General features: G+C 30.1%; 5 protein-coding genes across 6 annotated transcripts; 4 read left to right on the forward strand and 1 right to left on the reverse strand.

Moving 5' to 3' along the window:
* The first annotated feature begins 6,365 nt into the window (after positions 1-6,365).
* On the forward strand, positions 6,366-14,402 carry LOC114416414 (DNA (cytosine-5)-methyltransferase 1-like). The gene is made up of 12 exons (XM_028381276.1): positions 6,366-6,897; positions 7,450-8,953; positions 9,243-10,746; positions 11,031-11,198; positions 11,876-12,074; positions 12,165-12,276; positions 12,369-12,516; positions 12,599-12,796; positions 12,907-13,185; positions 13,277-13,438; positions 13,515-13,733; positions 13,938-14,402. Exons 1-12 carry the CDS (start codon positions 6,861-6,863, stop codon positions 14,073-14,075), a joined length of 4,668 nt encoding a protein of 1,555 aa, XP_028237077.1. The 5' UTR covers positions 6,366-6,860; the 3' UTR covers positions 14,076-14,402.
* Positions 14,403-17,904: 3,502 nt separating this feature from the next.
* LOC114416415 (60S ribosomal protein L27a-3-like) lies at positions 17,905-18,681 on the forward strand. Its single transcript, XM_028381277.1, has one exon. It carries the CDS (start codon positions 17,969-17,971, stop codon positions 18,410-18,412), a length of 444 nt encoding a protein of 147 aa, XP_028237078.1. The 5' UTR covers positions 17,905-17,968; the 3' UTR covers positions 18,413-18,681.
* An 11,027-nt stretch (positions 18,682-29,708) lies between these two features.
* Positions 29,709-35,996, forward strand: LOC114416416 (copper methylamine oxidase-like). Of its 2 annotated transcripts, none has more exons than XM_028381278.1 (12): positions 29,709-30,107; positions 30,956-31,068; positions 31,200-31,505; positions 31,964-32,076; positions 32,188-32,518; positions 32,618-32,833; positions 32,934-33,170; positions 33,439-33,624; positions 34,182-34,322; positions 34,699-34,967; positions 35,284-35,365; positions 35,678-35,996. In XM_028381278.1, exons 1-12 carry the CDS (start codon positions 29,912-29,914, stop codon positions 35,810-35,812), a joined length of 2,325 nt encoding a protein of 774 aa, XP_028237079.1. In that variant the 5' UTR covers positions 29,709-29,911; the 3' UTR covers positions 35,813-35,996. The 2 variants fall into 2 exon arrangements, with proteins under 2 accessions (XP_028237079.1, XP_028237080.1); XM_028381279.1 differs by lacking the exon at positions 29,709-30,107 and adding an exon at positions 30,758-30,818.
* Positions 35,997-39,347: 3,351 nt separating this feature from the next.
* Positions 39,348-43,184, forward strand: LOC114415853 (cation/H(+) antiporter 15-like). Its single transcript, XM_028380712.1, has 4 exons — positions 39,348-39,374; positions 39,603-40,595; positions 41,475-41,994; positions 42,305-43,184. Exons 1-4 carry the CDS (start codon positions 39,348-39,350, stop codon positions 43,015-43,017), a joined length of 2,253 nt encoding a protein of 750 aa, XP_028236513.1. The 3' UTR covers positions 43,018-43,184.
* A 10,850-nt stretch (positions 43,185-54,034) lies between these two features.
* LOC114416418 (transcription factor MYB86-like) lies at positions 54,035-56,016 on the reverse strand. The gene is made up of 3 exons (XM_028381280.1): positions 55,563-56,016; positions 55,266-55,395; positions 54,035-55,148 (listed from the first exon to the last, which is right to left on the reverse strand). Exons 1-3 carry the CDS (start codon positions 55,693-55,695, stop codon positions 54,317-54,319), a joined length of 1,095 nt encoding a protein of 364 aa, XP_028237081.1. The 5' UTR covers positions 55,696-56,016; the 3' UTR covers positions 54,035-54,316.
* Between the last annotated feature and the right edge of the window lie 16,073 nt (positions 56,017-72,089).

The raw sequence follows: 72,089 nt of genomic DNA on the forward strand, positions 1-72,089 counted from the left end.
ATCATATTTAATTCTTAAAAAAAATATTTTTAACACATTTATTTTAAAATTACTTATTTTAAGTTTAAGCAAATTCATCCATAACACCTACAATATAATGATAAATCATAAATATTTGTTCACGATTATTGCTTTCTGGATTTTGTTTTGCACCCGTAAATAGGTGATAACGATTCAGTATAAGCCCTTACATCTAATTTTCTTTACACATTAAACGTAAATCAGACCAACAATACTTATTTGTAATAATTTAATTATTTTTTATTATGTTTTGCTACACATTTATATGTCTTATATGTGTATTTGCAATATTCAATGTGCTTACTATTTCTCAAGTTGTTCAAGTTCATATTTACATCTTACTTCTAACGGAATTTAAACTCCAAAATTGATTCTAAGCTACAGCGTGACTTGAGTTGATTGTTTTAAGTTATAAATATGAATTTTATATTAAAATTTACCATAAACTTACTTAAATTTATAAATATAATTTGCTTTATTTTTATTTACTATTAACTAAAATTAATTTTACAAATAATATCATTTAAAATAAGTTGGCACACATTAAGCGTATATTTGGATTAAAGTTTGTAAAAAATATCTCAAGTCTTATTTCTTCTAAACTGAATTTTAAGACAAAATTTTCCTCAGAAATATTTTTGAGGGATAATCAAACATGATCTCAAATTGATTTTACTCACAAATGTACTTTTGAAACCCTCCCATAAGAAATTTAAAGAGACCCTAAATGTATGTTTAGATTATTAATTACAAACTTAAATTTGGATAAACTTAAGTAAAAGTATCTCAAGTCTTATTTCTTTAAAATTAAGTTTGGAGATAAAAAATTTCTCTCAAACATATATTTGAGATAACCAAACATAATCTCAGTCTCAAACATGTTTTTGTAGACTCCCACTTGAAACTCCAACATATCCTAAGTCGTTGCCAAATTTCTTGTTGTCTAAATTTATGTTCAAATATTTTATAAGAAAAAGACATCCTTATTACCTTGCCTGTCATTTGTTTATACTGAGATAAGATAAGATTAGCGCTATTTAGAGGAAAGTAATGATACAAATCAAATTCTAATTCAAGACGCAAATCAAACTCGACTCTTCTAATCTGCATTATTTTGGTTCTGAATTTAGATATCTAATCTTATCCTCTTGTGTGCTTTAGTCAAAGCTCAAGATTTCACCTGTCAATGCTTTTGAGTGAGCATTTATTTGCTTTTATTATTATTATTATTATTTATTTGTCACAGCGGACATGGAGAAACGTTGATTTTTTTTTTTGTGGTCTCCGAGAAAATTGAAAAAGATTATTCTCATACATATACTCTCTTCAAGTGGTGCAAAGAGAAGGTATTATCAGGAAGTAGCAGTACAAACTCATTCGTTCGGTGGGTTATAAAATGTTGGGACATGCTAGGTGCACCCAGTAATTAGGTGAATGGATAAAATTGTCCTTGTGCCAAAGTTTGAAAATAAAACTAATTTTTTTAAAAAAAATTCCTTCTTCCGGATGAATAATTTGTTCTACCGGAAGAACCTTCTTCCAAAGAAGCTACAAGAAGAAGGTTCTTCCGGAAGAACAAAGCTACCAAAAGAATTTCTTCCGAAAAAAGGAATTATTTTTTTAAAAATTAGTTTTATTTTTAAACTTTGGCACAAGGATATTTTTGCCCATTCACTTAATTGCTGGGTGCACCAGCAATGTTGTTGAGTGCACCTAGCATTTCCCTAAAATGTCATATGGAGGCCCAATAATTTTCAATCAGTGAATCTATTGTCAAGGCCCAAATAACAGAACTATCATTTAAGAGGAAAAAGTCATCTGGACCGAGAGAGAGGTAGAAATAAAACAAAAATGTTAAAAGCGGGACAAAATAAAACATAAACACTAAAATTAAATAGACTTAAAGTGTAAAGATATTTATTTAATATGACACCTAATAACCATTAGGGTCGCCTAGAGGTGGGAGATTTGAGATAGTATACATGAGGTCCTAAGTTCAAATGTCAATGCGATTATTATAAAAAAAATAAAAATTGACATCTAATAACAAACCATTGGAATATACGAGGAACCTATTAGGACCAATAGCATGTTTCCCTGAGAACTCTTTAGCCAATGAATGAGACCTCTTTTATGTTGGAATACGTTGCCAAAGACATCCTTGTTTCAAGCTTTGGGATTCTATTTCAAATAAATGAGATTTTGATTCCACTCGAGAGCATTGGACCAAGATGCTAAAAGAAAATTGGAGAAAAAATCATGGGTTAGTCAATTCGTAAGGAACTTGAAAGGCCTCCTCCCTTTGTTTGGGGCAATGTCTAGTAAGATTTAATAACAAAGTACAATGATTAGAGTTATAGAGAGACAAATGAGTGATTGTAGCCTATGGAACAAACTACCTCCAATCTATATCAATCAACGTCCTGTTAAGCCTTTGAAATAATCTTCCTCTTTGTCACTAATATGAAGTGACAATAAAAAAAGGTTGTTTAGAGCAACATTAACGTTGGTTATTGACACAAGATATTAGACTCAAGATCTCAAAATGTGAAGATCCAACACTAGAGCAATAACCAAGATCTCCACCTTATAAATCAGTTATTCTGGAAGAATCCTGAAGATCTGCACGCTTAAAAAAAGAATTTAATCTTTCTCTCCCTAACGGTATTTCAAGGGAATCAACAAACAAATCAACAATGAGGGAGAAGAACAAAGAGGGGGAAGAAGGAAATAGAACAACAGAAGAACCAACCAAGAACAACAACAAATAGGCATGGCGGAGGAGGGTTTGCGTGGTGATGGCGAGGTAGGCACAATGGCTCTTGCTGGTGATGGCTCCATCGACAAGATTTGGTCTCCTAGAGCAGATCAGAAACATCATGGGAGGGCGAAGAAGGAAGGTGGGGCGAAGAGGAAAGGGAAAGGAAGTGTAGGAGATGGAGAGGTTGCGAAGGATGTGGGGCCGACAAAGGAGGATGGCAATGACAACAACAAAGGATAAATAAGCAAATGATGGGGCAAAAGAGAAGTAAAGTGATATGGGTTGGAAGAAGGAGAGTGTGATTTGGGGAAAAAATGAAATAAAGTTAAAGGGAAGTGGAAGCAACGTGTGGTGCATGGGTGTCGAGTAAAGAAGAAGAAAAGTGGGAAAAATTAGGGGTTGGGTGGGTGAGATGGGACGAGAGAAAGGAATTAAATATTTAAAAGTAGGGTCAATGTGAGATCTATTAAAAATTACCTAAGATACTAAAATGAGATTTAACATTAAAGGAAAAAATAAGAGAGATCCTGAGAGATCTCCAATCCTACGTGGCATTGTGGATCCACCAAAAAATTGTATAAAGTCAAAGGATAATTAGACCGTTCTTGCGAATGATAATTTCTATTTGTTATATTGCTTAGGCTTACTAATGATCTCTTGTTACTTCCATTTGTGATGTTGGTCTTATTAGTCTCCAAACTTGTGGTTGATAACCTCAACAAGAGTGTTTATGAACAATACTTAAGATCAAAGGACCTTCTTATTTGGAGGCTCACGAGGAATTTAATGACCCATGATGTTGTTTCTGGTCCATCAATAAGCTTTTCTAGCATTAAAAAGGTTGGGAATATATTGTATTCTTTGAGTGCTACAATGCATGATGGGTTCCCTGTCATTGATGAATCACCTTTCATAGATGCACCAAAATTATGTTGGCTTGAATCGAGGTCTCATTTACTAGTGTTACTAAAGGAAAATAATTTTTTCAAGAAACATGGATTTCATAGATCAAAGTATTTCCCAAAGAATTTAAGTTAAATTACTGTTCAGGTCCTCTAATTTATTTTCAATGATCAATTAGCTCCTTTAATTATTAAGTGGTTCAATTGGATCCTCTAATTATTTAAAATGATTCAACTGGGTCCTTTTTGTCAATTAAGTACAAACGTTGTCAACAGATCATCTACGTGTGGTAGTTGTTGGTGGTGAATTGTATTAACATTAACAATGTGAATTATGTATCTCACATCAAATTGCACTATTAACGTTAACATTTAATTAACGAAAAGAACCCAATTGAACCATTTTTAAATAATTAGAGGACCTAATTGAATCACTTAATAATTAGAGGACCTAATTGAACATTGAAAATAAATTAAATGACCTGAACAGTAATTTAACCAAGAATTTATACTCTAGATTTTGGAATTGGAAATGTAGGATCAGGAAAGGGATCACACTAGATGATATTGGTATTGAAGAGGAAGAGATAGATATGTATGTCGTTCTACTCGGATTAGGTAATCCCCATATTCGATGGTCGGCCGAGTAGGCTACTCAAATTCCAAATATCTAGGAGATTTAAATAAGGTAAGAGATAAGCTTTATCTCTTATCCATACGAGATATATATATATATATATATATATATATATATATATATATATATATATATAATACTAATATCAGAAAGTATCTTTTATTAGAGGAAGTATAAGATAATTACCTTGTATTTTCCTATTTACATTATGTGAAAGGAGAAGATTGAGATTAGATAATTCAATCTCTCCCTATATAAGAGATCATCGAGACTCAGATAAAATATTTTGATTCCAACTCACATATTATTGCATGCATACCTTTGCATCTCTAACTTGAGAGTTATAGTGTCTTTGCAAGTATCCCTATCCTATCCCAGTTCGTGGAGAGACTCGCAAAAGAACACCACCATGAGTAAGTCTTGCCAAATATGATAAGAACATGTGTTGACTTTATCTTATAACCAATCCATCCCCTTATGCAGTCGAGACAATATGTCACTAGCCAAACTTGTTACTATTTTCTGGTAACATGGACTTAGGTATACGTGTGTTGTTCCAAAGAGTCGAGGAGCATGATTTTTTTTTTCCTTCCCAAATATGTTGTTATATACCCTTCATTGTAATTTATCATTTGCATTCTTTGACATTTAAACATTTCAATTTTTCATCTTTTTTTCTTAAGGATGGGTAAACAGACTCAAGTTCATGGATCGACTTGTGGGTCTCGTGGTCTGTGCAAGCCATGGACCATTTTTTTAAATCCATGACTATGTTGGATTTTAGGCTTGCCTCGCATAACCCGTGGGCTTTGCAGGTTTGGATTGTGGGTTGGTCCGCAAACTTGGAACCGCTAATGTAATTTTTTCTATAAAAAAACTAGACTCGTGGACCAGTCTGTTTGGCTCACGGGATTCGCAAGACAGGAGGAGACCAATGTATTAAATTCATGTAATAGTGCGAGATGGGCTGACTCGGTCCACTACCAACTTATCCACCTCTACATAGTGTCGGGCAAACCTTTACGTGGGACGGACCGACTCGCTTACCCACCCGTACTTTCTCTACCATTTATTTGAAGATTCCAAAATGAATAAACCATCAATTTTGTCATAGAGGTATGACCCTTTCTCATAAGTTGTCTCCAAAGTAATAAAAGTTCTAAATATTCATCACTTCAGTTCTTAAGTTGATGTATTTGAGTAGAGTTAAGGAACCAATTTGAAGGATTTTTAATGTTTGGAGTATTACTTAGCATGAATTTTAATATTTAGGAACTACTTGAGAGATTTATTTATTTATTTTTACACTAGGGATCATTCAATAGAAAGGGTAATAGTTTGAGGACAAAATTAATGATTTACTCATTCCAAAATAGGTCCAAGGGGCATTTAGAAAAACTTATTTGAATTTATAATAGTGATCTTTTGTAAGCACTTTTTATCTTATTTCAATAAGTATCATGAGGAAACTTATTATAATAAGCTCTTTTCAATAAACTTCACTATCAAGCTTATGAATAAATTCTCATTTAATAAGAGTTTATTGGGCCGTGTCCCTAATATTATTACATTAGAACTTGTTTTTGATTCACCGGATGCAAAATATGTTGATAATCTCTACATGTAGAGACATGCCTTTGTTTCGATTCTAACACATCATGATTTTATCCCAAAGCATGTTTTGGAACTTTACTCTGCATAAGATGTGGCTACTGCATAGTTTTGATGCGTGATTTAGCAATTGCGTCCATATACAGATTGTTAATTTTTTTCGTAAAGTTAACTTGATATTTCAGATAGACCCCTTTGAAACAAAGTTCCAGTAATTACATATTTAAAAGTACTTTGATAAGTATTATCCAGCATAAAGTTTCATTTTATCAAACATACTTTTGAGCAAAGAAATATTCACGTAAATCACACTATATAAATTCATTTTTTTAACAAACTTAAGTTTTGAACATACTTTTAATTCAAATTTAACATCATGAACTTTAATATGCACTAAGTAATCCAAAATCCTATGAAGGTGGAAGGGAAATTCCAAAATGCAATGACCATTTTGATTTCCATGTAAGTTTTGTAACCAAAGCTTTTGCAATTTTCCTTTTCTAATTTTCAAATTTGCTAAAATTTCAGTTTGAGGGTTCATGAGCGGCAAACAAACAAAAAACCCTCCCTCCCTCCCTCCCAAAATTTGGGTCCCTCCCGCCAAAGAAAATGGTCCAATCTTAAATAGGTGTGTAGAGGTAACCCTAAATTCAAAATATGCCCGTGCAACCCATTTCCTCTGAAACCCTAAACTGAGGTTCTTTGCTCAGTGCTAGCCCTAATTTGTTCAGGCAGATGGAGCAGTAGCAAGAGGGTGGTGACAGAGGTTTTTCCCGGAGACGCAGACTGAGTAGTAGCCGCAAAGCCCGGAACACGCCGTGAAGGTAGCGCGACAACTGCGACTGCCTCTATTTTCATTTCTGTTTCTTTCGACTCGCAGGGGATCGCCGATCTCACTATCGAGCGAGCGCGGAAGATCGTGGAAGACATGGGTTCCGCTTCTCTTCTGAATCCTTCTCAACCAGGTTATAATGACATCCATTCCCCCCTCCCCCTTCTCTTCTGGATTATTTTAGGATGTTAGTATTGCATTGTTGTTTTTTTGGATCCACAAATGTTGTTTGTGGGGGGATTCAAACTCGTGACCTCTCCCCTCTTCCTTTCTCCCATTCACCACTAGACCAACCTTATATCTCCTGTTAGTAATGCATTGTGATGAAGGGCAAATAGATTTTAAATCTCCATGTGATTTTGTTTTTAACACGAGAAGAAAAGGTAGACCCAAATGATGGAAAATATTTTGGAAATCTATTTGATGCTAGGTAAGTATAATCATTATGTATCTGCTCTTGTGTGATCATGTATGAAAGTTCTATGTCCTTTTTGTCCTTCTATATTTTACAGGCATAGTGAATGATTATGACGCTTATAAGTTACTTAATAGTTATTTCTGTCTCAAGGCTGTTCCAATTGTCATTTGTTGTGTCCTCTATACTGCTTATCTTATTTTTCTCAACAATTTTTGTATTTATGTCTCTGTCTCTCCCTCTCTCTCTTTTATTTTTGTTGCTAAATAGGCGTTAAGAAGAACAGCAAGAGCAAACAGAAATCTGTTGTTTCCAAAACCGAAGAGAAAGTTATGGTTAAAGATAAACAAAAGAAGCGGAGTTTGTTGGAGAGCAGTGAGCAGCCTGCTGCTACACGCAAAATGCCAAAACGTGCTGCAGCGTGTAAAAATTTGAAGGAGAAATCCTTTTTGATATCTGAGAAGTCCTGCCTCATTGAAATGGAGAAAGATCAGATTGTAGAAGAAGAAAGTCTAGCTGTCCGCATGACAGCTGGACAGGATGATGGTCGTCCAAATAGGCGCATCACGGAGTTCATTCTTCATGATGCAACTGGTAAAGCCCAGCCACTTGAGGTGCTGGAGGTTAATGAATTATTTATCACTGGACTTATATTGCCGCTTGAAGTCAGCACAGGCAAGAAAAAAGAGAAAGGTGTTAAGTGTGAAGGCTTTGGTCGAGTGGAATCATGGGATATATCTGGCTATGAAGATGGCTCTCCAGTGATATGGCTTTCTACTGATATTGCTGATTATGATTGCCAGAAACCTGCTGCTAGTTACAAAAAAGTTTATGATCTTTTCCTTGAAAAGGCCCGTGCATGTATCGAAGTATACCTGAAACTTGCGAAGTCCTCTGGGGGTGACCCTGATATCAGTCTTGATGAGTTACTTGCTGGCATGGTGCGGTCTATGAGTGGTAGCAAATGCTTTTCTGGAACTGCATCTATAAAGGATTTTGTTATTTCTCATGGTGAGTTCATTTATAAGCAACTAATTGGTTTGGACATGACATCCAAGGCCAATGACAGGACGTTTGCAGATATCCCTGCTCTTATTGCTCTTAGAGATGAGAGTAAGAAACAAGCAAACTATGTACATGCACAAGTAATGCCCTCAAATGGGAGTTTAAGGATTGATTCAGGAGTTGGAGATGAAGAAAACAAGAATCAGATGGATTCAGTAGCTTCTGTAAACGAGGAAGATGAGGATGCAAAGCTGGCACGACTGTTGCAGGAAGAAGAGTATTGGCAATCTATGAAGCAGAAGAAAAACTCTAGACCAACCTCTGTATCGAACAAATACTATATAAAAATTAATGAAGATGAGATTGCCAATGATTATCCTCTACCTGCTTATTATAAAACCTCCCTTCAAGAAACAGATGAGTTTATAGTCTTTGATAATGACTATGACATATATGACACTCAAGATCTCCCTCGAAGCATGCTGCATAATTGGTCTTTATACAACTCAGATGCAAGATTGGTTTCCTTGGAACTTCTGCCTATGAAACCTTGTTCAGATATTGATGTTGCAATCTTTGGATCAGGTATAATGACTTCAGATGATGGGAGTGGGTTTCATCTTGATACTGAGGCTGGCCAATCTTCTTCTGTTGGTTCTGGAGCCCAGGTTGCTGATGGAATGCCAATTTATCTGAGTGCCATAAAGGAATGGATGATTGAATTTGGATCAGCTATGATTTTCATATCCATCCGAACTGATTTGGCCTGGTATGATGCCTCTTGTCTAAAATAAATGCTATATTTTTTTTATATATATTTCAAATAAAATAGAATTAGAAAATCCATTTGATTACCTGGGCATCAAACTGTCAAATGTCAATAAAAGCTAGTTGTAACCAAATTGTTGCAAGAAAATTGGGTTAACTGTTATGGATGAACTTGTCATATCATGTGAATCAAACATCTGTAGATAATGTTTGTAAATTCATCTTAGAATAATTTGGTTCTAAATGTCACAAAATGAAAACCAGGATCATTCATACTTCATTCCTTTCAGGTATAGACTTGGCAAACCAGCAAAGCAGTATGCTCCTTGGTATGACACAGTATTGAAAACTGCAAGGCTTGCTATAAGCATTATCACCTTGCTGAAGGAGCAGAGCCGAGTATCACGCCTTTCCTTTGGAGATGTCATCAGGAAAGTATCTGAGTTTAATCAGAAAGATGGTTCTTACATTTCTTCTGATCCATTGACTGTTGAGAGATATGTTGTTGTCCATGGACAGATAATTCTGCAACTGTTTGCAGAATTTCCTGATGATAATATCAGAAAGTCTTCATTTGTGACTGGTCTTACAAATAAAATGGAAGAGCGCCACCATACCAAATGGTTAGTGAAGAAGAAGAAAGTTGTGCCAAGGAGTGAACCAAATTTAAATCCTAGAGCAGCAGTGGGTCCTGTTGTATCCAAGAGGAAAGCTATGCAAGCTACAACGACAAGGCTGATCAATAGAATATGGGGAGAGTATTACTCAAACCACTTGCCAGAAGATTCAAAAGAGGGAATTGCTAGTGAGTTAAAGGATGAGGATGAAGTGGAGGAACAAGAAGAAAATGAAGATGATGATAATGAGGAGGAAACAATACTTTTGGAGGGAACTCCAAAGGCACATTCAGCTTCAAAGCAAACCAAAAAAATTTCTGCTGACACAGAAATAAGATGGGAAGGGGAACCTGAAGGGAAGACTAGTTCTGGATATCCTGTTTATAAACAGGCAATTATTCGTGGTGAAGTTATTTCTGTAGGAAGATCTGTGTTGGTGGAAGTTGACGAAACAGATGAATTTCCAGATATATATTATGTTGAATATATGTTTGAATCAAAGATTGGAAGAAAAATGTTCCATGGTAGGATGATGCAATGTGGTTGTCAGACTGTTCTTGGCAATGCTGCTAATGAGAGAGAGGTGTTTTTGACTAATGAGTGCAGGGATTTGGGACTGCATGATGTCAAACAGACAGTTGTTGTAAATATCCAAAATAGGCCTTGGGGGCATCAGCATCGAAAGGATAATATCATTGCAGATAGAGTTGACAGGACTCAAGCAGAAGAAAGGAAGAAGAAAGGACTACCTACTGACTATTACTGTAAAAGCTTGTACTGGCCTGAAAGAGGTGCTTTCTTCACCCTTCCACATGATACATTGGGTCTAGGGTCTGGTGTCTGCCCATCTTGCAAAATACAGGATGCTGAAAAGGAGAAGGATGTTTTCAAAGTAAATTCCTCCAAGTCTGGTTTCCTATTTAATGGAACTGAGTATTCTCTTGATGATTATGTTTATGTAAGTCCTTTTGAATTTGAGGAAAAGATAGAGCAAGGAACTCATAAAAGTGGGAGGAATGTGGGGTTGAAAGCTTATGTTGTGTGCCAAGTGCTTGAGATTGTTGTCAAAAAGGAAATAAAACAAGCTGAAATAAAATCTACACAAGTCAAAATCAGGAGGTTCTTCCGACCAGAAGATTTATCAAATGAGAAGGCATATTGCTCTGATATACGAGAGGTATAAGCTACTTAAAGTTAATACTTGAACTTGAATCAACCCATGCACACATGGACATAGGAGAGGCATGACAAATGATTTTACTGAAAGAGCAAGTAAAACTTAAATAGCATGATTGTGTGGATTTTATAATATTATTTTTCCTAAGTCATTGGTGCTTGATCTGACTGATAAGTGAGCTGCTATTTGTGCATATTGCTCTTATAATTTGAGTATTGGTTCTACTTTGTTTATCTTCTGCGCAAGTTTTTATACTGATTAGTATTTGATAATTCATATTTTAGGTGTATTACAGTGATGAAACATATATAATCTCTGTAGAATCCATAGAAGGGAAATGTCAAGTCAGAAAAAAGAATGATATTCCCGAATGCAGTGCTCTTGGTGGAATCTTCCAAAATGTTTTTTTCTGCGAGCTCTTGTATGATCCTGCCACTGGGTCACTGAAGAAGGTACTGTGTACTTGTCCCTGTTAGACAAGCGTGTAATGTGCTTGTTAATCCAGCAGAAAAATCTGCAAAATTATTGGAATTTTATGGTTTATTGAATTTTCTGCTTTACATTATGGCCTATTTGGACTCTTGTTATTGAACTCATTGTATGGTTAAGTTCAATTACTGTATGCTGTGTTCTGTTCTGATTTCATTAATTACAACCTTTCTGTAGTGCTGATTAACAATGATTGCTTTGTGGTGTGTTGCTGTGTGTTATAATCTTTCTAAAGCTTGATCTTGTTGCCTGGTTTCACATTATACATACTTTCAGTAGAAAAATAGTTCAGGAGCTTAAATTTATGTTATTGGAAAGTGTTACATTGTAGCAACTGAGGTTTTTCACTGGTACTAAACATCAACTCAAACAGTTGCCATAATGACATTGTTTACTGGTATTATGAAAAACTCTCTTGTTAGTAGATCAATACTCAATTTAAAATCATTGTAAATGTTCTATATTAATAGCCTATCTGCCATTATTTTTGTAATAATTAAACTTAAATTAAGTATTTTAGTTTAGCTTAAGATAACAGCATCATCATTATTATTCTTCATGACATCAATTCAACAACAGGTGGAAGTACAAGGTATGGTTTTTCAATAATTAACTATTTTCCTTTTCAATTGCTTGACAGTTGCCGGCTCATATAAAAGTAAAATATTCAAGTGGACAAACATCTGATGCTGCAGCTAGAAAGAGGAAAGGAAAATGTATAGAGGGAGATGGTGTTTCAGAGTCCACAAAGGAAGGAAAAACATTAAATGATAAACGTTTAGCAACCTTGGACATTTTTGCAGGCTGTGGTGGCTTATCAGAGGGGTTGCAGCAGTCAGGTAATTTTAACTATATAATTATAGAAAGAAACCCAACTGTATATGCTACTGATGCATAATATAACGTGTTTTATTGCTAAAATACTTCAGGAGTTTCATCAACTAAATGGGCTATTGAGTATGAAGAACCAGCCGGGGATGCATTTAAAGCTAATCATCCTGAGGCATTGGTGTTCATTAACAATTGCAATGTTATTCTTAGGTAAATAATCCCATTTAGATAACATATTCCAGGCCCTAAGGTTGACAAGAGTGGAACTTATTTAAGTGACTGTTAAATTATTCGTTATGTAGGGCTGTAATGGAGAAGTGTGGGGACACAGATGATTGTATCTCAACATCTGAGGCTGCAGAATTGGCTGCAAAGCTTGATGAGAAGGAAATAAGTAGTTTACCAATGCCTGGACAAGTTGATTTCATTAATGGTGGTCCTCCATGCCAGGTCTCTAGCTGTTGGCTTTTTGTTTATTGTGCTGTTGAATATATTGTAGGGTAATTGTTTAACACCGTTGTTTTGCTTTCAGGGTTTCTCTGGGATGAATAGGTTTAACCAGAGCAGTTGGAGTAAAGTCCAGTGTGAGATGATATTGGCATTCTTATCCTTTGCTGATTATTTCCGGCCAAGGTATTTCTTGTTGGAGAATGTGAGGAACTTTGTGTCTTTCAATAAAGGACAGACATTCCGTTTAACTTTGGCTTCACTTCTTGAGATGGGTTATCAGGTAAGATTATGTTACTGCATCTTTCTTCCTGAGTAATTGTACTCAGAATCGATGAATGGAATTGAACCTCAAGGAAGGAACTAATGAATGCATTCCTTCTTGTCTAAAAGGTGAGGTTTGGTATCCTTGAGGCTGGAGCATTTGGGGTTTCTCAGTCAAGAAAAAGGGCATTCATATGGGCTGCTTCTCCTGAGGATGTGCTTCCTGAATGGCCAGAACCAGTGCACGTCTTTTCGGCCCCTGAGTTGAAGATCACATTATCAGAAAATGTCCAGTATGCTGCTGTCCGCAGTACTGCAAATGGTGCTCCTTTACGTGCAATAACTGTTCGAGATACTATTGGTGATCTCCCAGCTGTTGGCAATGGAGCCTCAAAAGGAAACATGGAGGTGTGTAAAATAGGAAAGATACATGTCTTATATTCTTCATAATGCGAGTTTTTTCTACACTCACTACTTAACTGGGTTTTATGTTGCATAGTATCAAAATGATCCAGTCTCATGGTTTCAAAAGAAGATTCGAGGTGATATGGTTGTCTTGACTGATCATATATCAAAGGAGATGAACGAATTGAACTTGATTCGATGCCAGAAAATTCCCAAGAGACCAGGTGCTGATTGGCGTGACCTTCCAGAAGAAAAGGTGATGTTCAATATTTGTGAATTTTAGCACGACATTTTGTGATCTAATCTAATATGTGAAATCTAATGAAATGCAGATAAAACTGTCTAGTGGACAAGTTGTTGATTTGATACCATGGTGCTTGCCAAACACGGCTAAGCGGCACAATCAATGGAAGGGACTGTTTGGCAGGTTGGATTGGCAAGGAAATTTCCCAACTTCCGTTACAGACCCTCAGCCAATGGGGAAGGTTGGAATGTGCTTCCACCCTGACCAAGATAGGATTCTTACTGTTCGTGAATGTGCTCGGTCTCAAGTAAGTCCATTACTCTAGTTGTCTCCCTAAATGCTTTGATACGAAATGAAATCCTAACAAGGTGGAATTACTAATATTTTTGAACTATTATTAATAATTAGAAAACTATTGTCCTTATGATCTCTGCCTAAAAAATAGGAATATATCATATAGTTTGGTATAATTTTTTATACCCACGCATATTTTCATCTATTGTGAATGCAGGGCTTCCCAGATAGCTATGAATTTGCTGGCAATATCATACACAAGCACCGGCAGATTGGTAATGCTGTGCCTCCTCCTCTAGCATCAGCATTGGGGAGAAAGCTCAAGGAAGCAGTGGACAGTAAGAGCTCCACTTAGAAGATGGGCCTTCTACATTAGGTCATGCTTATTGTATTCATAACAGTCACCAAGATATTGCAAATCATCATTCCGGGTTCCAAAAACTAGAAACCCTTGTATATAGTGATATCCATTGGTCATTTGTTGAGGCTAATTCCTTGTTTAACTTTCCTCAACCAAGGAATTGAATGGATGATGCTCATTTTCTATCAACTAGGATTTTCTTGATTAGATGGTATTTTGGCTGTTTATGAAAGAAATGGTTGGGAATTGATTACCTCCCAATGTGTAGTTGAAAATTGAGACCAATTTTTTTTAACCTGTTATGAATATTTGTTGTTGCAACTATTTGGCTAAGAACTACCAAAAAAAACTATTTACCTAGGAAACTTGCATAATATTTAATCGAGGACGATATTTAATGAAATAATTTATCTAACTTTTTATAAGTTATAGCTTTCTTTTAGAGTTTAGCTGAAATAGTATCTAAACTTATTATTTTCTTTTCCATTTTAAAATATTAATTTCATCAAGTATTTCTTATACTATAAAATAAGTGTTTCCAATTCATTTCTAACTTGTCAAATTATTTTACTAAACAAATCCTAAATTTCTTAATCAAATTCATGATATAAGCTTTTCTTATAAAGTGAAAATAACTTGTATGATTTTTTTCAATGATATGATTAAAGTCATTCTCCTGAAAGGCATATTAATCCTTAAATATTTGGTGAGTGCTTTATGCCAAGTGTCAATCACTAACACCTTTGGAGCAAATGATTTTGATTTGTCAAAGTTTACTTTTAGGCTAGACACTGCCCAAAATTGGTCCAAGGTGGATGTTGCTATCTACACCTGCTTCTCCATAGCTTGTAAAGGGAATTGTTTGGAGCACCCAGCAATTTTGTTGGTATACCCAACAGTTTTCTAAAATATTGAAAATGTCCTTATAGGTGTTTTCGGTTATAAATAGCATATTAAAATTTTCATTTTTGCAGCATCTTTTTTTCTTGTAAAATTGCACTTCCTTAGTGTAACTTACTTCCATTAGCGTCCTTTTGTGAGTGTTTGTTGTCGTCGATGGTGTACGTGTGTTGTTTACGGATATGCGATGAAGTTTAGTGATTTTTTGTCGCCAGAGAAGAAGATGTGCATATTAAAAAAATTCAAAAACATACGGATTGTCAATTTGTATGTTTCGGATTTTTTTAAAAATTATAATTTTTTATACATTTAATTTTTTGCAAAATTTGATAATTAAACTAATTTGATATTTAACTGATTGTTGTATTTAGATGTTTATTACATTAATTAATAGTTAAACAAATTTGATATTTAATTGAATGATGTATTTGGATATTTATTATAGTGATTGAAAATTAAATAGATATGATATTTAATTGAATGATGTATTAAATGTTTATTACAACAATTGGTCATTAAATAAATTTGGTATTTTTTACATATGTAAATTTTTATTATACCTATGATTTTTATTTACAATTTATATATGTAAACAAATTAATTATTAGATCAAAATTAATTATCACAAAATTTATTATGTAAATTTACATATGCATTAAAATTTTTAGCATTATATATAATGACATTAATTATTTTATTACATAATTGGTTTATTAGTTCGGTTCAGTTGATTAGTTAGAGCGTTATGCTAATAACGCGAAAGTCAGATATTCAATTCCTACTTGGACCATTAATAATCCGTAAGTCTCATACTAATTGCCAATTTGTTTTGGGCTCATAAAAGGGTAAAACTGGAATTTCGCATGTTATGCTGGATGTAACCCAAAAGAATTGGGTGCCCCTAGCAGTTCCCAAAAGTAAATGTCATCCGCAAAGGTGAGAAAGAGCAAGGCCCACCATCACACAGGCATATAGGTCTACTTACTGCATGCATCACTCCCCGCTCTTGCTTTATTAATTAAAGGCTAAAATATTCACAAATATAAAAATGTTTACAATTTGTTTTCATAAATTTTTTTATTTATATTTCATTCTCGTAAGATCATAATGTGGTTTTTTGAATCGAAAGATGATTCATGTAGGCAAACATGTTTTGTGTTTGTTGTTTGATTTTGATGGTGGTGTTTGGGGGTGGATGGGAACGGTTCAGTTTGATGGTGTTCTTTAGTGTTTGGTGATGGAGGTGGCTTGGTGGGTTTGATGGTGGCTGTTATGGGTGGTGGTCCTAAGGTGGTGTTTGGTGGTGATTGTTATGAGTTTGGGATAAAAAAAAACTTTCGTATTTGTGGCAGTTTTTAATTGTTAAAAATTGTGATTTTTTTTTTAAAAAAAATATACATTTTATGTTATTTTTTAATCCCTAAAAATTACATTTTCAATTTAAATTAAAAAAATCCACATATGCTTGAAATTTTTTTTAACAAGAATGCTTGAATATAAAAAGTTAACTTATTACACAAAATCTTCCGTTTAAGCTTAATTTTGGATAAAAAAATAATATATTCCAATTTTGTGAGGACACAAAAGATATCAAAAAAATTTCATACAGATTCAGAACATTCAATATTTACATAGATAAAAAATATATTTTAATCTTAATTAAATATAATAATTATAATAAAAACTTAAAAAAGATTGTGATGTAATTAACTGGTTACAACGCACATGCATATATGGTTAATTACTCCAAAGACTAATGTCTATTATTGTGCATGCAAATTAAAACATACAAGATTAGAATAGACATGCATATATATATGAGTGAAGAGAAGTAGAGAACAATGATCCAACCAACTCATTTATATAAAAAGCAACATATATGTTAGAACATGTATACATGTATATTATAATACTAGAACATATAAAAAAAAAGTGTAATGCTCATAATACATCTATGAGAATAATTAATAATAACAATCCAAACAACATATAAAATAATAGTTAGTTGATGTTAAATTATTTAAATATTTGAATTAAAATCTCATGTAACCACCAAATATTTAAAAGATTCAGAAAACAAATCAAATTTATATAAGACTTATTAGATAAAAAAATAGTTTAATTATTGACCAATTCATCTCCATCACTATTATGGGTGTCATCAACTCTATTATTGTAGTCCCCTTCCCATAATTATTTTTGTTACTACTATCACATCATTGTCATGACCGTCGTCGTTATTATCATTGATAATAATTAAAATATTTTAGGAATAATAATCAATATCTTTTATATATTTAATTTTTGTTTGGTGAATCTTTTAAAAGGAGTCATATTCTCTTTTTGTGTATATATTATTTTATTGGTTACACAGTTGTGCATTCTAATAAGTAAATTAATGATTGACAAGATTTTTGAAACATTAAGCAAGATGTGTCTAAAATGGTAGTTGCTATTGGCCCAAACTCCATTGCTATTGGCTCTACTAAGTGGCTGAAACTTTTTTTTCTTTAGAAAATATTCTTCCCACGGAATCATGTTATCATGTTTTCGTTATAGTGCAAGATTGTGATCAAAATATAAAACACAAAATGTTCTCATTTTAGATTTTGGATGCAAAAACATATTTTCGTTTTATATTTTATTTGTACACATAAACATAAATAAGTTTTCATTTTCTATTTATTTCGATTGAAAAAATACAATCAGGCTTTTATTGTATATTTGTTTCAACTTGAAAAAGACAGGGATGTGACGGGTTTGAATGGAGGATTAAAATGGTTTTTTCCTGAACTTTAAAAGTTTGTAGGGCTGAAAAAATACTTCATGGGCCGGGGCCCGAAAAGAAAAAGGCTTAACACGCACACGGGAGGGTCAAAACAGTAAAACTAGCAGCAGCTTCACATATTATAAATTTTGAAACCCTAATCCTCCTCTCAGAGCTGCAAGGGATCAACTGAGGAGAGTGAGAGAAAAGAGAAGAGAAGATGACAACACGCTTCAAGAAGAACAGGAAGAAGAGGGGCCACGTCAGCGCTGGCCACGGTCGAATCGGAAAGCACAGGAAGCACCCTGGAGGACGCGGTAACGCCGGAGGCATGCACCACCACAGGATCCTCTTCGACAAATACCACCCTGGGTTCTTCGGCAAGGTAGGAATGCGCTATTTTCACAAGCTTCGCAACAAATTCTACTCTCCGATCCTCAACATCGACAAGCTGTGGTCCCTGGTCCCGCAAGAAGTGAAGGACAAGGCCTCCAAGGAGAACAAGGCGCCGCTCATCGACGTCACGCAGTTCGGGTACTTTAAGGTTCTCGGAAAGGGCGTTTTGCCGCAGAACCAGCCCGTTGTGGTCAAGGCCAAGCTTATTTCCAAGATCGCTGAGAAGAAGATCAAAGAGGCTGGCGGCGCCGTTGTTCTCACCGCTTGAATTTGACGGTATCACTTTTTTGAACGATTTAGGTTTTGTTCTGATACGTTTTGTTTTGGATTATGTTGTTGTTTAGTCTCTGCTATATTTCAGGATTAAATTGAAGGTTTTATTATTTTAATTTGCGCGATTAACTATGCCAGCCTGATGACATTAGAATCTATCGAAATTGTTAAAATTGAGCATGTTAGCTTTCGTATTATTGGACCTATGACATTTGAAATTAGGTTTTTTGCTATGGATTGAACTTCACCCTAGGGGTTTTGTTCTTTTCGTGTGATTCATTTTACATTCGGTAAATGACAACGGAAACAAGTGATTAGAGAGTAAGGATGTGTTTTGCTCTTCTGGAAACTTGTTTGATTTAGCTAGTTTTTAATACATGGGACTTAGAACACAGAGTGAGTTGTTGTAGTGCGACTGCAACTTTCTGCACCCAAAAAAACTCAAGCAATACCATCTTTCAATTTGTTGCTACTCCTCATTGCATTAGTGTCTTGTTTACATCAATTTGATGCTGCTCCTCACTAAGCATTAGCGTCACCTTAAAGTTCAACAAATCAAAAGAATAACAAATAACCTAATTATCTATGTTGGAGTTGTTGACCTGTAATACCGACACTCGACGATGTATTTTACCGAATCACTTAATCCTGTATGTTTTAAAAAAGCATATGAATCAGATGATCCAGAATGCAATTAAAAATATGAAAATACTGAACACCTAATCCGAAAATATGAAACACACCCTTAAGGAACACCGTATCTGAAATTATGAAAACATAATTATGATTGCATAATTTTTTTTTGAATATTCTGAATTTGTTAATTCGATGATATAAGCATATATGGAAAAAAAAATCTACCAACTTATCTCAAGCCCTCTGTCTTTGCCGAAGTGGAATGACGGTTGGAGAAGCTCAAACTTACCAATGCCAGAGGGGAATGGGTGAAGAAGCTCGACTTTAAGGTAAGGGCAATTTTGGAATTAAAGAATTATGGAGGTGCAATTAGAAAAACGTGGAGTGTAGGAAGAAAAGGCCCTAAAACTTATCAAGTTATTTTGAAATGCTTATTAAAGTGATTGTTATGGTGAGTCTGAGTCCAGCCGATCCTAACTAGAGGAGGAATAGTAGAAAGCTGAAAGCCTGAAACCATCCTTTGATAAGTCATGTTCTCTTTTACAAGGACCGTGAGCTAATGCTAGTTCCTCGGTCATAGATGTTCCATTATATTGAGATTTTGGGATAGTTTAACTTATTCTATCTTAATTATCGTAGCAGATTAATTTCTCATTCCCGATGGAATTGGTTAAATAATATACCTAAGTTATTATAAATTCTTAAATATCTGTCTTCCATTCTTATAATTAAAAAAATCTCATCATTTTAAAAGTGTAAAGACCTAAAGACTTTTCAAAAGCAAGTGAATGACCTGTTGGAAAAGCTGGGCACATGCAACGAAATATTAAAAAAAAAAGAGAGAGAAAATTAACTTTCTCCTCTTGGAGAGAATTTATAAGGAGCGCAATAAACAATCATAAAAAACATTCAAGTAACCCAAACACAAGATAAATATTGATAAAAAGGTGCTGATTTTTTAACATGAAAAACTCCCTCAATGTAGGAGGTAAAAGTCAGAGGACCTATTTTAAAAAAATACTATGAAAATAATAACTACAACAAAGAGTTTCTAACTAACAATGATTATCATAAACCATCTCTATTGAGTACACCAAGAAAAAGTGGAAATCAAGAGCCTGGCATGGTCATGTACTCATGTTGGATTGTTCTTCTCGTGTTTGTTGTATTGACGTGTTGCATGCGTCATATCACATGTTAATATTGTGTGGCGTAGTGTGATTCATGCTGTACCATCGCACATTCATAATTCATTTTATATGTTTGTTTTTAAGGTAAAAATAATTATTATACGAGTAAAGTGTATTTTTGATCCCTTTAAATTATGCAATGCTCAATTTTAATTTTTCTAAAAAAAATTATTTTATTTCTCTAATTTTGAAATACATCACACTTGATCTTCCAAGTGATTAAGATAACAGTTTATAGAAAGGCAAAAATAATTTAGATAATTCTTAAAGGACAAAAAGTGGTATATTTTAAAATTAGGAGGACCCAAAACTGACAAAAGTTTTAGATGAATTATAATTGAACCAAACTTGCATATTTTAGAGAGACAAAATATATATTTTATTTTTATTATATTTACAATAAATAAAGATTAGTGTTATGTTCGACAAAATCAGTTAATTTATAATTTTTTATTAACTAAAAATCACATTTGATTGTTGATTAAACAAGTTTTTTTTAATAACTTTTAACATTTTTTAAATGTTAATTAAACAAATATTTTTGAAACGTCAGCTTCTAAGTTTTATTCTTGATATATTTATTCATTTTGTTATGACTTTTTAAAAAAAAATCATAATTTTATTATTATTTTTTGTTATTTCACATTTTTTTTAATTATTTCAACAACTAATTTTATTGAATACTTTTAATTTAATAAGTTAATTTTTTAACTTCCAACTAATTTTTTCAAACATAACCTAAATTTAGCAAAAACACTAATTTTTCATAACAGTGAATGAAGATTCAAATTCTTATCGAAAAAGTTATTTCATATTTAGCGTTCCACCATACATTAAATATATTTATCTTCAAAGAAAAACACATGTGGGATAAAAAAACTTATATTCACATGTGAATTTACATTAAAACTCATCCATAGGTGATGTATATACATTTATAATTTTATATTATTATTTTATATATTATATATTATTTTTTATATCATTTTCATTATTAATTAGTTATAGATCACTTAGAATATGGATTTTAAAATATTTTTTAAATAAATAATTTTATCATATATAATAATGTTTGATCATATATGATAATATAAAATAATTTCCTTTATGAATGCCTTTTATTATATTTTAATTATATAGTATTATATTTATGTGTCTAAATTACTTTATATATATATTTATATGTTAAATGTTATTATTTATTTTTTCCCATAAACTATATTTTATTTTTATTTATTTATTTTCTTAATTGTCTTATTATTGATTAATGTAGAATTTTGTGGATGTCGTAATATGGAGAAAAAAGTTCACAATTATAACCAGAAACGGATTTAGTGGGGGCAAGGGGGGCTCAACCTCTAATAAAATTCATTAATGGTTGGACTGTGGATTGCATATTCTCACAAGTCACAACAACTTTTATAATTTCATTTTTATGTTTGCGTCATGTTATGGGGCCATCTATTCCCACAACCGTTCAAACTTTTTTTTTACTTTTGGGGCTTTTCGCCCCTCTTTTGCATCGAAAAATTATTCTCACCATCATTTTAATGTTTTATTTTTAAGTTATTATAGGATAACCTTTTCCATATACAATGGATGCAGAGATTGCATACGATCAATCTTAATAATTAAATTTAAATATTCATTTTTAAAATATAATTTCTTTTTAGTACATGATTTCATTATTATTAAGTAGTATTATGATAATTTAATTATATGTTTATATTTTACTTTGCTTAAAGTTTACAATACTCATGATGCAAAAAATGGTGTTTTTTAAATAGTGGATAATCTTAATTCCTTTTCCATTAAACAAATAAAATTACTTGATGTATTATAAGACTATCTAATTATGTTATAAATTAGAATATATAATTTGAAGAGTGAAATTTTCATTCTCTTTATTCACTCAATACGTGTGACTCTTTTACAAATTAAATTGATATCAATCTTGATGTTATTTGTGCTTGTTTTTTTCATGGCCAACAAGTTTAATCTTATTTGATAAAATAATATTTAAGTGATTCTTTTATTATGTATTGTCGTCCGGTAAAAAAATATAGTCTTAAATTAGACATGTTTTATGTTTAATTTAAGTATTTTTTTATTATAATATAATATTTATTATTATTATTTTAGTCTCCATTGAGTCAATTTCTAGATCCGTCCCTGAATTATAACCGGAACAGTGGAAGAATGATTTCGAATATTTTGTTTTCCATATTAGTGTTTTTTAAATAGTTAATTTATCAATTTTTATTAATAAATATAATCCACTTCAATTTTGTATATTTTATATAATTGCGTATTTTCATGCACTTTAGAGTAACTGAAAATTTTTGTAAACTTTATATAATTATTTTCATACAAACTGTATAATAATAATATGCGTATTTTCATGCACTTTGAAGTAACTGAAAAATCTATTAATTTGAAATTTTGAATCGAACAAATTAAAATGATCTAGACATAGGTATAGCCATATAATACGTTTGTGGTTTGTCGGTGCTGGACTTGAGTACTATACGGTCATGTCTTTAATTTTGAAATATTTGTACATCAAATAAATTAAACCAAATCAACTTGGACTAATTTGGTTTAAATTGATTAAAGGAATAAAAAATAAATTAAATATAATACATTTATATTTTATAATCTTAATTTCAAATCAAACTAGTGAATTTTGAATAATTTCTTAAAAAAAATAATTGAAGACCTCATGCCTAATTGAGGTTTTTTTTTCTCCCTCAAATACACATTCCCTCTCTAATATTTGGTTGTTATTTTATTACCCAATATACATCAGTTTCTAGTGCTGTGAGAAGTTGGGACTTCTAGACGGACGCACTTTTTTTTAATAATTTTTATTTTATTTTTAAATTTATGTTTTAATTTAAATTATTAAAATAATAAAAATATTAAATTATATAAAAATATTTTTAATTTGTTTTAAAAATAAATTTTTATTAAAATAATTTGTATTTATTTAAGAAAATGATGTTATTAAGTATAATTATTTTTCTTATATTATTTAATTTATACAAGACTTTTTTAAGTTAATTTTTTTTAAAAGGAAATCTGAATTTTTTCTAATAATATTTTTGCTTTAATAAGAAAATTAAAACTTTGAATATTATTATTTTACTAAATATAATTTGTTTATTTATGCCATTAGATTTTTTTTAAAAAAAATGATAATTCTTTTTGTTTAATAATTTATTTATAGAAGAACATTATATTACATTATAAATAAAATACCTAAACAATGACATTTGTACAAGGAGAAACTAAAGATGAAAACATGTTGGGATAATTGTTTGTCATGGCCTTGTTGTCGACAAATTTTATATTTTTTTTTCTACTTTTCAATTTATTTTTTTCTTCATCCATCTCAGTATATCAAAGGGGTTGTCGTAGACGTACAAAAATGTGTTGTAAAGTGAACAACGACTACATATAGTTCATGTGATCAACATTGACAAATTTACACAGGCAGCCATGACGTGCGAACACTATAAGTATTTAGCCTGGTATTCACCACAATCACAATTTTGGGATTGTAACATGACTCTAACCCTTCTAGGCCTTCTTAAATTCTTTAGGAAAAATCCATGCTGAAGTTGTCTCCCCTCCTACAATGGCGTAGACAATTGGAAAGATATCAATGGCTCCATCTTGTGTTGTAGCTATCAATAATATGACACTATACTTCTTGTAAAGTCATGTATATCATATGCAAACCCATTCATGCATGGACCAAATGACCAAAAGACATGTTTAAGCATTTTTTTTGCCTGGTATGATTTCTCCGCTAAAACACGAATTCTGTTTGAGCAACGAACACAGTCCCGGGAACACAAGATTGCAAAGGTAGCTTTGCATATGATTCTTCTCCGTTTCCATGAATCATCTCCAACACTCTTTGCTTTGCTAACCATGTCTTTTTGTAGGATGAAGTATAATTCATGAACGTTTTGATATCTGCCATCAACGTTTTGATGGAAATTATTAGGTTTGTTTTGACAGGTTAAATGATGATATGTATGACGTGTTGGTCGTGTTGCTGTCGATGATCTTGTCTGAGCATTAGTGTGAGACAAGTGTGATGACGCTACTCTTGATAATTCATTTCTTATGTCTCCTTGAATTGCATTCACCTAAACTTCATGTACAATCTTTTTGTAAATGCTTTCTTTTCATTTAATATTTTTTTATAGAGTAATAAAAAATTATAGAAGGATCTCTAAGAGGCCAATCTTATCTATTTGAAAAATGAAAATATTCATTCCATTTTGGGTTGAATTAGAGTGAAGAAATATTATGAGACGTAGAAATTTAAAAAAAATTTGATTGATATGATAAATAATGTGAAAAAAGAAAAATATAAAAAAGGAGATAAAAATAAAATATAAAAAACTAAATTACAGTACACCCCATTTAACATTTGTATTAATTACACATGCATCTCCTTTTTTTTTCACCCTATAAATAACCCCGAATCTTTCAGTCTCAATTACAATTACAGTTGCACCCCTCTATTTACAACCTCTCTTGGATTCTCAAAAATAGAAAACGGATCATTAGCTGTTTATATTTATTCTTTGATTGGAGTATTATATGGCTTATTTCTATTTCTATGGCTTAAATAGAGTTTCCTGGTGAATAAGCCCTAATAAGGGTGATTGTGCACCTATCCTTAGTTCATCAAATTAACCTAACATATGAATTAAATGGACATCCCCAACCCATAAAAAAATTGCTGGGGGGATTTAGATGTCTTATTCAAAAAACAATTTGAAAGTTCTATGCATTGGATAAAATAAGAAACTCTATCTTATAATCCTCCATCCAAAACTTCCATAACCCAATAAAAAAAACACTCAAATTTGTTCAAGAATAAAAAGAACAATAAGAACACTACAATTTAGGAATTGAACCAAATTGTGAAAGAAAATATAAGGGGAAACATGAAATAGAAGTGGTAGATCACAAATCCATCAACATGGTCACGTACAAATTATTTGGAGAGATCGAGTTGAGACGATTATTGTGGATGTTGCCTATGTCATAGTCAAAGGAGGCGATTATTGTAGATGCTCTTGATAATTCATTTCTTATGTCTTCTTGAATTACAGGCAGCTAAATAATTAATTTAATTAGAAATACCCATAGCCATATAATTAGTATTTAATCTATAATTGAATGATAATAATTTATTGTTAAATCTGTTTTATAATTTTCTAATTAGTTATTTTAAGTTTTGATAATACATATAAAATATAGAAAAAATATTTTAAAGCATTTACAAATTTATTTTATTGATAACATGTCATCATTAAAAAATATCATTCAAAATTTTTAATTTATAAAGTTTTAATTCTTTTTTGTTGATTAACATTAAATATAGAGATTTTTTTTAACTTTAAATTTAACATGAATTATTAAAAATATATATATTTACAGGTAATCAACTAAAATAATTATAGTTTTTTTTTGCATTCTTAAAAACTTTTATTTGAATAATTAATTAAAAAATAAAAATAAGTGAAATAGTATGCAACAAACTGCACGACCCAAATTAAGGATGAAGTGGTAATTTAATATTTATATAAATAACAAAATTAAGTGTAATTAATAAATTTAATTAAATAAATTTAGTTCTTAATTATTGATTAGATTAATTTTTTTATTCTAATATGTAATTTACTAAATTATTATGAGTGTCATAGTGAAAAAATATAATAAAATATATATTAGTGAAATTAAATTATGAATTTAAAAGTATGAATAAGTGTATGTTTAAAAAGTATTTAAAAATTAAGTTATCAAATTTGAGTGTGTTTTTCTTTTCTAATGATTAGGAATTAAATTTGGTAACTTTTTTTATTAAGTAATTATTGAATGATATGGTCAAAAGTAATTATATTTTTTAGAACTTTTTATGCATGTATGTGATATAAATGGATATTTAGAAATCTTATTAAATATATGTTTATAACAGTGTGTTTTTTTTCTTTCAAAGGTATATATCTTATTAAATACATGTCATCACGCTTAGTCACTAAACACATAGGCATATGCATCCACGTCATTAATTCTTATGCGGTTATGATTTGGTGCGGCAGAAACTACACTTCCAAGATGAGGTCCGTCGATGTTTTCAAATATTGCTCATTTGTCACCTTTGGACTTAGCCGCGACGAGGCCGAGTCCTGACGGCCTCCGATGAGTATTCCAGAGTTGCAACGGTGGTTCGATGACCTTGTTGGACTGAGATCCAACCTTTCTCAAGGTTGGATCAACCGAATGGGAAGGTTTTCCACGAGAATGAATCAAAGAAAAAGGATAAGTTAGTTACCAATGGATGTTCGGTGGATTCGGTGTCGGAGGAAGAGGAGAAGCGGAGTTGGTTTGTCCAGTGTGCCGAGATTTCAACGCTGCGATGTTAATGACGGTGAACGTGCACATCGACAGTTGCCTCGCACGGATAGTGATGGAGGAGCAGCGGCGGATGAGGCGGTTTGGTTGAAACCAAAGGCGTCAAGGTGACGCTCCATTTCAAAGATTTTCGAGATGAAAGAGGATGTTGAAGAGGAGAAGCTGCCGCCAGAGATCAAATGGTGTTGAAACTTTTGTCATTTAACGCCAAAGAGGTTTCGATTACGGTTACGAAGTTTTGGTGGCTCTCAGAGCGGCTCAAGGCCTTGAGATCCAACATAATTTCCTTTGTTTCAGTGAAATTTGTTGGAGGAAACTCGAATTCCACAAATGAGGAGAAGGAATTGAAGATGCTTTGTCTTGTTTGTATGGTTTTCAGCACCGCAATGGTGACCGTGGCGAATGCGCACATAGACGATTGTCTGGTAATGGCAATAAAGAAGAATGAGTTGTGACTGGAACAAAAATTAATGACATGAACGCCTGTGCCTACGTGTTTAGTGACTAGGCGTGATGACGTGACATTCCGTCTGACACACCATCACTTAACGGATGCAGACTAATGGTGAGTAGTAAAATGAAACACAAAAATTTGTTAGGTATGTGGGTAAAAGAAATGAATGTTAGGTAGTAATCTTAAAACGAGCTATATATATAAGTATTTGTTTTAGTATAATAATATGTTTTAAATTTATTTGTTTTTCATTTAATTTATTGTTTTGTTTTAATTTTTTAACGGATACTTATGAATATTTGTAAACATACGCACACTCATGCACACACACGCATATATATATATATATATATATAGATATATAATGACATTTCAAATATATTAAAAATTGGTAAATTATAAACTTAAAATTAGCATGCACAAGTTATTAAACTCGGGGGAAAAAAATATTTCTGTCTAATTCAAAGACAACTTTAATGATAAAAACCAGAAAAAAAATATATACAAATCTTGCTTTGAGTTATTTTACAAGAATAAGATGATTTAAAATATATAATTATTGTCAGAGCATATTTGGCGGCTGACCTTTGGATTTTAGTTTGAGTAATCATAAATCCAAATGATACACCTTTTAAATAATTTGACAATTGGAATGAAACAAAATTTAAAATCAAACAATAACAAACGTGTGCAATAAAACAAAAAGAAAAAAGAGACAAAGAAAAACATAAATTTATTGGTTTGGAAGATGTAAATGAGTTTTTTTAAAGAGAATAATCAGAATTATATTTAAAAGTTATTCAAAAAATTATAAAATTATCTTAAAAATATAAATATGCTAAAAATTTAAATTTACAGGTAGACTAATTTGATTCACCTAAAAAAATTGAATTTTCATTTTTTATAAATTTAACTTTACTTAGTATAAAATTTGTTTTAAAAGTACAAAAAAATCACCTCATGATCAATTATTACCACAAAGTTGATCTTTTACCCATACAAACAAAATTATCATGAGATTTGAATTTTTCCAAATCATTGAATAACAATTAATCATAAGAATATAATTTTTTATTCAATAAAACTCATCATAATCATTCATGTATTCATTTGATTGTGATTATATTAATAATATTCTTTTAACATGGATATATATTATTTTTATCTTAATATTAACGTTAATAGACACCACAAAACAGAGGAATCCTTATTATGATGATACGAAGCAAAGGTAGGGTGTGATGTCAAAATAGATTATTATTTGTTTGAACTTTATGAAAATCTACAAAAGAAAAAGCAGATCATCCTATCAACCCCTCACCTACTTATCGTATTGGACCCCATTGATAAGCCCTCTTTCTTCTACCACCTTTATTTTTTCCTTTAAAATCTTAGCGTACACCCACTTCGTGCATCTCTCTTATCTCATCCTTGTCTTTATCCTTTTAGCAAAAAGTCTCTTGTGAATTTCAAAAAGTGAAATATTAGTAACAATTTTGTATTTATTTATTTTTAATAATTTTTTTAAATAAATATTATTATAATTATTTAATTAAATATTATAAATTTATGTATATATTTCTTATTATTTAATTCATTGTTAGTTATGCTCATAATTATATATCTTTTATTTAATATTAATTAACAATAAAAAAATGTATTAAAAAATACTATTAACACTTTTAAGAATAAAATAATATATATATATTTATGATTAGTAGGAAAATAAAATTTGTAGAAAAATAAAATCTGATTTTGAGGAAACAAAATATCTTCTTAATTTAAGACACAGATTTAACTCAATAATCCCTTTGTATTTTCCTATCTTAACAACACTCATCTATATGATAATAATAATAACAAAGTATCACATGGTGATTTAATTCCAAATAACAATAATAAAAAAATAAAAAATAATTAATCCTAATAATAATAATAATAATTTTGATTAAAAAACTGTCAAAAGAATCGACCAATAATAATAATAATTTTATAACTATTATAAAAAATAAATAAATCTTTTTTCTTCAATTAAAACAACTATTTTATATTTTAAAATAATTATTTATTATTTATACTCTTTAATTGATAACAATTACTTTGTTATTACATTTCAACTCCATATAAAAAATCTTTCCACTAAGTGCAAATAAAATATAATTCCAAAAATAAAAAATGTAGATGAAAAGGTACAACAATGTTGGTCTTTTAATATTGTAATTGTAAATTAATTAAATATCATCATGCATGTTTATGTTTTCGTCCAGACTAAAACAGTCACTTTTTTTAAGTAATGAGACCAAAACAATCTGTTTATGCCTAAAAAAAATCTGTTTATTTTGACACAAAATATACTTAACATAATTTGTGGTTAGTTATTTGAGTGTAAGACTTTTCCCACTTATGAATAGAGATTACATACAATATCTAAATCTAACAATAATAATGATAATGAAAAGAAATGAAGGGGGAAACAAGGCAAAAGTGATAGGAGAGGGAAAATGTAAAAAAAAAACACACACTTGGCTTGATTTCACAGTATATAAACCCAGAGTCTCTCTCCTTCCTTTTCGTATTCATAACAGCTGGCTCCTCTGCTTCCCATTTATTCATTCCTCTTTTACTGGTCTCTGTCTTGAGTAGTTTCTTTCTTGGTTTCTTTCAAATCAGGTTGTGCGCAGAAGAAGAGGGTGAATTTCTTGCTGTATATGTCAGTGTACTGCGCCCAGACTTATTGGGGTGGCGGAATCCCTGAAATAGCAAATCCTCTCCAATGGCCTCAGTTTCGCAAAAGACGACGTCACCCTCCTCCTCTTCTTGTTCCGCCACCAACGCAGCCGCCGCCATTCCCCGCCTAGCTGCTGCCCCCTCCCCCGCCCCCGCCACCGCCGCCGCCGTGCCGCAAGACTGGACTGCTGCCGTCACCGACGTCCCCCGCATTTCTTCCACCAATGCATCTGCTGCCAAGGGTACGCTTCCTAACATCTCTCTTCTCTCACTCCCACTCTCTTTTACGTTGCATAAATTAAATGCTCTCAATTGCATACAAGTTTAATTACTTATTTCGTGCTATACTTATCCAATCTTTTATATTTTTATTACAAATTTCTAATTTTAGTCCATCATTTGTTTTTACTAACTCGTTTTTAGTCTTTACACACAAAACTATATAGATCAAATGAGGAAATGAACACCTTAAGCAATTGAGCACCAACAAGTCATTGGACTGAGTGCTACTGGACTCGGTCGCCTTAAGTAAGGCGTCAGTAGAGCGCTGTGGATGTAAAGAACCCAAGGTGGCCAGTTAAATTCTCTTATGGAGATTAGTTGTCATTAAAGCCGGTGGATACTTTGTAATAATAATAGTTACCCCCCAAAAAAAAGAGTAACTGAGCTTATAAAAAAAATAAAGACATGGTTGACTTCATGTGTTATGTTGATGTGCGTATGGTGATAGTATGTGAAATGATTGTGTGCTTCTACGTATTTGTCGACGTATGCTTTGGTTCATGAAAATAATGTTTCAAACAAAAAATTGTAATTTTTTTAATTATAGAGTTAGGACCACTGCAAGAATATCTCTTGTCTGTTCCAGAACTTAATAAATTTTGGATGAGATATTGATCCTTGAGTAATGGGTGGTGTGAATTTGTCTAGAAAGCACTTTTTAGAACCAAAAAGTAAGAAGGAAGTCAAATTCTACATCCTATTTTTTTTCAATTTTTTATTTGCAAGTTCTTGAATGCAGGCTTTGCTTGTTTTCATGTTTTTTAATATTAGCTAACTGTGTTTCTATTTTTGTTGTAATGTTGCATAGGAGTCGTTGCTGCAATGCCAAGGGCACAGTCAAGCCACCCTTTGGATCCTTTATCTGCTGCTGAAATCTCTGTGGCTGTGGCAACTGTGCGGGCTGCTGGATCTACTCCTGAGGTTGTCAACTATGATTTTTTTTAATGAAGTGGATATACTTGTAGATTTGGATGGTTTTAGAAAATTAAATGAGTTGAAGTAGTGATTACTTATGATATCTCTCCTCCCTCTGGTTGTATTATGTGTTACAGCTTAGAGATAGTATGCGCTTCATTGAAATAGTTTTACTGGAGCCAGATAAAAATGTTGTTGCACTGGCAGATGCATATTTCTTTCCACCTTTCCAACCATCATTACTTCCAAGAGCTAGAGGAGGACCTCTGATTCCAGCTAAACTCCCTCCAAGATGTGCCAGGCTTGTTGTTTACAGTAGGAAAACAAATGAGACTAGTATATGGATTGTTGAGTTGTCGCAAGTACATGCGGTAACTCGAGGTGGTCATCACCGAGGGAAAGTAATTTCATCACATGTTGTTCCTGATGTTCAGCCTCCAATGGTATGTTGGTCTCTTCTTTTGTGACTTCTGATTACCTTTCTAACCATTGTGTGATACTGCTGTGTTTTTAAAATAATTTCACCCCTTAATGTCAGTTCAATTGAAGGATATGCTGTATAAATGGAAGCAGAGTCTCTAATTTGTTGACTTGCTCTTTATGTGTTTATGAATGAGACAATGATAGTTTCATATAAGAATATTGAATAACAAATCAGATTCAAATATTAATGGGCAGTCTGTATTTTATGTATTTGCCTTTTCAACCCTACAAAGTAAATGGAGAAAATTGCATGTCACCCTTCACCATGAGTGGGAAATAATAATGATTGGTTTAGTATATTGGTAAAATCTAAACCTGAAATTGGATTCCCAAGCTTTGTTTTGAAAGATAATCAGAAATGTGGAGTTTTTTTAAGCTGCTGCAATCCTCAATTCCCTAATAATCTCTCTATCTTCAGGATGCTGAGGAATATGCAGAATGCGAGGCTGTTGTCAAAAGTTTTCCCCCATTTATAGAGGCTATGAAGAAAAGGGGTATTGAAGACATGGACCTTGTAATGGTTGATCCGTGGTAATTTTAGTTGGATGACCATTGTTGATATATCTCTTTTCTGTAGACATTGTTATTCTATCTCTTTGCATTTTCTTTATTGAGTCTTTATTCTGCATAACTCTGTTGCAGGTGTGTTGGTTATCACAGTGAAGCAGATGCTCCTGGGAAAAGACTTGCTAAACCACTCATATTTTGTCGATCCGAGAGTGACTGTCCTATGGAAAATGGCTATGCCCGACCTGTTGAGGGTATCTATGTTCTTGTTGATATGCAAAACATGGTGGTGTTAGAGTTTGAAGATCGTAAACTTGTTCCCCTCCCACCGGTTGATCCCTTGAGGAACTATACTCCTGGTGAAACCCGAGGTGGCTCTGATAGAAGTGATGTAAAACCCTTGCAAATTATTCAGCCTGAAGGTCCAAGCTTCCGTGTCAATGGGTATTTTGTTGAATGGCAGAAGGTAGATGTTAAGTTACTATATTGTTTATTTGTCATTGGAAATGTGCAAAGATATTTGATTCATTGTAACTACTAGTCTTTTTTCTTTCTCTTTTAACAGTGGAATTTCCGTATTGGATTCACACCCAAAGAAGGTTTGGTTATATATTCTGTTGCATATGTTGATGGTAGTCATGGACGAAGGCCTGTTGCTCATAGGCTGAGTTTTGTGGAGATGGTTGTTCCCTATGGAGATCCAAATGATCCACATTACAGAAAAAATGCTTTTGATGCTGGGGAAGATGGATTGGGAAAAAATGCACATTCCCTCAAGAAGGTATTAGAATAATATTTGTTCTCTTGTATGCTTATCATTTGTCACCGTATTCTTTCTGATTGGATTCCTTTTTATCTGAGGTTAATGTTTGTTGTTACAGGGATGTGATTGTTTGGGATACATCAAGTATTTTGATGCTCACTTCACAAATTTCACTGGTGGGGTGGAAACAATTGAAAATTGTGTATGTTTGCATGAAGTGGATCATGGAATGCTCTGGAAACATCAAGACTGGAGAACTGGCTTAGCAGAAGTCCGAAGATCTAGAAGACTTACAGTTTCTTTCATATGTACTGTTGCCAACTATGAGTATGGATTTTTTTGGCATTTTTATCAGGCAAGTAGGGTATCACATCCTTTTAAGAGACAAATATGCTGACAATGACATTTTAAATCAATCTTATGTTAATTATTGTAAAATTCACAAATATCCAGTATCTTCCGACCCTTTGAATTATTATTAGACTCTGCATCTCTTTACTCTTTGAATAAGTTAGCTTTTACTTTTGGTTGAAGGAACCTTCAGCATGATTTTTTTTTTTTTTGTGGATTTTTCTTGAACTATTTGAATATGATATTTAAATCTGGAAAATGTGTTTTTCCAGGATGGAAGGATCGAAGCTGAAGTAAAGCTAACTGGAATTCTCAGCCTAGGAGCCTTACTGCCTGGAGAGTTTCGAAAATATGGAACCATGATTGCGCCTGGTCTATATGCACCAGTTCATCAGCACTTTTTTGTTGCTCGCATGGACATGTCTGTTGATTCTAAACCTGGTGAAGCTTTGAATCAGGTAATTTGCATTGAATTACTAAATGTGACTTTAATAGGTTATGCTTTATCTGTTTCTATCTCTATTAATAAAAATAATTAAGAATTATTTCTGTGGCATCCCTTAGTTCTAGTTTAGTGGTAGATGAATCAAATAAAGTGGTGATTGTAAATGTCCTGGTGGCAGTGAGTTTTTCTCCCGCAGAAATATTCATATTTTAGTTTTCATCTTATAATTTTTACAGTCAACTTGAAGTCTTGAATTAAGTGCACTATTTTTTTCATTTGATTAATGAAAACCACCTATTTTTCTATTTCTTTTTTCTTTCCATGTAATTTCAAGTTTTTGATTCAGGGCTGTATGCTATTACAATGTTGAAAAGTCCCTTGTCGTGATCTGCCTTGTGTATTCAGAAGCCAAATTTACCACTTTGTTACCTTAACACTCAAGTAACAGAATTGGCTACTTTCATGATTTGTTTTCAAGTTCAATTGTGAACAGCTTCCTCCTTCTCCAATAAACTATGTATGTAATTCTTTTCTAAGTGCACATTCTTACTCTCCCAAGATGTTTTATAGGTTGTGGAGGTCAATATGAAAGTCGAGGAACCAGGTGAGAAGAATGTTCACAATAATGCATTCTATGCTGAAGAGACTTTGCTCAGATCTGAATTGGAAGCCATGCGTGATTGCAATTCTTTGACTGCTCGGCATTGGGTTGTAAGTCTTTTGTGGGTTTTACCGCCAACTTCAAACTATTGGAGTTGGTAATTTTGAATTTTGTCAAACTGTCGAATACTTATTTGCATTGCAATGATCAGACAAGAATCTGTTATGCTTTTAAAAAAACTGAAAGCTTTCCCATGGAACTTTTTTTGGTAATTTCAAATAGGTGTCTTTTGTAACCTAGTGCTGAAAATTTTGTACTTGATTTTATCACCAGGAAAATACTTACAGTGGGTTGGTATCTTGTTTTGAACTTTGCTTTAAACATACGCTTTGTATATTGTGTTAAACCATGATTCCAACTGCTTTTTTTTTACTTTTTGAGTTAATTCTTTGATGGAGACCTGCTAATGTTTTAATAATCCTTCAGGTAAGGAACACGAGAACATGCAATAGAACTGGACAGTTGACAGGCTATAAGCTGGTACCTGGCTCTAACTGCTTGCCATTGGCAGGCTCTGAAGCCAAGTTTTTAAGAAGAGCTGCTTTCTTGAAGCATAACTTTTGGGTAACAACATATTCACGTGATGAGTTGTTTCCTGGAGGAGAATTTCCTAATCAAAATCCACGTGTTGGTGAAGGACTAGCTACATGGGTTAAGCAGAACCGATCTTTGGAAGAAACTAATGTAGTTCTTTGGTAAACCTTCCCCCTCTTTTTTCCTCATTCTCTGACTCATGCACCTACCTGACTTCATGAAATCGTTCTTCAGGGTTTATACTTAATATTTTACAAAAAAATTTATTCTAAATTAGTGATCTCTATTGAAGTAGTATATAAGTATGTAACTGCATCAAACAATAGCCCATTGAGATTTTTATTTATTGTTTCATTCAAATATTGTCAAAATAAGTTTCTTCAATGTTCATTTTCTTTTTCCAATTAACTATAATTTTTACCATGGTCATGCATTCACATTTTTTCCTCTCCAGACTAACTGTTGTGTTATCTTCAGGTATATATTTGGAATCACACACGTTCCTCGTTTGGAAGACTGGCCTGTTATGCCAGTAGAGCGCATTGGTTTTATGCTCACGGTAATTATTTGTTGATTTCTTCGTCGATTTTTCTTGAGTAGTTTGCTGTTTGCCTATCATTTTAGGTTACTTTATATGGTGGTTTGTTTCTCATGTCTTTTTAATGCTTGAACTCGAGGAGCTTTGAACAATACTAGAATATTAATAAAAAAAATTATTTGGTATTGTTGTTCTGTTCGATGTTCATTGGACAACATCTTTTCCATCAATTAACTACTGATTTTTTTTTCCCTTTTTGGATGATTCGGCCTTATTACTTTGCTCATGTTACGTATTTAACGTCTGACTTATGAAGCTCCTTTCTTTGTGCAGCCTCATGGATTCTTCAACTGTTCCCCTGCAGTAGATGTTCCGCCAAATGCATGTGAAATGGATTCTAAAGATAATGACATTAAGGATAATGGTTCTTCGAAACCAATTCAGAGTGGGTTAACGGCAAAGCTTTAGGAACTTGACCCTCCAAAAGTTATGGCTCTGTGCTGCTGATATGGAGAAACATGAGTACTATTCTGATATATGTTGTTGAGCTCATTATAATTTTGAATCTAGAATATTAATAAAGCTATTGAAATAAATAGTGGTTTCGTTTTAAAGCTTGCCTGCTGGTAATATTCATTTGATTTACTTTGTACCCAGAATACTGGCTTCAAATTTGACTCAAGGAATTTAACCGGGAAATTCATATTTTCAAGAAATTTAAAATGATTCATAATAAAATAGATTGTTTGGATAGAGTATTTGAAAGAAAATTTAATTTTTGGTATTTTTATGAATCATTTTTATTGACTAAAATAGTGGGATTTCAAAATTTCTCAAAAAAATATAGAATTTGAAATTCTTTTTTCGGAGATGCTCACTCTCTAACTCACGTTCTTGCTCGCGATTCTTTTTCGCTCAACACTTACAACTACGGGTGACCAAAGTTTTTACGGTCGATATCGACATAAGTTGTTTTTCACTGACGTTGGTTGAGATTTTTTTTGTCAGAATTTTTTTGTATGATGTCAATCAAAGCTATTTTTTGTCGATATCGGCTAAGATTTTTTTTAGATGATGTTGGTTAGGGTTATTTTCTTACTGACATCACTCATGGGAACTTTTTGCTAATGTCAGCAAAGGATTTTTTTGGTCCTTATCATTCAGGTTTTTTCAGTTGATGTTGACCAATGATTTTTTTGGTCAACGTTGACTAGATTTTTTCTACTGACATTGGTCATGACTAACTTTTGAGTAAATACTTGTTAGGGTTTTTTAGCTGACGTCGACTAGGTTTTTCCAGCCAACATCAGCAAAAGCTATTTTTAGTCAATATCGGTTAAGGTTATTTTTTAGTCGATGTTAGTTAGGGTGTTTTGGCTGATGTCAACTAGATTTTCTTAGCCGATGTTGGTTAGAATTTTTTTGCTGATATCGACTAGGGTTTTCTGGCTAACATCAGCCAAAGCTATTTCTGAACCACATTAGCTAGGTTTTTTGGTTGATGTTGGCTAGGATTTTTTTTGCTAACATCAGCTAGGTATTTTTTACCAACATCCGGCATGACTATTTTTAGTTGACATTGACTAGGTTCTTACAGTCGACATCCACTAGAGTTTTTTCGATTGACAACGGTCAGAGCTATTTTTTAGCCAACATCAGCTAAGACTATTTTATATCCGATGTTGGGTAGATTTTTTGTTCGACATTGGTCAGGGCTATTTTTTTAGCTAACTTAGACTAAGAATTTTTCGGCCAATGTTGACCAATGATGTTTTTCAGCCGACATCGGATAGGTTCTATTGGTCAAAATCGACCAAGCTATTTTTTAGCCGATATTGGGTAAATTTTTTTGTGAACGCTTGCTAGGATTTTTTTAGACCGACGTTTGCTTAAAATTTTGAAATTCGTAATCCAAATCTAGATAATATGCTGTGTAATTGACTTTAAAATAATTGGTTTGTTACTATGGTGTGGTATCAAGATTCAAGGAACTCGTGTCATTGTGATTGCCTTTACTGTTTTTTTTTTTACCATATAACTCAAATTAACAGTTTTTTCCGACAGAAATACTTTTACTGGACCCTTTTACCTCCTAATTTATTATTGTATGTGAGTAATACACTCCAATTAGAATATCTATCTTAGTATTTTTAGTTATCAAATTAAAACATTAACACTTATTGACCAGTATTAATTTAACAGCAAATATCTAAAACATACTATTCAGGCATAAATTTGGAAAGAGAAACCGTAGCAGCATGCTCTCTTATTAAGATGCTTTCCCATTCCCTATTTGTTAGTTCCACGAAAAAGCCTGTGCAAGAGTCACTTGCTGGCAATATCTGAAACAGTTAAACCTTGACGTGCATTCGTTTCCAGTATCATGTTTTATTTTTCATTCGTTTAATTAGACACACTTCATTCATCTAATAATAAAAAGACTTGACGGTATATTCACTAAAAAGCATTCGTTTCTGCATCATTCCTTTTCTAACTTGGATTGACGCAGCTATATACAAGCGACTAACCCTTGTAATACAAACGGTAATTTTTTAGAAAAATGTTTTTTGAAAATTATCTACAACTTGAAAGAGAAAAGGAAGAGAAAAGAGATAAAATACTGATGATATAATGTGACAAGAAAAGAGAAATAGTGAAAAAAAAAATTATTGATTGAGTGTTTAAAATTTTTTATTCTCAAAATATAATCACTCAATTTTGTATCCGATCTTATTAGGATTAACACTTCACACTTGATTACGAGTTTACGACGTGTCAGTCATATAAAGAATTTGAATATAATAAAATTTATATATTTAAAGATTTTTTGTTATAAGTAATTATAACAATTATAACAAAATAATAATCGATTTTCTAGTATTTAAAATAGAAAGTATAGTCTTAATGAAATATTAATATTATGGTAATTAAGATGTTCTATCTCTATAAAAGAGATGTTCTAATAATAGAAGAGATTATAACGGAATCAATTAAAAATTTGTGAACTACTTGCCTCGAACAAAAATAGCAAATCAGTTAAGTTGTACGTAATTGAAGACAAGAAAGCATCATTATTAATTTGTTTTTTGGTTTTTTCCCCACTGATTTCCTCTGTTATTATTCGTTCACATCATTAATGGATTCATCAAATGGATAATGCTGGCGACAAAGATGTTCATATTTTGTGCAACGAGAAGAGAGGAAAAGGAGAAAGCAAAAGTTGGAAGAAAATCTAATTGATATTATTACAAGGGTTTAAGATACAAGTGACATATCAAGATAAGCTATGGAAGAGCCAGAAAACCACACCTTACATTCCCAACTTATTGTAGATAATCCCAATGAGATTTGGAAAAGTGAAAACATCTTACGATTTTTTCTACCCCAATTTACCCTCCTATTGTTTTTCATTGTCTCTATGACTCGTTTTATACACTACATCCTCAGACCTTTCAATCAACCACATTTTGTTGCTGAATTTTTTGTAAGTGCACGCTTTTCTCTCTTTTTCATTTTTGAAATTGTTAAATAGTGAGACATTGTTTTGACAAATGTTTTGATGAGAACAGTAAATTACTAACCACGAATTATGTCTGTCATGTTCCTTTATTTTATAATTGATTCTATGCACACCCGAAATTTTACGTACAAATTAATATCATCCCTCTATCATATTGTTTTGGTTATATATGCATTTACCTGCGTGTTTCCGTATGAGAAACATTAAGAGAAATCAAGTAAGAAACAAGATGTTTCTTTCTTACTAGTTGAAAATTGAATAAAAAAAGAGAGAGAGACTTGATGGAAACCATGTAGGACCATTGATTTACAACTTTTGATGCAAAACGTTTAGTACTATACCAAGGAAGGCTTGTTGATCTTCCACTGTCAATTGTGCAAAAGGAAATGCCAGCTAAAAACATTATCTTAATCAAGGATTCTTTTATTAATGTTTCTCACGGGTGATTCTATATTTTAAAATAAATTTTAACGAATAATAAAAATGTATTTGCACATGTTTGTGTTTGCGGTGAATTCGTGACAGTACAAAACCTAACGATACTTCAGCAAGGAAGGTTATATGTTTCTGGAAAGTAGGTTGAAATTGTCGTGATAACAATTCAAACATGTGCTTAAAAAAGATAATGTTAAAAGTGTTATTCTTTCTCATACATTGAGAAACTCTTTCCATAATTAATAGTTTGTGGGTGTCCTAAATGTGTTCTTGTTTTCACTTTTTTTTTTTTTGGCAATGTAGGCAGGTTTACTGCTATGTCCAGAAATAGTTGGAAAATCAGAAATTACTGCATATGTGATACCTCCAAAAGCACTCCTTGGTGTAGAGACAGTGGCACATGTGGGTCTCATCTACAATGTCTTCCTAACCGGCTTGGAGATGAACCTAGACGCTGTCCTACTAGCGCGAAAAAAGGCAACCACCATTGCTATTGCTGCCACCATCATTCCAATGGCGTTAGGGACTGCCATATATTCTTTAGGTCAAGCTCTCTACCCAGATGATAAGTCATCTTTCAACACACCTAGTGCATATTTATTCTGTGCTTTGGTTCTTAGTGTCACAAATTATCCTGTTCTAGCTCACATTCTTGCTGATCTTAAGATCCTCTACACGGGTCTTGGTAGAGTGGCTGTAACCGCAGCCACAATTAATGACTTCTACAATTGGGCAATGTTTGTGATTCTGATTCCTTTTGCCACTCATAGTGAAAAACCCTTTGTGTCAGTGATGTTGACCATGATCTTTGTCCTCTTTTGCTACTACATGTTACGCCCTTCACTTAACCGTTTGATAGAGAAAATAACGGACAAGAATGAATGGGACAACTACAAGTTGTCGTATGTGCTCGTAGGGGTTTTGTTTTGTGCACATGTTACTGAAATGCTTGGCACTCACTCCATTGTTGGGGCATTGGTGTTCGGGCTGATTCTTCCTAGGGGAAAATTCGCGGACATGTTGATGGAAAGGTCAGACGATCTTGTCTCTATGTATCTGGCACCATTGTTCTTCATTGGATGTGGTATAAGATTCAACTTCGCAACTTTCGAAAAGACAAAGTTGCGTAATGTGATGATAATCACGCTCTTGTCATGCTGCACAAAGATAGTAAGCACTGTGATAGCCACTGGCTTCTATCGTATGCCTTTTCGAGATGGAGTGGCCCTTGGAGCGCTTTTGAACACCAAAGGCCTCTTGCCCTTAGTAATGCTAAACATTGCAAGTGACAGAGAGGTATTAATTTTGGTTGCCATGCTTCAACAGTTACATATGTTTATTGTTTGCCAATTTGATTTCTTTCTAGCTCTATCATCTGTTAGTTTTTTTTAACCATCTTATTCATAAAAAAAAATTCCTAATTAATGCAGAATTTAGTTGGTAGACAAGTAAAATATGATAAAAAAAACTTAATTAAGAATCAAACTTGAATAATATGTGATTCAATCTTAAGTTTAATACATTAACTATTTAATTATCTTTTTATGTTTTTTTTTACAAGTAAATAAATTTATCAACCAATATGTAAATAGATGACGCACAGGAAGTGCTCATCCATGCAATTCATATATTTTGCATTACTGCTATATAATGCAGACCTATATAGAAAAGTAAGAAGCACATCATATAACTACTTATACTAAACATGAGAAACATGCTAGTACCATGAAACATATATAACTTTTAAGGTTGTTATTTTAAAAGTTAACCTATTTATTGCATGTTCAAAAGTAAGATAATGTAGCATGTTTAGATGTCTCTAAAAATATTTCAATGAAAAGAAAAAGATGAAATAATTTTTTCATAAGATAAAATTAGTTTTTTATTAATTAATTTGTAAAAAATTTCTAATATAATTTATCTAAAAAATAAAAAGACATTTACAAATTATCTAATAGAGAACTAATTTCAACCTATGAAGAAATTTATTTTATTTTTTTCCTCCTACAATTACTTTAATTTTAGGGAAACTGATCCAAACAATCCTAAATTTTTTCCTCATACATGCATTTTAGATTTTCAAAGATGCACGTACTCATTTATGTATTATACATGAAAATCTGTAATTACTATTTTCTCTGATGAATAACTGTATACATGTAATTTTATTTTCAGATTTTGAGTAGGGATTTCTATACAATTATGACGACGGCTAATGTTCTGATGACTATACTAGTGTCTCCCACCATCAACTACATATACAAGCCAAGAAAGCAATTTGAGAAGGATAAGCTAAGGACCATACAAAACCTGAAGGCTGATGCAGATATCCGAGTAGTAGCTTGTGTCCACAACGCGCGCCAAGCCGCGGGAATGATCACCATCCTTGAAGCATGCAGCGCCACAAACGCTTCCCGTCTCCGCGTGTTTTCTCTTCAACTCATCGAGCTCAAAGGCCGCGGCACCGCCTTTCTTGTGGATCATAACAGTTCTCATCAATCACAAGCTGACACCGAGGCCATTGCCAATATTTTTGCCGAAATCTCGCCGGAGCAAGGGCACACAAACACCAGCCTGGAGACTCTCAGCGCCGTCTCCTCCTACGAGACCATTCACAAGGACATCTACAACATCGCCGACGAGAAACGCGCCTCGTTGATTCTCATCCCGTTTCACAAACACTCCAGCGCGGAAGGTATCTTATAATTCCTTTTTTATCATCAAATGCTAATTAACTTTAATATTTTATTTGTTCTTGTAATTCCTTTTGTTTTTTCATTCTTAAATAACATTTTTAACAGTAACAAAAATAAATATTTTGAATAATAAAAAAACGTTATCTGAAATTTTAAAGTTAATTAACATTTGATGATAAATCAGAGTAATAAATCACAACAAGAAAAAATATATTTAAATTTTATCAATTTTGTTAGTAGGACGATGGAAGTTACATTTTTTTTTTATTATTTCTTTCTTAATCATTTGATCCATCTTATATCTTTCAGGTACCCTAGAAGTGACCAACCCCGCATTCAAGGAGATAAACCAAAACGTGATGAACTACGCGCCATGTTCAGTGGGAATCCTGGTTGATCGTGGGCACGGGTCGTTATCGAAGGTAAGCCTGCGTGTCTGCGTCGTCTTCATCGGTGGCCCCGATGATCGTGAAGCCTTGGCCATTTCTTGGAGGATGGCGAAGCACCCCGGGATCCATCTCTCCATGGTGCATGTTCTTTTGTACGGAAAGGCTGCTGAAGTGGACACAAATGCAACAACAAATGATGAATCGCATGGGATATTGTCTACAATAATTGATAGTGGGAAGGAGAAGGAGTTGGATGAGGAGTATGTGAGTTTGTTCAGGCTCATGGCGGTGAACAACGAGGATTCAATCACATATTCTGAGAAGGAAGTGCACACTGGTGATGATATTCCTTTGGTGCTTAATGAGTTGGATAGAGGGAGCTATGATTTGTATATTTTAGGGCATGGAAAAGGAAGGAACTCTTTGGTGTTGTCGAATTTGATGGAATGGACTGATTGCCCTGAACTTGGGGTCATAGGGGACATGCTTGCATCGAATAGCTTTGATTCTTGCTCCTCGGTGCTTGTGGTGCAACAATATGGGTTTGGGGGAATGAACTTTAATAAGGGTTCCAACGAAGCTACTTCTTCAAAACATGGGGATGTTGAAGCCCTTTTTGGGAAGGGAGAGTAGCTAGCATCAATGTTGGTGATTATTGGTGAAGTGAGATTAATTTGGGTTTGAGTTTTGAAATTAAACGGTAGGATTAGCTAGTAATACCTCATTTCTATATATCTTTAGATGTTTAAGCTTAATGTACATAGGTAAGAAATATTTTATAAAAGTAAGATATTGTTTTATGTAGACTAAAATCCTCTTATTTAATATCTTGATTATCGGTGCATGCACCTGTTAAATACCATTATTTTGGTGTATAAAAAAGATGGCTAAACATTAAAGATATGGATGAGGTGGTAATTTACAAAACTGCAAAGGGGATCTTGCAGCATCAGCTAAGGCAAAGAAAGTTGAAACTTCAAATATGCAGGGAGAAGGGGAGTTCTCGAGCTAGCTGCATGCATGCCCAGAATTGAGCCGGAAATCTTCATGTCAATCCATCAAACAATTACCTTTTGGAGAAATAATGAGTGGATATCACTGATATAAGTTGTATTTCTCGTTGTAAACACATAATTTTTTTTGTACTATGGAACTCACTTCATGCTATTTGAATGGCAAAATCTTTTCCAAATGAAATGTAAATGAGTTATAATTAATTTAGTTATATTTTTGGGTGAAATTAATTAGTTATTGTTCTTTAGATGTTTATAGTATTTTTTTTCTAATTAATTAAAACTAGAGTTTTATTTCTATAACGTGTGTATTAAAAATTGGTACTAAAGTTTGAGAAGTCTATGAAGATAAAAACATTAATTTAATTGAAAAACAGTACCACGTGATCCTAGAGAACAACATTTAAATTTTAATACCTTTTTCCTTTATTAATAATTAAATAAATAGTTTTTGTTCTAATTTATTCATTCTATTTAATGACACTGATGGACAAATTCCCAAAATATTGAGCCTCTTCTTTAGTCTCTAACAGTTTAGACTTTAGAAATACAATTAGAATGTGTATAATATAAAGTTTTTTTAATATTTTAATCAATTATGAATTGTTATATCATTGCAAATTAGTAAGTTTTGTGATAATTACTTTATAAATTGTTCTTAAAGTATCTAATTGGTTAAAAATAAAAAGCTTTATATTAAAATCAATCTCGTAAATTAGTTTGTACACGTGTCATGTTCGTATGTTTATTTATTATTTAGTATGTAAAACAACTGTTAATGGGTTTGTTTTTCTGTAAAAAAAAAAAAGAAAGAAAAAGGATTGCTTTAATTTAACTAGAGGCATCAAAGTTTGAAACTTTGAATTATAGGAATGAAGCTCGATCCCAACTAATCACATGCTAGATATGGTATTTGGAATATCAATGGCTATAGAATAAAATTATATATTTTTCAATTTCATCATTATAAAATACATTAATTTTTATATAATAAATTTGAATCATTGTTTTTGAATATAATATTTTTATTTTAACTTTTCAGATTTAAATATATTTTAAGTATTTATAACTTACTTATTTTTTATTCCAGTTCTTATATATATATTAAATAAAATGTGTAATATATATATTTTTTGGGTTGATCATTTTTTTCCATCAGAAGTTGCTTTTAAAGTGATAACAGCTAATGAATGTTGTCATCATTAAATATCATGTTATAAAAATGTCATGTAATCAGTGTTGTTGTGTCATTAAAATTGTCACATCATTAAAAAGTGATTAAAAGCTAAAAAAAATCAGGGCTAAACATGAAAAAAAAAATATAATTTATAGGAAAAGATCCATATTTGAAACAACACAAACTATTCAAAGTCTTAAATAAAAAATATTAATATAAAATAAATGTTTAAATATGAAATAATCAATAATTATTTTACATGAAGTACACTTTTAAGTGTACTAACAAGCCAAACAAAGTTTTTAGAAGATTCATATTGGACCTAAAAATAGTCTACAACAAATAATTGGATAAATTTAAGCCTTCAATTTTTTAAACAAGTCAAACTTATTAAAGTAGAACAATTTTAAAGTTGGTCTAAAGAAACTTATGTCACGTTTTTTTTTAAAAAAAAAAAACAACAAACTTATGTCATGTTTTGATTTTTTTTTAAAGTAATTTTTTGTTGTACGGTGAAAGAAGTAATTTTTTTATCGTCAAATGTGTGTAAATAAGTTTTTTTTAAACTTAAATTAGATTATTTATTTATAATAATTACTCTTGATTTTATGTTCTATAACTCTCAAATAATATAAAATAAAAAATTGAAATAATAAATTCAAAATTTTAAAACATAATAATAAACTCGTGCCATGCACTGGTTATATATCATATTAGTCTATATTTATATCTATTTATCAATAATTATGATAACTGAATATTAATTTGATAATTTTTTATTAAATAGATACACACAAAAATCCTTAATTATTTATAATATAATTTTGATAATTAAATATTAATCCTTAATTATTGATTCAATATTAATTATAAACACACAAAAATTAAGTATACATTAACATAATATCCACGTTAACAAAAATGAATAGTTCAATTTAAATATTTAAATATTATATATATATATATACATATATATATTCATATTTATTATTTTGCATTATTTTTTAATTTATTATTTTTAAATAAGTATTGAATCACTACTATTATTTGAAAAAAATAATAAATCTTAAAAATTTTCAATAGTTTTAAGAAAAGAATTGTACAATTAAAAATATAATTAATTTTTTTTCTAAATTTTTTTGTATTTATATTTAATATACTAATAAATATTTTTAAAAATAATATATTTATTTACGCACATGTATGTTTTTATAAAAAAAAGCTAACTATAAATATAAAAATATTTAATTTAAATAATTTCGTGCAATGAATGGGTTAAAAATCTAGTTATTTGGTAATCCGTCCCCTAATCATGAAATTACTCCTGCCGTTCCAGATTAACATTTTAGAGAAATTTTTTTTTTCAAAATATATGTTATTTTATAAAATTAATGTTGCATTAAATAATTTTTTTCAAAATTACCCTTAATCAATGCTTAATAAAAATAACGTATAAGAAGAATAAATAAGTCATTAATTATAAAAATAAAAAATATATTGAAAATTTACCTAATGTTTTTTTTTAAATTTAATAAATTAATTACATTTGTTAATATACCTTATATCAAAATCTTGAACGTCACAAAGTCTCGAATGGATGAATAGTTGCCTCAAGGCTTAGTAAAAGATGTCAAGGCAGGGAATGGGCTGGGGAAGTACTAATAGGATACTCCAAATCATACAAAGTTTGCTTTGTCACAATCTCCTACATTTTGGGCTTGCAGAAACTAGTATCTCTATGCACCAAATACCTCAAAATTCAACGTCTACTTGACTTAGTATTTAGTAAGTCCAGGTAAATCATTAGGAAATTTGGTAAAAAAAACAACAACTAGTGTACTCATATAAACTCGTTGAATACGTAATTAGAAGTTTCGTGACTTTAATGAGGAAACGCAATCAGTGAAAAACACATTTCCATAGAGATGTCAACAGGTAGCTTATCTTTGATGAGAAGCTATTATTAAGACGTTCAAATCAAGGAATGCTTTATGTACTTTCAAGTTTGTTCGCTTTATCGTTATAGCCCCCCGTAATAATAAAAACAACAAAAGAAACATAAAATAAAGTGGTGTGTGTTTCCTTTGTGGTGTTTAATGTCATAATCACTTTTAAGCCAAAAAGCCGTTTTCATTCAGTAAAAGCATTCTCTTTATTTGCAAATTTTTACCACAAACGAGTCGCTAAATGTCAAACACAATCGTTAAAGATATCTCGTAATGATGCTAGGGAATATGTTGTTTCAATCGCACATTGGTACAATCTATCATCGGTTCCTTCTGACTTGGGCTTGCAATTATATTCTTTAGGTCTTTGGCCTAAGGTTCCATCATTGATCATTCCCAATGACAGTGAGAATCTGTTTTTGACATTCTTTCATTCCCATCATCCCCCTGGCAGGGTCCATATATCAAGAAGCCAAAGCTCTTGAGGTTAAGTTCAACGCATTACTTTAGCATTCTATTCAAGTCCCATCACCACGCATCATTGGGCTCTACCTAACTTCATTTTCTTTCAATTCCATCGAGTTTTTTGATTTGATGCCAATTGCAAAAGAAATCAAGTTAGCTATCATTTTTATTATGAACGTCTAAATGAGCTTAGAAGAAGTGCAAAGCAAGATTATGCATACTAGCTTCTTACTTGTGTTAAATACACTCAATTTCTAAGTTTAAAGTAATGGATGACAGCTTTTATGTTTTGGTGGTTACAACTTACAATTGTTGTATTCTTCTTGAGAGGTAGTTCAAAATGCAAAATTTCACATTTGTCTATAATAACTTTATTTCAAGTGTTTATTTTATTTTAAGTGTTTATATGTTAACTTGTGATATGAGTTTTAAAATAACTAACAAAAGATGAAAGTTTTGTACACATGACATGAGTTTGAATCACCTGAACTTATCTTAGGGTAAAACTTATTGATTTGCTAATAGATTTGTTCTCAATATTCTCTCTATTTCTTTCTCTTTCCATTTATCAATCTCTCAAAAATGAAATAAAATGATGTTTTCAACGTTAAATATAAAAAATGTCTAGAAATATCATTTATTATTTTTTCTTTTAGGGATATTTATGGTATTTTATATAAATATTTGGTTTTCTTTTGTTTTGTTTTCTTTCCTATCAAACAACTTAATTATACAATCATCTCACTTTCCTATCAAACAACTTAATTTACGTTTGGTTTTCCTTTCTCATTCTTTTCTTTTTTATCCTTTTACTTTCTTTCTTAAATTAAACATATCCTTAAATAAAATTTCAAATTCAAATTTTGTGAATAAAAAAAATACAGAGAGGAGATTTAACTAATAAACACTTCTTGCTTTGTGTAGGCTATTTGTGTTTAAAAATATGGTAGTATTTAGCATAGGTTATTCTATGTTTAGGTAATAATTTTTTTTTTCTCTCTGGGTGATAGTAATGAACATGCCGAGAATTTCAAATATCTCTTACCTTAAGGCAGTGACAAAGTTCGACTTTGAGGCCTTAATAAAGATCTAGCTAGTTCAGAAGAATTACTTTTTACCCGAAAAAGAGTCGAGTTGACCACCAACGGGGACATGGGAAAGGGGCTTTAACACCATAAACATTTTTTCTTCATTGATTTCCTTTCAAGTATGAGACAGTATCCTGTGATGTCCCTTTATTATCATATATGGTTAGAACTTGTTGGGTTTAAAGTCTATTATTCAGCAAAAGCATCCCAATATCTCTTGTCGGCCGCACCTTTAGTTGACCAAGAAAGGCTTGTGGTATTAAGTATTTTCACTTCAACCAAATGTGTTTGATTTTTTTTCTTCTTTTGGTAGACTATCATTGATATTTTCTTTCCCTTTTTACCACGTTTTCTTTGTCAATTTAACACTTTTACTTTTTATCATGAAGTTCTAAAATGGTGCTCTTCAGCTAGCCAGCAGCTGCGTCGGCATGTAGTATAATACTCATTACTACAATAAATGGACTATTAATTTACGTTTGGATTTCACTGAGAACTCAATTAAGGTTTAGCAGCGTTTTAATCATGATATCTTGAACTTAATGTTAGCATTAATCGATGTTATTGACTTTAATTTTGTTAAGAAAATCTAATTAATTATTAATGATTTTGACCTGTGACAGCATCCGCAATCAGAATCTCTTTTGATTTACTTCTCATACCTTGGCGGCAGAACCTTTGGTAATTTGTCCATAACGTCATAACGTGTGAAGTGTGAACATACCATCGCTTAAAGCATCTTTCTTCTAATTGTCATGCAATATATCTTGTCTCGCAATTATAAGTTTGAGAAATTATAATTTTACATAATTTTTGTATGTACTATTAGAGAGTGCTAGGAAGAAATGAAAGGAAAGGAACAACGCATTTATTATGTATGGGCCTTGATAATGGAATAGTCGGCGGCATTGCGCGTCTTCAGTAACAGTGATTCTTAGTTTCTATTTATTTATTTATTTTTTGAAATATAAGACTGCGGAAATATTAATATCAGAGACAAAATAACATACTGTAATAAAAATATTATCATTATAATAAGAAATTCAAATATTATTTTCAGAGGTAAAAATATAAAAGTAATTGTAATAGTAAAATTTATCACCATCTATATAAGATTTCTTAGTTATATTTTTATATATTTTTCTTCATTTTTGTATTAGTACATAACGTGACACAATACAAGTTAATTTCCCTTGGTGCTTAATATATATTAACTCATTAGTAATATACAGTTTGCATAAAATGAACTGCAATTTCATGTAAATGTGACTCATTTGAGGATTGTTAGGAGAATTTAAATTTGATTTTGTCGTAATATATTCACTAAAAGAGTAATATAATTTAAAATGTAAGTTTGAAATAAAAAATTAACTCAAAACGAACTCTAATTTGTAAAAAATATTGTGGGAGATAGAATATCAATTAACGATTTAATCAAATTAAAATTAAAATATATAAGTGTCAATTAAATTAAAGCATATAAGTAAATCCAGATATATATTTGAAGATGTTATCATAATCTATTATACGAAGATAATGAAATATTATATCTATAATTTTATTTACTGTTTCATCGCTATTGTAAGATAATTTTATAAGATTAAATTATACCTATAAGTCACGTTACAAGAAATATCTTGAAATCAAGCTATATAAAATCTAAAGATTTTGATTATGATAGTTGAAAGAAAGAGAAGAGATTAATCTCTACAGCAATGTGTTAAGAAAAATCTTGGTTGCTGGACGGCAGGATCACTGGTAATTTGCGTGTAGCGCGTGACCAGCACGTGCTAGCTGTGGCTTAAGCAAAAACGATCATAATTCTATTCTAAGCTTGAGATCAATTTTCGCCGACGGGGTCATTCATCGCCAGCAGCAGCTACACCAAAGCACTTCAAGTACGATGTAGTTATGCACTATTGAACTTTTTTTCTTTTCTTCACATGAGCTGTCACTAATTGTGATGTTTTGTTTTTGGTGATCCAATTTTTCAGGGTAGGGTAAAGGTACTATTACTATCTATGCCCAACTAAATCTATTTTTTTATATTTAATTTCTTAATTTTAAGAAAAGATATAACCATTGTTTACTTAAAATAATCGTTTATAATAAAAATAATAATATTTTATGTCTAGTATTAAAACTTCTAAAAAATAGTTCAAATTAAATTCCATTTCTTTTTAGTTAAGTCAATGTGTGTAAAAAGTAAAATGTCTTGTACTCTTTCTGACGACATGGCGTAGCTATAGGTTGTCCTCTTAAGTCAATATAGTTAATTATTAAATATAAATTGTGAGAGTTTGAATTATTTTATCCTTTGCATTACATTTTTTTTCTTCTTTTTCTTAATTCTTTAGTTTCTCCTTTTTATAAGGCATGCATACTATAAATCTCTCTTGAATAAGAAAAAATATTATTGATCATCACTAACCATAACTCTTAGAAGACAAACTTTCATATACGATTTTAATTTTACAACTTGATAGGATTTTGAGATTTTATAATTGAGGAACATTGACTCTTAATGCTTATTAAAATTTATAAGTTTTCTCACTCTATTCAGCATCTATGGGAATTGAACAAACACGATGACCACAACTAATCAACTTCAGTAAACTAAATAAATCTGATTAGTTATTTTAGGTATTGCATTTTTAAAAGATAAAGAACTGTTCCCACCCATTGAGTGTGGATCTACGTTAGTCTGTTCTACTATATCACCTTGGTCCTAGCACAAGTTTATTAAATGCATAATTGAGTAATTTGTATAATTAGAGCTATCATATTTAAGTAATCAATCATAAGCTAAAATTTTAAGGTAATATTATATCAGTATATATTAAACAGAAACTTATCATTGAAAAGCCGCTAGCTGCTTCAATACTAATTTAGCTTTTCTGATTGAAAATTATTGACTAGTGGCTTTGGCCGTCTTAATTTGGTGTCTAGCTAGCAAAATAGGACCATCTGAGTGATACGGGACACTGTGCTTCATTCTTTTGTATTTTATGAGGAAAAAAACTATTATTATTGGCTTATAAAACACATGCACTCTGTCTAAAAACTTAACACCATTTAAATGCGATTTCTGATCCTCAGTATCACCATAGTTTTTCCAAATCTATGGGACCGTTTAATTTATAGTTGGACGCCTTTTCTTGTGTATTAGAGCCAACTTTGATTCTGATTTATGACTCTACTGGTTTATGCATGTAGACATTGATTAGTATTATCAATAGTTGGAGACGTAGATGGTGTCATTGTGTGGAACCTTAATCTCCCCATTTTCCTTAAATTTGTTTATCTTTTGTAGAGCTAAAAATAGAGAACGGGTTAACAGTGAAAACTGCTAAAAAAATGTTCCTAATATATATATAAAAGTTAAAACCTTCAAATTGATTTAGTATCTTTAACCAATTAAATCTAATTTTATATATAAATGAATCAATGCATTTCAATTTTAATTTTTTATAAATTATATAAAATCAAATATTTTATGTGTTTTGTATAATAATTGTTTATAATCTTTATTTTTCATCATAATACATATTATTACTCGTATATATAATATAAAGAAGGAAAGTTATACTTGAAGTGTTTAAAGACAAGAAAAATGATTAAAAACAAAAAGAATGAAACTCATCTAATACCTCCGTTTGGCTAAAAAGTGATAAATTAAAAATAGTTTATGTCTTAGATTGAAAAAAGCATGCTAAGTTTTAATTATATATATATATATATATATATATATATATCAATTTTTATTTTAAGAATAAAACATTTAAACATACATAATTATATTTAAAAATTAATTTTACAATGTGTTATTGGGTGAGTTTATTTAAACTTAAAAAAATAACTTTATAATAAGTGTTTTTTTAAGAAGTAAATATCATTTAATTTTTAAAATAAATAGAAATTTTTTTAAATAGAAATAATTTAGACAAACATATTTATAAAAATAAAGAAAATTTTTTATTTTATTAAAATAAACACTTATTTCTAAAAATAAGTTTAAATAAACTAATCATTATAACACTTGCAGAATCATTTTCTACAAAATTATATAAAAACAAATCATTTATATTTTCTATAATAATTGTCTATAATCTTTATTTTCTTTATCATAATACATATTATTACTCGTATATATAATATAAGGAAGGAACAATATATATATATATATATATATATATATATATATATATATACTGTTAAAAGACAAGAAGAAGAAGAATGATTCATACAAAAGAATGAAATGCATCTAAACCTCCATTTGGCTAAAAGTGATGATAAAAAAAGGTATATATTAGATTGAAAAATGTATGCTAAGTTTTATATCAAATTTTCTTTTTAAGAATAAAACATTTATACATAAATAATTATATTTAAAAATTAATATTATAAAATCAATTTTAAAAATATTTATTTTATGCTAAACAAAATTTAATGGGCATCCCAAACTGTTATTATCTCTTGCAGAATCGTTTTCTATAACAGTGACATAGCCAGCAAATTGATCTGCAATAAAATATACAGTCACGTTCTCAGATAATAATAATTTCTCGAACCTGTCGGAATCCAGAAGAGAGCTACATATATGCTATGATGCGGATATCAATCGATATATATGCACATACAAGACCCACATTATTATTAATTTCATGCAAGTTATATATATATACACACCATAAGCACCAAGTTATGGCGCTGACGAGTGATACATTGTGTATTGGGGCAAGTCTGTGGTGCCAGATAATTAGAGATGATTTTCAAACAGGCACAAATTTGGACATCAATTTTGAACCTTGTATATATGATCATATGAGAAGACCCTACACCTACACCTTAATATATGTGTATATATATCATTTCTCTCTCCAATAATGCACTTCTTGGGCAGCCAATATTAACCTTTTGGAGGGATTATATTCACAAAATGCATGGTGCTGCCTGGAGCCCGCAACTGGATCATATCATATGCCAGCAACACACATAATACTATAGGCCACGATAATAATCAATCTATATATTAATTTCATAGCTAAAACTATGCCAGCAGCGCTTCAAGATGTACCAATCACAATATCTTCAAAAATGCTCACCGTTCATATTTTATACATGTGTGTATTCACTAACGTGTGTACATTAGTACATTTAAATATCAATCAACGTACGAGCGCGTAGGATAACAGATGTAACATAATAAGGTTCATGGAGTTTTCTTTTTTAAAGACGTTTTCGTTCTCTGTTGTACGTACGGGTTTTCTTCCTTCATCGATTTTTTAAACGTCACTAGACTTTTCCATGGATCAATTCTACTCAAGTAACATCATATATCCCTGTCTATCGTATATGCTTCCAATGAGTTATGAATGCCTGCATCGTAGCTAATAACAATGTGACAAGTACCCCTCATAATATTTTGATAATTTGAGTCTTTGACCCGCTTCTTCACGGAAGTCAACCAAAGTAACCACGACAAAGACTATAATTTAAGAATACCGAGAGAGAAGAATATATATATATATATATATATATATATATATATATATATATAATGTGTTTGATTTAACTAAAATTAGATTGGATTCCTTTGAAAAAAGTTTTAGATTCAAGTTTTATAAAAGAAAAAAAAAATATTATTGATTAGAAAGATATTTTATTAAAAATAATTAATCATATTTTTTTTACAAAAATTTATCATTAACAAAGTTAGTAAATGTATAATAGTATTATGATGAATATATATATATATATATATATATATATATATATATATATATATATATATATATATATATATATAATATTAGCCAGTAGTCACTAACTACATAAAAAAGTTATATAAATTTAACTTTTAATCTTAGACAGCTCAGATTCAAATGTATATGATGAAATGCTCCGAGTTATAATTGTTACTGTTAAGATAAAAGACTTGTGAATGGACACGTGAGAAGATTAGGATCACAAAAAAAATTTAGCTTCACTCATTAATCAGCAATAATCGTCATCCAAACTTCTGCTGATGAAAACAGACACATCAACAGGAAAAACAAAGATATCCGGAGGGGAGTGGGGGGGATCATCAATTCTCAAATCTTTTTGCTACAAATTTTCCTGTTATCAACATCTTCCTATTGTTTTCTATCTTGGCCGTTTCAACTTTCCACGAGAGAAAAAGAGTTCAAAAAAATTCAACTCAGAATAAAGTAAAAAAAAAAATGAGAATTTTTTTACAGCTCACATGTGCTGGAAAACATCAAAATTTGCTCCGGTTAGATCCTCAGACAGTGACATTAACGGATAGCTAGTGAAATCTATCGAATTCTGAGTCAGAATCTGCCCTTCTTGCCACGAACTTGTCTTGAACTCTTTAGATTTTACCACATTGACATGAAACTGTAACAAAGGATCAATCTTAGTATTATTATTGTGGTTCTCACCATCCCATGAGAACCCTGCATTTTCCATCATTTGGCACCCTCCCCCAGCTGGATAAACACTCATGCTTGGGCTATTGCTGGAACTTTCCTTCATCAAAGCACTGATTTTAGAAGCTGAGTTGTTATCTGAAAACTCCGCCTCCACCAACATGTTCCCATGATCAGAAGAACTATTTAGACACGGCAATGAGGAGAATCCATAGCTTGAGTTGGTCCCCACAATATGGTTCTGATCAAATTGTCTAATTGGGTTGTAACCCATTTGGAATTCAAAGTAAGACAAAGGGTAGTCTAAAGCAGCATTCTTGCTCATGAAAACGTCCCTTGAAGCTTCTTCTGTTACATTCAGTCCACCATCATAGTAACTTGAATTGTTGACTACAAGTGGTGACTCATTTGAGGAAACTAAAATCCCTTGAGACACTTGTAATAGAATAGGATTAGGTGGTGTCTCCAATATGGTTTCCTTCTCTACCTTTATAATTATGTGTTCTTCAGCACCGAGGAGAGGCTTGTGTGTTGCAGGGTCAATCCCTTGCTTCATAAGCTTCTTCTTCAAACACGAATTCCAAAAGTTCTTAATCTCATTATCTGTTCTCCCTGGTAATTGAGCTGCAATTTGAGCCCACCTGACATTGCAAAAATAACCATTTAAAAAAAATAATCTTCTAAAGCATTAATTATAATATGTACTTCATTAACACATACTAAATAATATAACATTAATTCAATGTATTTAATTCTACCTATTTCCTAGAACTTCATGAAGACTAATGATAAGATCCTCCTCTTGTTGAGAGAACATTCCTCTCTTCAAATCAGGCCTCAAGTAGTTTATCCATCTCAATCTGCAACTCTTTCCACACCTTTGGAGTCCTGCAATATTCATAAAGTGAGTTTATTTTCTTTTAATAAGAAGAGAGAATATATTGAAGAAAATAAATGAAATCAAGCATCCACTACCTAGTCAAACTTAGTCACGGACCAAAATCAAGCACCGGACAAGGGCTAAATAATAATAATAATAATATATAATATGTTACCGGCTTGTTTGGGGACGGAACTCCAGCAGCCAACGCCAAATCTGGTTATGTAGTTGAAAAGCTTCTCATCTTCTTCGGGGGACCATAAACCTTTCCTTAATTTTTGCTTTAAACAACAGGAATGGCGACCCATGTGTGCGAGGACAGAGGAAGAAAAAAGGACACAAAAGGACAGCGTTTTTCTTAATTATGGAGAAAGGCTCTCTGAACTATGAAGAAGTGGTCATCAGTGGCTCTATATAGTGAGACATTGCCCGTGTGCTTGTGTCAGTGAAACGTTTTTTTGAGGAGGAGGTGAAAAATGTGTCAGTGTTGTTATGCGTGGAGAGGGTAAAAGTGAGGAACTAATTGTGGTGATTTAAAGAGGAGAGAGGGTGTTAATCATACTTAGGATTCAAGTTATGAGAGAGAAGCTGGGGAGGAAGGTGAAGCAATCAAGTGGGATTTACGCAAATCCGGTTCTGCTTTTTGCCATTGTATTGGATTGACTTTTAAGACATCCTTATTTCTAGAAAAATTATAAAACAAAAGGTATTATGAAGTATAATTAACAGTCCTATAATGCAATAGATTAAAACACTGGTAAGATTTTATTACGTTTATATGTAAAAGAATAATTTATATAATAAAAAAATACTTGCTCATATTTATTTATGTATAAAAATAATTTGAATTAGTGACCATCACATACTATAAACTTAATTAAATGAATGAAGGAATATAACAACTCTATGAAATAAACATGCACTTTAGAGTTATAAATCCGTATATTTTCAACGTGGACATTCTATTTGAATTGAATTTATTCATTTGTTTATTTAGCTTTCTTTGATTTACTATATAATTGATATATCACTAAAGACGTAATTAATTGATGTTCAGTTTAATAAGTCATACAAAATTATAATTTTAAATATATAATTGTGCTAAATATTCAAAAAAAAAATTATTCATAATAATCTTATTTAATTTTCGATGTAAAATACATAAAGCTAGTTTCTATAAATAAAAATGATATTTTCACAAATTCCAATAAAAGAATATGCTTTATGAAATAAGTCGTCAAAGTAAAATACTTTTGCTGCAAGTCAAATTCCATTCGACCATAAACACTAATACATCTTTTAGTAAATCACGAATTTCTTCCGCATGTTAATTAATGTTAGGGTACATTTGATTTAAAGAAATGAAAGATGTGTAAAAATAAATTCAAAAAAAATTAAAATAGAATATAAAGGTGTGAAATTCATATTAATTTTTAATTTTTTCTCTAATACATTCAAGTGTAATTAAATCAAATACTACCTTATATTCTTCTTTTGGCTGTCATTAGTTTTTTTAAAATATTATTAATCCAGAATCATAACCTAGCCTAATTGATCTTTTGAGTTAGCCTCTAAGATGATGATTTCATCCCATTATGTCATTTAAATCATATAACATGAGCAGTTGAGCACAAATTATTTGGATGTCCCTAAGTTGAAGGTAATTTAATTTTAGCAATAAATTGTCTAAACGATTCTTATAGACATACTCTTTATCGATTAAAATCTATTAAAAATCATAAAATTGTGTGAATTAGTTGTTCCTCTTTGTTTAATAAATTCTCATTCATTATTTGTTTTTCTAATAAATTTTAATCAATAGTAAAAAAGTTAGAAGAAATGCATTGCTTTTTTTTAAAAGCAAAAAAAGAAATGCATTGCTAACAAGCCTTTTCTTAGAGAGTACACGTAGTAATTAGATATTTTGTACATGTTTAATTAAGACATTTTTTAATATTTGTTATGTTTTTATAAATAATACTAAAATCGATATTTTGTAATTAATAATAAAATATAAATTATTGCTTAACACTTTGTTTGGTAGAAAAAAAGAAATAAAGTTGATGGAAATAGGAAAAAAAGGAGAGAAATATATAGAAAATAGGATGATTTTTTTGGATTAAGAGAAATAGAAGATTAATTGAAAGTAAATAATATTATGAGGTTGTTTTGTTGGATGATAGGACACAGGAGGAAATTAATTTGAAATTAAAATAGTATTTTACCCTTAACACGTCTCATATAATCGGACCAATACGTTGTGCCTACTTAATCTATTATCCGTAACATATAATCAATTAAAGTGACTACTCTAGTTATCAAAGCATTGCATGGAAGTTAGGAAGAAGGAGCTAGCTAGTAGCGACGCAAGAATGTGGAATCCAGTTATAGGAGCAACTCAAGTGTTTATGGCAACTGTTAGAAAGTGGAAGGTTGATTCAGCAAAGGAAGATCAAAACGAAACATGAAACTAAATACAATCTACTTTAGTTCATGAAGATGGTGTGGTGACGCGAAAAAGAAAGCGTGGTTAAGGAAAGTGAAGTCTGATTGCTAATTTCCAACCTGTTTTCCCTCAATCCAACGACAAAATAACACACCATGGAAATCACTAACTTTAATTCACTCTCTTCACTCAATTTCCAACCTATTTTTATGCAACCAAACATAACGTAAAATTATTACTTGAGCTAAGTGAGGATATGAGTGTACAAAATAAAAACTACATCTAATTAAATAAAAGCATAGAAAATAACCTTAGAGTATATTTGGTCCAAGTAGGTTTTTCTTTTCTCTTTTTAGCTTAAATATTACTTTTAAGTTAACGTTAAAAATAAGAGTTTAAAAGAAAAAGCTAAGTTATTTACCAGTTTCCATATTTTGATTTTACAAACTCCTTTCAGGTAAAACTTGTTTAATAATAATATATATATATATATATATATATATATATATATATATATATATATATATTTGTTTTAAAGTTAGTTATCTCGTCCAATAAAAAAAGTACAATTAAAAAAATTATAAAATTAATTTAACTAGCTTAAATTATTGTAATGATAATAAAAAATAAAAAAAATATTAAAATCGTATATTTAAATTTTTCAATTTTTAAAAGTTTCAAAATTTGTTTTAATAATAATTTATTTTAGTGAAAATTTGCAGATTATATATATACTATTAATAAAATAAATAAATATTTGAGTAAAAATAATTAATTTTTAACATTGTTTGATATTTTTGAAGAAATAAAAAAATAAGAATTTTATTACAGTCAAGCATTGATAAAAAAGCAAAGTAAAAAAAAAACAAAAAAAAAACTTAAGGACCACATTCAAGAAGGTACAAAAGTCCATGTAATAAAAACTTTAAAAAAATATAGGCATGTATCAAAATAATAAAAAAATAGCATAAATAAAATATAAGTAGATTGAAATTAAAGTGAGGTCTAACATAATAATAAAAAGTCCGTGAAATCTATATATCTAAGAAATCTTTTTGTTTTCTTTTTCAAAAGCTTCTTATTCTCATAATTATTTTTAAAAATAAATTATTTATTTTTAAAAAATTATATAAGAGTATTTGATCCAACTTTTTTTTTCAAAAAATAAAAATAAGTGGAATCCAACATATTATCTGATAACCTTCTAGGATCGAACAGATATCTATGCTATATAAATTTTTTTTTATCTTATAACTATTATAAAACCGCCTATTAGGCATGCATGCACAAACCTCTGGCATGAGAACTGTAGTGATAGACAGTCACCAAATAAAATAGCAAAAATTTTATATATTTCAATTTGTACACTTATTTTAGTATATTTTTACAGTCTCTTTTATTACATTTTTATTTTTCTCTTCTCCTATATATTTTCTTATCTTACTCTTCCCACTTACTCCAAAGGGTGTCGAGTCATTCTTCATCAACCCAAAAAAGAAAAAAAAACGAAGTTTGTATATCAAAACTAAGTTGTGTAAATTACATTAAAGTAATATAATTCGTTACATAGAAAAATTTTCATTTAGTAACAAAATAATAAATTTTAATATGAAACTGTTATTGTGCAAAAACTGAAGGAATTTTTGTGTCAACTGCCATGCATTCACATGTGTATGTAAAAAAAATAAAAAAAATCAATGTATTAAAAACACTGATTAAGAAATAAAAAATACAAAAACTATAATATTTAATGTTACCAATATATTTTCATTAAAATTTAAATAAAATATATTTATTAATCTTTTATTCAATATGTAAGACCAAAGAATATTAAGAATATCTCTTTTTGTTATGATTTGTTTTCTTTTTAATTTTTGGACACTTTGCAGTTTAGAATTTTCTGTGGATGGTAGGAGATACTATAGCAGCCGACACAGGTACGCGGAAGTATGTGCTGGCTACGCTGAAATATTGACTTTAATTTAAAAAAGACCCAAAGTAGTTATTGGTTATTCCGATAAAACACTACTACTGCTTCTATTTTATTTTCTCCTGGTTTTTGATGAATTCCATTTGGGGCTTTAGCTTCGCCTTTTCACCAATTTTTTTTTAAAATATAAGTGTCAATGATTTTTGTTTTTTTCACTTCGTTTATATTTCTTATTTATTAAAAAATATTTTTTATTTATTAATAATTAGTTGGCAACTATTCATGGTCGGTCAGTGGTGATAGATGGTTAAAATAAATTTTAAGAGAAAATTTTTACATTAAATAATATAGCTATATAAGAGGCATTTTTTAACATATTATATTTTTTTGAACATAAAAAACTTTTTGTTTTATAAAAATTAACAACAAATAATTTCTTTTCGTTGATAAAGCTAAAACTTAAATTTTAATTATTTTATCTTTTGAGCCAAACTTGTTAACTATTTTGAAATTAAGATAAGTTCCTATCGAAGAAATAATTGTTATGTATATCCGTAAAACAACAATAATTCCTCGCATGCACTAAGTATTTGTTAATTACTTTGGCTTAAAATACACGTTTTTCTTCTTCTTTGGCTTACAATACAAGTTACTAATCATCATTGAATATTTAATTTTAGTATATTTGCTTATATACGATTCATTTAACTCATAACTTTTTTATATATAGAAATCAAAGATAAGTAACAATTCATTCATGTACCTTACTTAACCAACTAAATTATATATCCTCTTGTATTCATAATTAATATTAAATATTTATCTGTTTTTGAGTTCTTAAAAAATATATATGATTTTTGTCGAAAAAAATTATATATATATATATATATATATGATTTTAATTTGAATTTTTAATTTTATATATAGAGGACATAAACATGAGAGTAAATATTTTGTATAAAAATTAGATGATTAAATATGAACAATATAATCGTATATAAAGGATTAAGATTTAATTTGTCTTGATTGAGTATTTCTAAACAGCGCAACAACGGCAACAAGAGAAAAGGGATGAGGAGATCGGTGATGTTGATGAGATGCATTATATTGATGAAGAGAGAAAGAGAGTTGGAGATAAATTTGGAATGACACAGATAAAAAATGAAAAAAAGAAACTACACCATTGATCTTAAAAATATTCAATCTAAACGTTAATAAACACTTATGCACGATGAGAGACATACTAAGGTCTCCCTCCTTAGCCTCTGTCTAAATTTTTTTTATCATGCATGATTTACATAACAACTATTTTAAAAATTATATTATCAGTTATTTTTAATTGTTGGATTGTATAAAAGTTTTTACATTAGTGTGTAATCATTCAAATGTAAATATAAAATTGTTAGCAGCTAATTAAGTTTAATACATTAATTTTTATATTTTTTATCCCTAAAAAATACTCTAACTCTACCGCATAATAGTGTTTCTCTGCGTGCAATTAATCTGTCTCCCCCCTCTCCACCCAAGGCAACTCATACTTTACTAGTAATGGTACTATTACTTGTATAAATTAAGTGTGTATGTGTGTGCTTGGTTTTATATATAAAACTTTAATGTTAAAAAGAAAAAAGTCTTTCACGTTTGTTTCCCATTATGTATGATAGTTTTTCAACAGATAACTAAATACACCCTAAATAGTAGTAACTACTCATTTTAGGAACACGATGCGCGTTCGTGTCATTTTATTTGGGAATTATTTTTTATCAGTCTTTTTATTTGGGAAATGGGAATTGTGAAGATATCTCTTTGCCTTTCAATGTAAACATGCAGCAGTAGATACAATACAAACAATGTAATCATATTTATTTTTTTTATTTGATTATAGAGGAAAAAGAAAAGAAAACCCAACCCATTAAAATTTATATTTTTCCTCTCTTTTAATTTTTTTATATTTCCCCTTACTTCTACTTTTTGTTCAATTCAATTTTCATTTTTTTTCTCTTCCTTTACTTTCTATTCATCCAATCAAACATACACTAATTTTCAAACACATAGTCCTTTCAAAAGTATGTACAAAAGGGCTACGGATAATTTATCACCCCCGCTTATAATTATCATTTATATAGTACACTTTTTAATGAATGGCAAATTTTATGCACATTTATTTTAATATTTCATTGTTCTTTTCAAAACGTGATAAGATAATTTCATTAGTGATGTACAAGAAAACATTGTTCTTGTCAATATATGATATATCTACTATAACCATTAGTCCATTACGATCCAGCGTTTTACAATCAAATCCAGAAACATGCATATGATTTAGCATAATCCTATTTGTCCTACTAGACGATATGACAATATGTAGGTCATAAGCATTAATGTATGTTGGTTTTCAGCAATAATTTAATATCAAATTATTACAAACTTAACAATCTTAATTATCATTTAGAAAAATTTCTCATTATATTTGAAGTCAAGTAATTTAAATAATTTTTAAATTTTATATTAAGTATATTATTTAAATGAAAATTCCTTCCCTCTTTTATTCTTTTTTAAATTGGGATATCATAAGAAATTAAAATAAAAAATCACAGTACGTACCCAAAAACAAAAATGTGAGGATTGATTTGGAGGGTACTGGTTTTTTCTATAGGACATTGTCGTTTTCAAATAGTCAAAATCAGAGACAACTATAAAGCTTCCTTTTAAAGTGATGATGATCGAGAAATGAGAGCGAAGGTAAAGCATTGGAAAACCATTTCTTTCCCTTCATCTTCCCCCAAATGATTAGGCCCTTTGCCTGGCTTTAAGACTCTTGCCTCTCTTCATTAATATTCAACCAAGTAAAAAAAGCAAGAAAAAGAAAGAGAGACAAGAATAAAATTAAAATATTTCAGTTCGTCAACAGCCTAAAATAACCATCAAGGACACATGGTTTGTGTTTGAAATAATTAAAAGTCACAATCATTTTATTCGGATTAAATTAAACTGAGTTAATTTAATTTCAAAAAAATTACAATTCTTATATGATTAAAATTTATTATAAGAAGGATAAGTTAAGATAAATTTTTAAGCTTATGAAGTATTGTTACTGAAAAAATAGAAAATGTATCTTAGTAGTATTTTAGGTTGTGTAATGTATAGGAAGAATGTTTATATTCTATAATTAAAATTTATAATAAATAAATATTTTTAATATAAAATTATTTTATCACTAAAAATGGTAATAAATATATGCTTTGAATATATAAATTATATTTTAGATTTATGGCACATAATTTATATTGTCATATAAGTTTTTTTAAAATTATTGATAATTTCTTTTAAAAAATATTGAAATTTAATTTAGTAATAAAGATGAAAAGGCTAAGAAAAATCTTTAAAAATGTTCATTGATAAAGCTTTTAGAAATGCTATCTCTAAATAATAGTAGTTCATACAAGTACTCTCATTTAATATAATTATTTTATTAATTTATAAAAAGAAAATATTTATTTGTCTCATTTAGCTATGGATTTTCGTTACAACACCATCATAAAATTTAACTCGCTAATTGTTATGCAAAAAGTTTAGTATTAACCTATCGCCCTTTATATTTTAGTGACGAAAATTTGCTTGCTAATGCGTTGCTAATATGCAATTGAATTGATTCCACAGTTATTATGTCACAAATTAGTTGAGACAATTTTGCCATTATCTTTAATGGTTGATTATCATTGCACAATATTGTTAAATCAGTTAATTCCTACAATAGTATAAAAAAAGCGATTTAAATATGTTTTTACTCTATACAAATTTTTATTTTTTGTAATTTTGATTTTGTAATATTTTTTTGTTCATTTTTAATCATGTAAATTTGTGTTTTTTTAGTTTTGGTTCTATATAAGATTTTTTTTTGTTTATTTTTCTTGATTTTAAGTTTGCTCATTTTCAATTTTAATCTTTTAAGATTTTATTTTTTTTTATTTTTTTAGTCTCTATAAGTTTGTGCTCATATGAACCAAAAATTAGAAAAATATATAATTATAATTTAATATTGAATCTTTAATTCATCATATGAGTTAAGTAAGAGAATGTTAGATTATTTTAATCTAAGTGACTCATGTAATTACGAAATGACTTTAATGAAAAAAAAGTTATTGAAAATATCGTTAGACTTAAAATTATATTAAAGGTACACGAGATTATTTTTAAGTTATTAAAACAAGTCATTTTCTTCTTACTTCATTAAGATTAATTTTGATATTAAAGAAAATGAATTTAAAAAAGAGATTATGGAGGTGATAAGAAAAGAAATAAAAAAAAACTTTCTTTTCTCTTTTTCTTTTACACATTCTAATAAATTTATTTTTTCACATTAAGGAAAAGTGAAGAGCACAAAAAAAGTCAATTTAATCAAAGGATTTCTATAATATCAAAAAGACCAAATAATGGAAGTCAGGGAAGAAAGAAACACTAGTAATAATTTTTGAACAATATTATGAATATGGATAAGTGTTCTAAATTTTTTCATAAAAATTACATGATAAATGTGAGAATTGTGTTATCCAATTATGATGGACTCTAAAAAATTATATATAAAAGTAAAAGTATACTAATAACAGTATCCAAACATAAGTTTACGGATATCCTTTTCCTCCATTAATGTAACTACTCTATTTTATTTTCTGTTGCCAAACATGTTATGTACTTCCTTGCTCGTTCATTGGGTGCATTATCAGGATTTTTTTCCGCAGGTTTCGAATTCAGATGCATTTGAGTTTACATTGGTTTCGTAACATGCATATGTGCAAAAGTGGCTTCACCAGATCCTGGTGGCAATGAGAAAGTGTTTTATAACCATTAGATATATAATATTTTTAATCAAAGATCAAAATTATTCTTTATTTTTCTCTTTCTCTTTTTTCTTATTTTATCTCTCTTTCCAACTTTGTCCTTTGTCCCCATCTCAATCATGGCGGCGACACATCAAGGGAAACCAACTACAGTGACAACAACCACAACAACACCACAAAAAATCTTTCTTTCAAGCCAATAACCACAACACATGCAACCAGCATGCTAACGACGCCAATGATAACGATGAAACCGCTACCACAACTACTCTCTTCCAAGCCAATGGTGGCGACACCACCACCCTCCCTTTTCTCAGATCTAGAAACCGCAAACCACCCCCCTTTCTCAAATCTAAAAAAAATTACAATCCCTCTCTTAGATCTAGAGAAAAAATGCAACCACCAGAGGGCCAGAACTTATAACAAAGAGGCAATAACCTTCGGTCCATTTGTATTTTCCTTTCTTTTTAGTTTTTACAATTATATTTTTTTTATGCCAAAATCGCAGGTGCATTTGATTGAAAATGATTTGAGAGAGTGTGGAGAGGGAAGGGAGAGAGTGGTGTTGTGGGTGCGGGAATGGTCGCATGATGGGAGTGTGCAGCGGAGAAAGGGATGGGAAGAAGAAGAGGAAGAGAGAGAAAGGAAAAATAAAAGAAAGGGTAATTTGGTAAGAGTGAGAAAGAAAAACAAAAAACAAAAATGTAACTTTCTCACCGTGGGAAACATAGGGAGTTTTCTCATTGGTGCTTGTAAAGTTATGGTTTGCACATAAAAGTATAAGTTTATATGAAATCAATTCTTTTGTACCGTAAATTGTACTTGTAAGTTTATATACATGTAGTAGTGGCTTCCGTAGTTATTTCAGGTTCTATTTGAAAAGTTAATTGTAAAATTATTTTAGAAATTTGAATTGTAATATTGTATGAAAATTTATTTTTACAGAAAAGAGTTAATTTGAAATTACATATCAAAGAAAGATTTGTTTAACATCAAAGTGGTCCAATCTATAGAATTTTTTATTTTTAAATTATATATGATTGATTGATATAATGATGCTATGAAAGTTTATGTTTTTGTTTAATGAAATTTTTTAATTACAAGACATATATGGATTACTCAAAGGTGAACTATTGCTTATAATTAATGATATTAATTATTATTTTTCATGCTTGTTGAGTGCATGTTTATCCAAAGATATTATGCATGTCAAGAATAATATGATTTATTGTCTATTATAGTATATTTGTTTGACATCATTATTAATAAGGAAATGTGTTTATTGATCACCCAAATGTGAACTTAGATGCATGATTAAAGTCTATATAGTTAGAATCCATTATATTTACTCAAAGCATTAATGTGTGAGTATGTTTGAATGTATGGAGTTATGACTAACATGCAATAATGATCAAGTTTAATGGACTGAATTATATTGATTGGTCTGAAATTATCTGGTTTGAATTGGGTGAAATGGACTTAGACCTGACATTGATAATGGATGAAAGTCCTCCAATCACTATAGAGATCAATACTGATGATGACAAGTTTCTATATGAGGCTTGGGAGCGAAGCTATAAAAAATAACAAAATTGATCATATGAGATGGAGCTCTAAGGACACAAATTATGTTTCAAAGCATTGGACAAAAAGTCTTAAAGACATCACGAGTTTTGATAATAATGCATTTTCTTTATTTGGAGGAAAATTAGTTGTATTTGGAGGAGACTTTAGACAAATTCTTCTCATTATTTGAAGAGAAAGTCATTTTGATGTTATCCATGCAACAATTAATGTTTCATATTTTTGGAATTATTGTCAAGTATTAACTCTCACAAAAAATGTGTCTACAACATGGTTTGGATAATACCACTTCAACAACAAAAGTCAAAGAATTTTCACAATTGATATTAGATGTGGGAGATGAAAAATATCTAAACCAAATGGTGGTTATGCATCAATAGAAATTCCAAAATATTTTTTTATTACAAATTTTGATGATCCCATAGATGTTATAGTTCAGAGCACATATCCTAATTTAGAAGAACATAATAAATAAGAGTTTTTGAATCTAAAGAGCTATCCTGGCATCAACAATTGAAATAGTTGATCTAATCAGTGAATTATTTCTTTGTTTCTAGGTAATTTATTTAATATGTTTTATGTTTCATTGATATCATAATACATTTAATTTGAGTTGTTATATAAGAAAATTATAATGATCTTTCATTAATAAAGGTGATGAAGAAAAATGAAGTTAGGATTCTATCAACAAATTATAAGCATTTGAAATCCAAGAATTTGAAGTATTTACCCTTGAATTTCTAAGCTCTCTCAGAACATCACATCTTCCTAACCATAAGATAAAACTGAAGTTTGGAATCTCAATAATGTTATTAAGAAATTTGGACCAGTCTGAAGGATTATCTAATGAAACTAGATTAATTGTCAAAAAGTTAGCAAATCATGTCATTAAAACAAATATAATGTCCGGAAAGAATAGTGGAAAACTAATTTACATTCCTCAAATGTCTATGTCTCATTCACAATCACCATGACCTTTTAAACTTATTAGGAAAAAAATTCCTATAATTGTCTCATATGTTATGACAATCAACAAATCTAAGGATTCATCATTCGCAAGTGTTGGATTATACATGCTTAGACCTGTGTTTAGTCATTGTTAAATATATGTGGCATTTTCTAGAGTTCAAAACAAGCATGGATTAAAGATCTTAATACATGATAAGGTAGGGAAGGAATTAAACACTACCACCAATGTGGCTTTCAAAGAGGTATTCTCTTAACATTTGATTATCCAGCAAAATTTGTAATGATAATATGATACTTCAAGTAATTAATTCAAAAATATTTGTGTTTGATAGGTTACACTCAATGGTTTATCTTAAGCTAGTTCATACTATTACTTTCACATATTTTCTACCATTTATAGGTAATATATTTCACTCATAATTTCATATTTTTATTAGTTTTAATTGATAATAAAAAGGATTAAAGGTATTTTTAGTTCCTATAAAATTAAAAAATTTGTATTTTAGTTCTTATAAAATATTTTCTTTAATTTTCATCCGTGAAAGTTGATTTTTTTTTGTTTTGATTACTACTACTATATAGAACTCGTTAGTTACTTATGTTATTAATGAAAAATCAAGTGACCATCATAGATAGCATCTAAGTTAACAGTAAAATATGAACACATGATACCTCAAAAAAATTTCTAGATTCCTAAAATAAATATTATTTATTTATCTCAAAATAAACTTTGGCACCAAAAATAATAATTTAAAATTTTTTTAGGAATGAAAATTAAATAAATATATTTTAGAGATCAAAACTAAAATTGGCTTGTTTTTAAGGGCTAAAAATACTTTTTAATTAAGGATATATATGAACCAAAATTAAAATACATTCATTTTATAAAGAATAGAGATGATATACGAATCAATCTGATCTGTTTAAGATTTGATATGTGAAATTCATGTTTTAGACGGGACAAATAAGTTTGGTCTATGAAATAAAAGATTTTTTAAGGTTTGTATCCGATTTGTAAAAGTCCACATATAATCAGACCAGTTGATGAACCTAAAAAGTAATTTGATTTTTTTAAAAAAAAGTTTAAAATATATAAAATTAGAAGAAGAAAAATTGATTTTATTTTTTAAGTTAAATTCTATAACACTAAAAATATATTAGTTAAAATTTTAACATAAATATATAATAAATTAAGAATACTTACACATTGAACTTAGATGAATTAAACCATAATACTCATAAATTTGATATAACTATACATATTTTAAAAAAAGAGACTTATTATTTGTAAAATTCAGAGTTTAACAAGAAATCTCATAATGCATACACACCTCTAATAAAGACAAAAGCGTATTTAATCCTAATTATAAATACATTTATTTCAGGGATTAAAATACATGAAAATGGACATGTAACATTGTCATGTTTGTTACAAGTTTTACAAAATTATATATGGATACGGTTGATTTATGTGAATGTCATAACTTCTTTTTTTCTTTTTTTTTCATGTTTTTATTCCTACCTAAAGCAATGAAAATGGAAGATATTTTCATGGGAATATGAGAAATTATTCTCTAATATATATGTAACTTTTATTTTTTTATTTAAGTTATTTTAACTTTTTTAAAATATTCCTAAAAATATTAAAATGTAACCAAACACGTTTTAGAAAGTATATATTTTTTCCTGAATATAGAAAGTATATATATATATATATATATATATATATATATATATATATATATATATATATACATACTAAGATTATATTGTTTACCCCTTTCTATTCTCATAGTCATCTCCAGTCGTGCGAGATTATTAGTGGAAAACATGAATTAATCCTGTTATATTCTTGTCATTGTTAACTTCAAGTTTGGGTTATATACAAGTTTCAATGCTTGATTAGGATGGGAAGTTTGAAGATTCTTTTGGTTCCTCTCAATCCACTAACAAACAAGTCAAAAGTTGCAATTAGAGTGCCTTGAGAAGAACATACCTTCCACATGTCTGATAAAAATTTAAAAGGCTGAGGAGATTAGACGTAATTAAAATAATAAATCGGGATCCAGTTGGTACTCTCTTTTAAGTATAGGTTATAACATAAGTAAAAATAAAAGTCTATAATTTTTATAAATGATTTTCTAGCTTAACTATATTTTAATTTATAGGCAATTTTGATATTTTTATTATAATTATTTATATTAAATTCCCACAAATTTTTAATTTTTTAATGATATTTATAAGTTAATGAGAAAAAAATATCAAAATTAGCATGACTTTTATGTTTTATATAATAATTTTTTTTTATAAAACCATTTTAATATTTTTTTTATTTAGTATCATGTATTTGTGGACACATGTTAGAAAACTGATTTATATATTTGTTAGAAATATGATAAACTATTTATATTAAAATTTATAACTTTTTTCTTTTCTTTCAGAAAACAATATGATGTTTATTTTCGAAAAGGTGTACGGAAATGAGTTGGATGACGAAGCACCCTCATTAATATCCTTATGATTCAAATATGGTCCACGTAAGTGGTTCGGCTTTATTATTGATCATAACCTTTAATATCTTTCAACCTTTTATTTGTAAGTAATTGACATATATAGACAGGAAAATGACGTATCGACATCAACATGTTAGATATCTAAAGAGAGAAACAGACAAAAAAGAGAAGTATATAAATATGATTGGTATAATATAATAAAAAAAGAAAAAAAAATATTTTACAAAAGCCAAAAAAAAAACTTATAATTGTTAACTTTGTATTGTTGGATGTCTAAATACAAGTATTCACACATAGATAATAAATAACTTAATATTCTATCGGTGCTTGACAGAAATTAGCTAAACAATTTAAAATGATTTTTTTATAAAAATATCGTTAATATATTTTTATAATGATTTTAATTTAATTTTGAATAAAGATTTATTGTTATTTTATATTTAAAAGTAAATTAAAAATATATTCAAAATCATATTTATAAGAATTAAATTTAAATTATTCATTTTTATTTTTCCAGAAATTTAAATTGTATTATAAGTTATACTTTCTTTGAAAAGTTGTCGACAAGTATTTAATATTTATAACAATTTTATTTATTTATTTTAAACTATTTTAAGTATATAATAAGCTGACATTATCTTTCTGCAATCATTTTTTCAACAATAATCCAATGCGTGTTTTTTTTTAAAAAAGTTACAATAAGAAACTAAAATACTAAATTTGTTTTCTCTATCTAACACATTTAATAATCTCACTAGAATTGGTTTAATGATTAGAGTTTTAAGTAGTTTGTACAAGATTCTATAGTTAAACCCTATTATTATCATTGTTAAAAACATTTGTGACATTGAACCATTGATTAGTTTTATCTAGTTGAATGGAATTATTTAAGGGAAATAAAAAAGTTGAACATACATTTTTTTTTATTTAGAAAACTTGAATTACACATTGCTCGGAAAAAAGGGAAAAAAAACAAGGTCTGATTATAATAACCAAATGTTAGATCACTTTCATTGAACAAAGCTCTTAAAAGAAGTGCCTCATGTCTTGCTTGATTAATTTCAAATTTATAGAAATTAATTTTAATTTATCTCATATATAATGTACAAACTAAAATACTACTAAAAAATAAGTTTAAAAACAATTGTTATTTTAGTTTTTTAATCTAACATTAGTTTTTTCCACTTATACTCCTTATAATATTAATGATAAATAACAAAAATTAAAAATAAATTAATAATGATAAAATTAATTTTGTAAAATTATTATTATCTTTCATCTATTTATTATTTTGTAAAACAAAAAAGAATGATAATTATAATGAAATAAATAAAATAATAAACTATTAAAAGAGGTGGATGTTTAATATGATTCTCTAAAAGTTTATGGGATATTTGATCTTTAGCAAAACTAGTTTAACATGATAATTAAGAAATAAATAAATACATTATACATTTGAGAAACAAAAGCTAGGGAAATATTTTAAGAGACGACATACCATGATAATATCTATAGTTAACTTATTCATATGAATTCAACTGTTTTTTTTTCTTTTTAATTTTGTTTTATTCCAAATCAACTCTACTACCACCACAAAAGTATAATTCTATTAGTTGGATAAGATGTGTGAGTATTTAATACGGTGAATAATTCTTGCAAGTAAAAAAAACTCCTACACCTACCACCTTTAAATTAGTTATAAAAGCCCATAAAAAAAATAAAGTAACTTAAAAATATTTTTAATGAGTCTTACATTTAGGCAATCTTGTCCAATACTACCTCAACAACACTTAACATACACCACACAATACATTTCAGTTGCCCATGTTGGCTTAGATATCCTCGACCTAACACTGCCAAATTGTTGACCACTGAGCATCGACTAAGCGAATCTGATTGATCATTGTTCAAGCATGACATCTGAATTCCCTCACTCATGTGTTTGGGAACCAACCCAACACTTACTTCTCATATTTATAATTTTTTTTTTACATTTTCTTATAATTTTTATAACAAATATTTTTTATTTTAATTCCTTAAACAATATCCTAAAAGCATTAGTTAATAAGACCTAATTACTTAATTACCTTTGGCACAGGTGTGACCCTTGTGCAAACAAAAACACTTAATGTGAATCAGACTCTTAATCACTCTTTTTGACAAAACACATTAATGCGATGTCATTCAACTACCAAATATGTTATTTCTCCACTCATATAAATACCACCATAACCTTCATATATACTAATAATTAATCTGTCAAAAACTAATTAGAGCATTGAAGTCTCCACAAGTAGTAATCCTCTCTTCTCTCTCTTTCTCAATACAATTAATGGTCACATTGAGATTATAATCCATGACCTCATTCATTATTATATAAACTCTCCTATCACTAGACTGATTTTAGTGGGTTAGTGATAAT

The sequence above is a fragment of the Glycine soja genome, chromosome 6 (assembly GCF_004193775.1).
Source record: "Glycine soja cultivar W05 chromosome 6, ASM419377v2, whole genome shotgun sequence".
In the NCBI taxonomy this organism is placed as follows: Eukaryota; Viridiplantae; Streptophyta; class Magnoliopsida; order Fabales; family Fabaceae; genus Glycine; species Glycine soja.

Bases quoted from the DNA above. Each gene is read 5' to 3' on its own strand.
- LOC114416414 (XM_028381276.1), top strand. From the start codon at position 6,861: ATGGGTTCCGCTTCTCTTCTGAATCCTTCTCAACCAG. The intron at 6,898-7,449 runs GTTATAATGACA...GTTGCTAAATAG, and splicing joins TCTGAATCCTTCTCAACCAG to GCGTTAAGAAGAACAGCAAG. The intron at 12,517-12,598 runs GTCTCTAGCTGT...TTTTGCTTTCAG, and splicing joins ATGGTGGTCCTCCATGCCAG to GGTTTCTCTGGGATGAATAG.
- LOC114416415 (XM_028381277.1), top strand. From the start codon at position 17,969: ATGACAACACGCTTCAAGAAGAACAGGAAGAAGAGGGGCCACGTCAGC.
- LOC114416416 (XM_028381278.1), top strand. From the start codon at position 29,912: ATGGCCTCAGTTTCGCAAAAGACGACGTCACCCTCCTCCTCTTCTTGT. The intron at 31,506-31,963 runs GTATGTTGGTCT...CTCTATCTTCAG, and splicing joins CTGATGTTCAGCCTCCAATG to GATGCTGAGGAATATGCAGA. The intron at 32,834-32,933 runs GTATTAGAATAA...TTGTTGTTACAG, and splicing joins ATGCACATTCCCTCAAGAAG to GGATGTGATTGTTTGGGATA.
- LOC114415853 (XM_028380712.1), top strand. From the start codon at position 39,348: ATGTATTTGCACATGTTTGTGTTTGCG. The intron at 39,375-39,602 runs GTGAATTCGTGA...TTGGCAATGTAG, and splicing joins TGCACATGTTTGTGTTTGCG to GCAGGTTTACTGCTATGTCC. The intron at 41,995-42,304 runs GTATCTTATAAT...TATATCTTTCAG, and splicing joins CAAACACTCCAGCGCGGAAG to GTACCCTAGAAGTGACCAAC.
- LOC114416418 (XM_028381280.1), bottom strand. From the start codon at position 55,695: ATGGGTCGCCATTCCTGTTGTTTAAAGCAAAAATTAAGGAAAGGTTTA. The intron at 55,396-55,562 runs GTAACATATTAT...TGAATATTGCAG, and splicing joins TTCCGTCCCCAAACAAGCCG to GACTCCAAAGGTGTGGAAAG. The intron at 55,149-55,265 runs GTAGAATTAAAT...TTGCAATGTCAG, and splicing joins CATGAAGTTCTAGGAAATAG to GTGGGCTCAAATTGCAGCTC.